General features: G+C 36.3%; 2 protein-coding genes across 2 annotated transcripts; both read right to left on the reverse strand.

Annotated features, from left to right (window-relative positions):
- Positions 1-4,835: 4,835 nt before the first annotated feature.
- On the reverse strand, positions 4,836-10,183 carry LOC100891517 (neurotrypsin). Its single transcript, XM_030976909.1, has 5 exons — positions 9,768-10,183; positions 8,579-8,926; positions 8,025-8,266; positions 6,943-7,090; positions 4,836-6,175 (listed from the first exon to the last, which is right to left on the reverse strand). Exons 1-5 carry the CDS (start codon positions 9,952-9,954, stop codon positions 5,994-5,996), a joined length of 1,107 nt encoding a protein of 368 aa, XP_030832769.1. The 5' UTR covers positions 9,955-10,183; the 3' UTR covers positions 4,836-5,993.
- A 10,795-nt stretch (positions 10,184-20,978) lies between these two features.
- Positions 20,979-26,237, reverse strand: LOC115918169 (egg peptide speract receptor-like). Its single transcript, XM_030977351.1, has 5 exons — positions 25,793-26,237; positions 24,720-25,067; positions 24,186-24,421; positions 23,099-23,246; positions 20,979-22,337 (listed from the first exon to the last, which is right to left on the reverse strand). The coding sequence occupies exons 1-5, from the start codon at positions 25,866-25,868 to the stop codon at positions 22,156-22,158; spliced, it is 990 nt and encodes a 329-aa protein (XP_030833211.1). The 5' UTR covers positions 25,869-26,237; the 3' UTR covers positions 20,979-22,155.
- Positions 26,238-62,614: the final 36,377 nt, after the last annotated feature.

Genomic DNA, 62,614 nt, shown 5'->3' on the forward strand with positions numbered 1-62,614 from the left:
TGTCAAGAAGCAACCCTTCTGCACATGTACTTTATTTTTGTTTGTCTAAACTAGTTTCGGGTGCAATTTTATTATTGCACATTGTACAGCCTTCACCTTTACACTTGAACGATTTATCACCATTTAAAGGAAGCATACTGTCTCTCATAGATTATTGATGTCTCTGTAGTTTACAGTACCAAATTGTTCCAAAGTGCTCTCGACTCGGAATTGTGGTCGGTTTATATCATTTCGAAACCATCTTCTCATTACTTGAAAGGGATAGCATTTTCTTTGATATTAATCATATACAAGGTGGGAAACTTTCTAGGCACAAGGTTCATCGTGGCCTATTCGGTATAATAATGTTAAAGTTTTGTTCTGAAATAGTCCGTTGTAAAATGTAAATTAACAAATGTCCTGGCTCGAAAACGCCCTTTTCTAAAAATCTCGAATATAGGATGTATCAATCATTTCCTCTTGATAAAAAACGTTGACACGAAATGGACAATTTTGATGAAGTCACAGTACCACAAAAGAGGCATCGACCGTAAATGTTTATATATCGGTTACTTTATTTACTATGCACTTTTTCTATACATTTTAACCAACAGGGGCAGGCCCATTCATTTATTATTTTGTTATGTTATATGCAAAGAACTGTGGAAAACCAGTTTACATTTTGCATCTTGTAAATGTGTATTTATACACTCAGCAATAAAAAGAAAGTTGATACTCTTTAATGTTCAAAGTGTTACTTATGAACCATGCATCAATAATATATTTAAAGAAGTTTAAATCAAATTGATGAAAAATTATAACTCTACCACTATCAAATAAACTTCAGCACATGAACTTTAGTTTGTATGTCTTAAAACTAGTTTCGATTTGAGTTTTATTATAGCAAAATTTACAGCCATGCACAAAAAAAACTACCACACACTTGAACCATTTGCTACGATTTAAAAGAAGTATAATATCTCTAATAGACTAAATAACTCTGTATTTGACAGGACCATTTTGTACCAAGTGCCCTCGACTAGAAATTTTGATCGGTTTATATCATTTCGAAACCATCTTCTCATTACTTGAAATGGAAAGCACCTTCTTTGATATTAATCATCAACAAGGTGGGAAACGTACAAGGTTCATCATGGCCAATTTGATAAATTTGGTAGAGTTTCGTTACAGTTTTGTACTGAAGTAGTCAGTGGTACAAATAATAATCATGGAATGAGAATTAAAAAAATGTGCTGGCACGATAGTGCTCTTTACATAATATCATGAATATAGGTTGTATCAATCATTTCCTCTTGAAAATTACGTTTTTTCCTCTGTTACTATAAAACATTGACACGAAAAGGGAAAGTTTATGATGAAGTCACAGTACAACAAAAGAGGCATCAACCGTAAATGTTTATTTATCGGTTACTTTATTTACTATGCACCTTTTCTCTACATTCTAACCAACAGGGGCAAGCTCATTTATATATTACTTGTTATGTTATATGTAGAAAACTGTGGGGAAAAAAAACAGTTTACATTTTGTATCTGATAAATGTATATGTATACACTCAGCAATAAAATGAAAGTGGACACTCTCTATTGTTCACAATTTTTTTATATAAACCATTAATAATCTATACTTCAAAAATTTAAATCAAATGGATGGAAAATGATCACTCTAGTACTACCAATATCTAATAAAAACCAAGAGTTTGACTCTCACGGTAGGATGGGCATATCTATTTAAGAGTTAGAAGGTGTGATTAAGAAAATTGCAAAATTAGAGGGAGCCATTCAAATGTTAATGAACATGTTCATCTGTATTAAAGAATTTTGTATTTAACAATTAAAAACAACGAATGAGGCACAATGAGGGGAATTGAGTTCTGGATGACATCTGTAGTCACAGGACTGCATGGTTTTGGCAAGCATAGTTGAGCTGTCTCTATTTTAGCTTTTCCCCTGACAGTTTTTGTTATTACTTGAACATACAAGATGTAATTGTCATCAACATTTAAATGGCCAGATGGCCCATTTTTGCATTTCATTTTTCAGATACTCTTTTACTGTTAAATAACTATGCTCACTTATGCTTTAATGGTATGATTCCAGTCGAATATCATCTTGAAGTAGATTAATTCATGTTCGATTTTTAATATTCTAGACAAATCGATATTCTACATTTTTTTAGTTGAAAATCTTAATTTTGAATATTGTCCACTTTTTGTTCCTGTTATTTTTTCTGGATGTAGTTCATTTTTATTGTAATCGTATTCTGTACTCTCTTTTTTGGTAACAGAACGGACTCCCCTGACGTGCTCAAAATTGAATTATAGCAATATTAAAATATAAAAACAAGTAACTGAATTTATCTTCTTTTTTTTTTAATAAACCCTATTCAGATACAAAATCACAGATAACATCATACATAAATATATATAACAAGTATTTCACCACATGTTTAAACGAGATTAAATTATATATCTGTATTTACTTGAAAGCAGATTGTAGATGCATTTCCTGTAAATCATTAATTATCTTCATCCACTTAGTTGTATTCACATCTGTTGTCATAGTTTTATTTTTCAAGTAACTGCATGAATAGGTATTTTAATTGATATCCTCCTTAGAAGGTAGTGTCTGTATACAGCAACAGTCTTAAAGGCCCACTGCACTTCTTGTAGCTACTTGCGCCCTGTATACAACAAACAATGCCTAATCGGTAACCATCGGTCCCCCATGATCCTCTTTTTCATATGTTAACTGAGAGCTGAGTCGATGAGATAACCACCTGTCCAGTGACCTTGTAGGGCGGTCTAATCCATCCTGTAAACTATGGCAGATAAGTTTTAAAAGAGAAACTGTTACACAGACATAGGATGTTCTCCATATTCACCTCGAAGATGTTGGAGATCTTATGGCAGATTAGCCCTGTGCTAAACAAGTTATACAATAAAGTCTACTACCACCACTACTACTACTACTTATCCCCATATCTGAATATCTGGTAGGAATTGATTGATTGATACATTTTATTTCAAATTCAGTATAAAAAATATATTTAAAAAACAGGTTATAAACATTAACAATGTACATAGAAAATCAACTTAAATATGTGTAACAAAGTAATAACATTTAAATACAAATAGTTGGAAAATGAAATAGGGTGTATCAATTAAAACGTAGTTGGCTTGACAAGTTGATATACCCATTACAAAGAGTGAAGAATATTATATAAATTTCAAGTAGCTGTCGGTTACATACTAAATTGCATTTAACTTAAACATACTGGGACAGTAAATAGCGCTTGTACTTATTTTCAGGTGAAGATTCTTTTGTTGTTATTATACGTTTCATCATGATCAAAAGTGTGTCACTTCATTTGTTGGAGATGTCATTTGATGTCGTTTCAGTCTCGGTCTGAAGCTTTTTGAAGAAATCATCTTTCACATTGAATGCATATAATTTGAATTCATTGAATTTATTTCTCAAAACTTCAATTCCTTTTCGTACATAACATAGAAACAAAGCAATTTTCCTAGTTGATACAAACTGAAACATAATCATAACAAACTTTTTTATCATGAGATAAACAAACAGAAATACAACATAATTCTTTGTTCATATCTTCTCAATGTATATAAATAAAATATATCACAAATATATCACAAATCAATGACTTACCATTTGTAAGCAATATTTTATCTTCTATTTTATTTGCTGATGACACCACTCTGTTTTTATCTGGCAAGGATCCCGTAGAAATAAATATTCTATTGAATTCTGAAATTGTTAAAATACACAAGTGGTTCCTTGCCAATAAATTGTTGATTAATTTTGAAAAAACAAACTATGTAATTTTTAAAACAAGAAATAAATATGTAAATGAAGCTGCTATCAAGATTTGTATAAATAGTAAAGAAATTAAGCAAGTACACCAAGTTACTTTCTTAGGCGTCATTATTGATGAAAACTTAACGTGGAAGGACCACATTTATTATATTTCTAACAAGCTGTCAAAAGTCATTGGTGTTTTAAATAGACTCAAAGATATTTTACCATTACGCATACTTGTACAATTGTATAACTCTATGATTTTGCCTAATTTTAATTATTGTATTATTGTATGGGGCAACTGCGCTTCGTATCTGCTTCAAAAGCTATTTTTATTACAAAAAAGAGCCGTCAGGGTTGTAACAAACTCATATTATAGAGCACATACAGGTACATTGTTTTTTAAGCTGAAGTTTTTAAAACTTTATGATCTATATGATATAAGTATTGGAGCTTTTATGTTCTCTTACATGCACAATATAACTACATTACCTGATTGTTTTAATAATTATTTTAATCTTAATAGAGATATAAATCAATATAGTACTAGAAATTCACACAAACTTTATGTTCCTTCATTTCGCTATAATTTGTCAAGAACAGTAATAAAATATAAAGGATCCATTATTTGGAATAACTTACCAGATTCTCTCAAAGCATGCCCAACATTGTCTAGTTTTAAGCGTAATTTTAAAAACAAACAAATATCAAGTTACAATATACTTTTTAGCTTTTATTAATTTTGCCTGTCCTTGTATGTGGGTTTATATGTCTTAGTTAATGTAATGTCTATATTGTCAATATTTTGCTTTTAATTACTGAAGATTTTACTTTTGGGGTTGTAGAAAAAGGGGACCAGCCTAGATAGGTCAATGGCCTTTTCTGGTCCCTCACATCCCTACTCCACCCATTAATCATTTTTAGTGTTACTGTTGTTGTTTTTTATTTATTCTTATTATATTTTATATATATTGCATTTTGTATAATTGTATTTTGAATGTTATAATGATGTTTTTAGTGAATGAGAAATAAAATGAACTTGAAAATGAACTTGAACTTGAACAAATACATAATAGGAAAACATTACCGCACTACACAGCCATTTCGTCCCAAAAACTAAAACAAGCATTGCTTTTTGTCTTCAGAATAATACTGAATACTTCAAAAACTATTGAGTGAAATATTGTAATACAGAATTGAAGTTATGAGTTTTTCCTTTATTAAAACATACAATCTACCCCGGGTTGTACAAAACTGATTGTGAGGCGAAATGTGCTAATGGTTTTAGCGCCATCCATAATTATATTCTGCACCATTTCCACGAAACTGAGTGAGTTTGTTTACGTCTGACTCGAGAGAGTAGCAAGACCAAGTTTAAGAAATGTATTACAATGGAACCATTTTGTGTACATTTAAAAATGGAATGCTGTGTTCAAAATAAAGAGAAAGAGAGATAATTTATTTTCGTATAACAAAACAGCAATATAGAGGATAAAATGACGCAATACTTTTCAAAACAATATTCATCTCAGCGCGTTTATATATGTTTGTGGTCTTAACTGTATTGAGTATACCTCTTTATTTGTTTTTCTATATCTTTATCCCAATGGATAATTTTTATTTTGTATAACCAAACACAAAATGACATTTCCATATTATACAACAAATATCTTAACAATATTCGTATGCATGATTCAAATACATGCTTCAACATGAGCCATGTTAAATTGAAATCATTTTTTTTTCACCTATATCATAAATATACGGCTCATTCTGATAATATGTCTTGATTACATATTTTATGGTATGAAAAACAGGAAACGTCCTATTTACTCTTTATATAAGTTGTTGCTTCACGAGTACTATAATTCAGTTCATTATATCATTTCGTTTTTCATTAAGTATATTTTATGGGGTGAAATCAAGGGAGAAAGTACATGAAGAACTCTCCTATATTAATTATTGGGCGTAAAGTTCAATAAATCATAATCCGGCGATGCAAAGTTTCTTTCAAGTGCGTCTTTTTCTGAGTTATTTTCGTCACCACAAACAGTCGCGTAATGGAAAGTTACAGAGAACATGAATTTATACGAGAAAAGTGCAAATGTATGAGACGCTACAACCTTTAATTGCAGTTACGATAAACAGTTAATCGGCTAAAGATCTATAAAAAGTCATGGTTCTGAGTCAGATTGACAGGCTATGACGTCATCAGGCTCGTTCTCAAGAGCGGCGTGTGGAACTTTTCGATCTTTCCGAATCCAGTGTACACCACACGCACCGGCAATGAGAATTAAAATGGATGACACGCCAGCGAAAACGAAGGCTCCAATGACGGACGGTCTCTCTGTTGTATCTGTAAACAAAGACACACACTAAACAATTTTTTCTTCATATTACAGGTATTATACACCGTTCAAGATTCAAGCTTCACGTTTTACTATCGTCAATGGTAATACGGGTACTTAACTTCTATTGGCTTACCTTCAAGTCTTATTTTGTTCGTTTAAAAAGAAAATTAAGAACTATTGTTTTCTAAAGTTTCACCATATGCGGGGTCGTGATTGTTGTAGTTATGGATATCAATGTCAGTACCGGGCAGTGAAATATCGACTGTCCAATTTTACTGCTATTTTTAAATTAGGATAAACGTTCTGCTTTACCTAAATGATTTGCCTGATAATGTTACTATGAAACACACTAGAAATTCATCTTAACCCTTTCGCTCCCATGGGCAGCAAAGCCCAGCAAGGAATAAGAATCGTATTGTAAATGTGGACTGAAATATGCTATTCTTTCCTGAATCCAAAATACCTGTAATATTTCTTGAAAGTAGTAATGAAGCACATGTTCAGAGCCAGATTTATGCAATATTTGATCATTGAAATAAACACAAGTTTTGTGAATATGAAGGCATATTTTTAAAGTCGTAGTAGTTTTTGTGAACACATCCAAATTAAAATGTATTGAACATTTGATCAAAGACGTAAAACCAAGAATATTTACGGAAAGAGTATATTTATAATTTTGTTGGAAATTCTAGAGGCAGAGATGAGGCTTTGTGACATAAAAATACAAACAAATACAACAGACACAAGAACAATGATAAAAATGATGACTCACAACACCGCACTCCATTATACTTGATGCCATCAGGACACACGCCTGTTGATGTCAACTGGGTTTTGCAGTCCCTTAATCCCCATGAGTTAAGACATGTTATCGTGCCGATAAACATGGGTAGGCCTTCTGGTGTTGGGACTTTGATTTTCTACACGGTATGAAGGGAACACAAATAACAACACCTATAAAACATTAAACTGTGAAACAATATATGATGTTGACGCTAAATAAGGATTCATATTGAAATGCCATGCACAGCTACATAAAAAAAAAACACGTCGAATATACAAGGGTTGATTAATCCAATATAAAACGAAACCCCACGTGTCCAAATATATGCGCCAAGTTTTACTTTTCATGAAGCCTCCATCCAGTTGATGGTGATAAATTAGCATTCCAAACGGAATATATAACCCGGAATCGCATTTTAAAACAAGGTCATGGCTTGGTATTGAATCAAAAACATTAACTGCATATTTTAAATGCACATTATTTGCATACATATATATTATATATATATATATGTACCTTGTGCTGGTAAAAAGAAGTCAAGTTCAAAGAAACCTCTTGGTTCTTCTTTTAAATTGTGTGCCAAATGGCAACAATGATATATATAATTAAAATACCAGAATCAAAGGAAACGTTTTATCCAACATTCAATATGACATGACCAATGCACTTTAGTCTGCCTCACTAATGTAGGGTCAGACTTTGCTTTTCTAGCATCATGACAACAAAACTTATTACGAATTAGTCACAAAATCCGCCACATCTCCCTCCCCTTTCCCCTCCCACAAGAAAAAAACTATGATAATAAATAAATAAAAATTGTAACTGAATAAAGTAATTAAATACTCTGTAGTTATGGCATATTAGCTGTTCCTGTCTTCTTCTGTGATCTAATGCGTATCCTACAACGACATTGTTACACTGTACTGTGTATATTTGGAGTGTACCACCCAATAAATTTTGTTGTCTTTAATGCTCAAGAGACGGTTCACAAAATTATTGTTTTGTTGTTGGTGTCTGATTCATTTTTAAAACTTAATTCTCGAACAATAAACCAATACACATTGGCTTACCTCTCCACCATGACTATATCCCTGAGCATCGCATATCATCATAGCCGCTCGCTGGTCCATGTCGCATACACCGCCAGTCAGATGTACAGGTTTTTGGCTGTTGCTGTATGTAACGAGCAATTGGCCATGCGAGTTGTTTGAAGTGCCGACGGTATATATAAAATGTCGAGAATAGCGTGAATACGGGTCGGGCGATATATCAGCATTGGCCAGCACTTCATTGTATTTGGCTGCTGTTATGCCTGTAGAAATGACAAGCGGAAGGTTGTGGTGAAATATCAATGGAAATTTTGGAAGAAATCGAGACATTACTTTTAAAAGAATGATTAAAAAAAATTCTCCGCTCATGTCCACCTTGAGTGCAAAGAGTGTTATTTTCTTTCAATATTGCAATATTGCATGTGACTAAAAACGGGTTTATAACTGAATAAATACTCTCTAAAACTATAATATAAGAAACAATATCAATTATCTTGTATAGATTCTCTTTTGTCATAAATATAAGCATACTTGCTAGCACTTAAATCGCCAAAAATTGTGGAAATCATGCATACCACAAGTGACTGTAGCTAATGTTGGACAATATGTGTTGTGTTTCGTGTACTTGCAGAATAACAGGGTTTCCTCTTTTCCGTTGCAAGCGAAATTGCTTCCCTCTGTTAAAAAGGTAGGTTCAGGTTCTGGCGTAGATGTCGTACGATGCCAATGATGTGAAGTACTTGGCTTCGACCAAAACATTGCATATCCTTCAGTAAACCCCAGCTGTCTGCAGGTGACCAGAGCATCCAGTGCATCCCATCCGTCATTGCAGATGTTCCTCCATTCACCTGCCACGTTGATTTGAACGAATCCTTCTTTATCCGAAGATCCTCCATACAAGCGAACAGAACTATCAACAGCAACTACATGGGATTCAGAAGGAACAAATAAACTATTACATAGAGCTGCATGTCGTCCACGCTGTTATTTTGCAGTTCTATGTTTAGTAAATATTTGTTTTGTTAAAGACAAGGTTGAGTTCTGGGAAGAGATGAAAAATAATTTGTGAGCGTTATCATTCTTATTATGCAAATTTCTTATTTTTTTGACGATTCCAGAACCTTGCAATACACACAAATTCTTATATGCTATAGATGATCAACCTTTTCTGGTCGATTCCACACCGTTTCTTTCACAATGCAATTGCATGACCAGAACTCAACTTCGTCTTTAAGTACATTATTAGTACCTCCAATCCAGGATCCAGGATTTCTTAGGGGAGGGGGCCCAAATTTTTTTTTTTTTTTTGCTCCCGAAAATTTGAAAATCGCGCCGGCCGAAAAGTCGCTCAGTGGGGGGGGAGGGGGGGTAGTGAGCACATTTTTTTTTTTTGATCCTCAAAAAAATTTCAATTTGCACCCCCCCCCCCCCCCTTGAGCGCCAGGGGGGGGCCCAACCCCCCAAAAAGGTAAAAATCACGTGATTTTACACGATTTTTTTTTCTCAAGGGGGGGCCCGGGCCCCCCGGCCCCCCCCCCCCCCCCCGGATCCGCCACTGACCTTCGTACTTTTCTTTATTTCCTCATCTCTCCTGCATCAGTGGAATTAATGCCAGCGATTGAGTTTATTATCGGTAGCACGGGAATACCCCCCCCCCCCCCTCAGTGATGCTTTGAAAGTTTGAATACTCAATGAAAAACCGTCCGTCTCATAATCACTTTCGGCACTTTTAATCAACTTCATCGACATGTGTGCCATACTTACATGCTCTCTTGTATGACATCAATACGAGGAAGACCAGTGTCTTCAGTTGAAAACTCGAGGTGTGGAAGAAAGCCATGCTGAATTTCCGACACGAATTTTCTTTCCACTTATCCGTGTTGTATGTCCATCCCGTCACGACAACCCGCAGTAACCGTATGTCATTAAAATCGCGTACGTTTTTCCTCATGTAATAAACAAATACCAAGACAGGATACAAATGTAATTTCGCAGGATTTTGAAACCAATAAAAGCGAAACTATGAAGTGTACATACATGTAGAACATTACTGCTCTCTTCACCCTCCGACCTCATTCGTCAAATTCACAGTGGTGACAGCGAGCGCTAATGCAGTATGTGTACATCTATACCCACTAGCTCATTATATGCCCTGACCCTAAATGAAGCTAGTCTGTGTGTCCAATGGCGGTAATATATTGTAAGGGAATTCCCCTTTCAGATCAGAGCGTATCAAAGATGATAGAGGGCGTACTTGGAAAACAGTTTTTTTTACTGAATGTACCTACCCTATTTTAAATAAAACTTGAATAAATAATTAATAAATAAATAAATAATGGTTTGCGTAATATCCAATTGGCAGAATTACAATAACATATCAACTATATCAGTAGTTAGTTGAGAACACAACAATTCGGTTCATCTATTTAAAACATTTATAAAAGGCCAGGACATCGTAGTACATGTATATGACACACTTTAAAAATAAGATATTTGGTAGTCCACGTAGCGTGACTAATATAGCGAGTGTTAACTAGATCAGGGAGTTGACTAGACATACAGATACCGATGACTCAAAACAAATCAATAATATAAAGTTCAGGATGGTATTTTATTGATGATGATGATGATGACGTGATTAATATAGCAGCCACCCATCTGTTTACGCCAACAATAGGCAGGGGCACTCACTGTCAGGTGAAGACCAGAAAAAGAAGAACCCAGATTTGTTATTTCACAAACTATATACTGTATGTGCTACGACCTTGTTACTCTTCCTATTCCTATGAAATTATGCATGTATTTGCATAATTAACAATGAAGAATAACTTTGAAATATAGTGTATTGTGTAGAAAATGTGTAGATAGAGTCATTATAAGCATGATTTGATACATACAAGACAGATCAAGTTCAAGTTCAAGATCAATTCATTCATTCTTTCATTAGAAATAACAAAAATAATTAAGGTAAATAAACATTAATTTAAAAAATAATATCGATATATAACATGAGATAAGACAAGCAGAAAAACATGAAGAACAATTAATTAAGGGAAAATCTTTTCATGTACATTAATGATAGAATTTGGTGGCAAGACAGGAAGGCCGGGCCTTATGTAATAGTCTGTCTCCAGTGATTGTATATTAAAAACTATGTACATTATTTATATTATAAATTATTCAATAAAAAGGGGGAAACGAAAATAAACTTTCATACAAAACTGTATATTTCATGATAGAATATTGATAAGAACGTTTAATACGCGTGCAAAGATTTCATATATTAACAATGAAAATAATTTGATATTTGGAGTTATGTGGAGAATTTATAATATAACTCTTACATAATGTTAAGTTGATGAATCGAAAAGTGTACTCTTTTAATTAATGGGTATAATACATTTGAGACAGGTAACATTCCCAAATTACAGCTGTTATACGACCTCTTCCATTTTCTTATTTCCTTCTCTTCTTTTATTTAATGCATTAGAGGAAGAAAACAAATCTCTATCCACACGATTAAACTTTGTATGAAACAAATTATGTATATCCATTGATTGTTACATACGGAGGAAAATCTGGAGGAGTAATGTAATTAATGCCTTGCATTTTTGTTCAATGTTAACAGTCTAAGGATACTAAGAGTGAGGTGTCTCAAAGGGAGTGACATTATCTCGTTTTCACCTAATTATCTTCTGAATTTAACAACCTTTCAGTATAACATATTGTTAACATTGATAAATCATCAACTGCAATTTCATATTTTCTGATTGTCACAGTCACTAATAGCCTAAAAAATTGGTCAGACGCTTGGGTTATATGCATTTTTTTTTCATCCAATAATTCATAACATCGAGTGGACGCAAGAGCGGTTGATCATTTGCCTTTCTTGTTAGGCTTGGCGTACAGATCTTTCACCGAGATATCGTGATTGTTACCAGCTATGTTAACATTCGCCTCTAGGCTAGGAGAACGAATATCCGGTCGATCATCTTGACTTTGTACGGGCTCTACCACCTCCCCGATTTCGTCGTGTGAGTGGCGAAGATCCGCGTAGGCCCCTGGAAACGAGCAGGACGGGTCAAGGCCACGTGGAAGAGTTGATGTAGCACACCCAGGTCCCTGGTTTACGTCTTTAACCGTGTGGTAGATACTCTCAGAGTCCTGCAGTCCATCGGTTGCAGGACGGCCCGTATTTTGGTTTTGAACGTCCTTAGATGGGCACCACGTTACCCGCTGGCACGTTGGTGTAACCACTGCGAATGATGAGTTTTGTTGGGAACCACCAATGTTGAGCTTTACAGGGAGTGAATGGCAATCTGTCTTACGGTAATAAGCTTCTACATGTGCTCTTGGAGGTAACGCCGGTCGGTTGGCAAGCGATCCAGAGATATCACCGGTGTAATCATCATCAGCATCGACTTGCTGGACTTGACTGACATTCAACCGACAGCCCTGAAGCGAGTGAATTGAATTCGATGTCACAAGAGCGGTGGGTACCACTCCTTGATTGTCTCTCCTCTCGGTAACCAAACCCTCTCCGCGATGTGGATCGTACCGGTAATACCGTAGTCGCAAGTTTCTCTCGCCATTTGCATTCATCCTTTGGTGCGCTAGATACAAACATGTCGAAATTGTAAAAAGTATTGTAACGCTTGCTACTATTGATAAAAGAGTAGCATATTTAAAATATTGGTCATCGTGACTTTTAGTGGTAGATTCACTTGAGGGGAGATGGACCTCAGTCTTACTTTGTGCCATTGTTGGAATTTCTGTGGAATAATGGATGTCGTCTGTTGTAACTTTCGTTGTCAGAGATTGCTCCGGCGAGTTGCTGGCAATCGCTGGTCTATATGATGAGCGATCGATCTGGGTTGGTGATACACATCCATGACTTATATTAATGGTTGTCTGCAACCAACCTTGCTCGACATTAGCAGTGTGGCAAATGCCATATTTGTCCATTGTCACCTTTCTAATACTGCCTATATTTATTGAACCCCGTGTTTCTATACCACATATATATATATGTAACTATTTTCATCAGCCATGCTAGCATCTACAATAGTTGGTTTGCTCGGGTGCAGCTTCAGCGTTTTAAAATGAGTGTTTACCAGCCAAACTTCCATCATAGGACGTCCGCAGCCTACTTCCGATACTTCAGTCAAGACAAATCCCAAATTAAAGATCATTGGGTATTCACAGACGTGGGATATCTGCTCTGCTATCAGAAGACATTTCGAAGGCACAAGTGCCCCTGTCAAAATGGCATTCAAACTTGTCATTAACTTTACCGTGCTGCTTACACTGTAAGATTGTGAGCTGCTTAAAGCATTAAAAGTATTGTTGGAAAGTGAATTAATGTGAACTGTTGTACCATTGTCCAAAACCGTAAGCCGAAGTGCAGCAGTTTTCCCGTAACTGTTCACCATCACCTGGCATGATAATTCGATTTCCGAAGAGTCATCTCTCAGATTCATGCCACAAGTCGGTTTATTGAAGATCGGCTGATTTACGGTAAGATTCAAAATCAACACTTTCTTAAATAGAGCAGATGATTTGTTTTTGAGAGAGAGATAGTATGCCCCTGAATGTTCTGGTGCCAGATTACCGATTTTAAACGTAATGTTTCTGGACCCTTCCACAGAAAGAAGAGAGTCGTAAGGATGAGTAGTTCTGCAATGTTTGTAGGAACATTGCCCGATTTGTGATCCATTTTTCTCCAAAATAAAAGACTCACCGGGTTGCAAATCATCATCTAGCTTGCAGTATACTTGTACGTAGCCCCCTACGGGCTTCTCGGTTTGTTTTTCTCCAGGAGAGCACTCCAATGACTCTGCGGTACGAATGATGATACTGAGAAAACTCACTGCAAGTAACAGGGCCATGTTCGAAGGCATTTTGGATTCCTGGTGTATTCACTTTGTTCCGACAAGAACTTTAGAATACGAAGGGTTTGTAACGTATAGGTTTACCTCTTGCCCGCCTTGATCTTGCTGATCTACGTCTCCCCTTGGCCTTCTCCACGCAGAATATTGTTCGAGTTTGGATAAGTTGTGACGATGAATCCTTCTTCATATTCTCCCTTTACTAAGGCACTCTAACATGGAAGGATAACAGGAGCCACCTCAGCTTTTAGAGAAATGCAAAGTTATGATTATACAAAGTGTTGATAAGGGCCTGAAGAAAGTTGCAAATATGAGGGTCAGAAGCACGGTCGGAATCTCAATAAGTAATGACAACTTTATCCAGGAAACGTTCTTTTTATATTTGTCGGGCAGTGTAGGAAGGGCTGCAAACTTAAGTTTGGACAAATAGCAGTTTGCTATTGGTCGACCATGCTTACGTGCTATGAAAGCATGATTTGATTAAGCATGAATATTCATGAAGTAGATAATGGTTGATCTGGCCAATGATTGGACAATGGATGTGAATTTCATTCTGGAAAAGGGAGTGTCTCGTCAGCTTTCTCCACGAGTCGAAACTCGTGATTTACAATTCTACTACTCATATGTTTTGTTTGATATATAAATATATCGAGAAAGTATTTTCATTTTCTTCGGCCAGATATGATATAATGAACATCTATACATAACACCGTAACCCACTTTGTGAAGGTACTTTAGTTTAGCTGAACGTTCGACTTGAGAACACTGAAGATTGGTTAATTCGTCTTTCTCACATAAGAATCATTCTGTGCCTTTGAAATCTGCTAACTTATCTACAAACAGATTACCTGTGGAATTTGAAATATCTCAGGAATGCCGAGAATAGAGTTGAATATTATTGCGTATTTATAGGGGAATACAGCTAATTTTGAAGTGTAAATTGAGATTCCATAAAGAAGACAAAATTATACTTAGGCCCATAGGATTGTGCAATAATGCCGAAGTAAAGATAAACATAACAATTACTGAATAATGTTTATTAAATACTAGTTTGTTTCTCTCTTTTTAAATATGTTCGCACAACATTTCATCCATTAATAAAATAATTGGTAATCGACTTCCGACGAAAAGGAACAGACCATGAGAATGTGATCATTCATAATGAAGCGATTGAACAGGTTGGAAACTATAAATATCTTGGAACTGTCTTAAATGACAAATTATCATGGAGGGATAACACACAATCAGTGTGTAAGAAAGCTAACAGGAGGTTGTTTTTTCTGCGTAAGTTTAAAGCTTTCCATATCGACGCAACAATCCTGACCCTGTTCTACAATTCAATAATAAAGAGTGTCCTGCTTTTCAATATTATATGTTCATTTGGCAATCTCTCAAAACAGGACAGGAAGAAATTGGAAAGGCCATGTAAAATAGCACAGCGCATAATTGGGGTAGAAATAGCTTATGTCGAGTCTCATTGTACTGAGAAAATTGTAGTCCGTGCAATCATGAAAGACAATACCCATCCACTTCATTTATTTTATTCATTTAATCATTCTAGTATCCGACTTCGCCCCACCCCAAGCCGCTTTTCACTATTCAGATATTCATATGTAACCGACTGTGTTCATAAACTCAACTCACAGGTTAAACGTTAAACTTCTGCGTCGGAAATTAATACTGAAACTATTATGATTTGAAATACCAATGACCAAGGCTTAATTTTAAAACTCAGGATTTGAAGTACCAATGACCATTTGTGTCGCTTCATTATCTTTTGCATGTACTTGTTCATTATTTCATCTATTTCTATAAACGTAATGTATTTATTTCTTGTAATTATGTATTTTCTTGAATATTACTGTAACGCCAGTGGAAACCAAATTTCTATGTGACTTGTTTGCAAATACCAAACAAAATAACTTGTATCTTGTATATTTATCTTGTAATATCGACACATCCGGCATATCTATATTGATACAAGAAGCACAAGCTTTGAAATATCCCTCCTTCCCCTCTTTTCCCCCTAGTATTTCTACTTCCTTTTTGTGGTTACGAATTTGTTACTCATTATTCCATTAATTTCATTTGAGGGGTCCACAATTATACAAGCATTCCTTTTTAGTGGACCCCTCTGTTTCCAATATGTATTCCTTAATTGTTATAAATGATTATAATTGATTTGTAATGTTTTGTTGAAAACAACAATAAAATTGAACTAAATTGAATTGAATTGTTATATTCATAAAGTTAGCTTCATGTTAAGAAAGATATCGATGAAGATGTCGACCGAAATATTTCCTTCTAGATGGCTATTTGTAAATTACTCATCAAGGAAAATGCCATAGAAAAGACTTTACCTCCATGCTCTTTCAAAATGGCGGCTCCAATCAAACTCAAAATGAGGAATAACATTTTAAGTCACCAAAATCCCTATTTTGAAACCTGGGCCACCGTCTAATGTGTCGAGCAGCGACGCTTCTGCACATGTACTGTACTTGTGTTGTCTTAAACTAGTTTCGGTTTGAATTTTATTATTGCACATTTTACAGCCATTCACCTTTACACTTGAACGATTTATAACGATTTAAAGGAAGTACAATGTCTCGCATAGATTATAAATATCTCTGTAGTTTACAGTACCATATTGTTCCAAGTGCTCTCGACTAGGAATTTTGATCGGTTTATATCATTTCGAAACCATCTTTCCATTACTTGAAAGGAATAGCATTTTCTCTGATATTAATCATCGACAACGTGGGAAACTTTCTAGGCACAAGGTTCATCGTGGCCTATTCGGTATAATAATGTTAAAGTTTTGTTCTGAAATAGTCCGTTGTGAAATGTAAATTAACAAATGTCCTGGCTCGAAAGCGCCCTTTTCTAAAAATTTCGAATATAGGATGTATGAATCATTTCCTCTTGATACAAAACGTTGACACAAAATGGACAATTTTGATGAAGTCACAGTACTACAAAAGAGGCATCGACCGTAAATGTTTATATATCGGTTACTTTATTTACTATGCACTTTTTCTCTACATTTTAACCAACAGGGGCAGGCCCATTCATTTATTATTTTGTTATGTTATATGCAAAGAACTGTGGAAAACCAGTTTACATTTTGCATCTTGTAAATGTGTATGTATACACTCAGCAATAAAAAGAAAGTTGACACTCTTTAATGTTCAAAGTGTTACTTATGAACCATGCATCAATAATATATTTAAAGAAGTTTAAATCAAATTGATGAAAAATTATTAATCTACCACTATCAAATAAACTTCAGCACATGAACTTTAGTTTGTATGTCTTAAAACTAGTTTCGATTTGAGTTTTATTATAGCAAAATTTACAGCCATGCACAAAAAAAACTACCACACACTTGAACCATTTGCTACGATTTAAAAGAAGTATAATATCTCTAATAGACTAAATGTCTCTGTATTTGACAGGACCATATTGTACCAAGTGCCCTCGACTAGAAATTTTGAGCGGTCTATATCATTTCGAAACCATCTTCTCATTACTTGAAATGGATAGCACCTTCTTTGATATTAATCATCAACAAGGTGGGAAACGTACAAGGTTCATCATGGCCAATTTGATAAATTTGGTAGAGTTTCGTTACAGTTTTGTACTGAAGTAGTCAGTGGTACAAATAATAATCATGGAATGAGAATTAAAAAAATGTGCTGGCACGATAGTGCTCTTTACATAATATCATGAATATAGGTTGTATCAATCATTTCCTCTTGAAAATTACGTTTTTTCCTCTGTTACTATAAAACATTGACACGAAAAGGGAAAGTTTATGATGAAGTCACAATACAACAAAAGAGGCATCAACCGTAAATGTTTATTTATCGGTTACTTTATTTACTATGCACCTTTTCTCAATATTCTAACCAACAGGGGCAGGCCCATTTATATATTACTTGTTATGTTATATGCAGAAAACTGTGGGGGAAAAAAAACAGTTTACATTTTGTATCTGATAAATGTGTATGTATACACTCAGCAATAAAATGAAAGCGGACACTCTCTATTGTTCACAATTTTTTTAATATAAACCATTAATAATCTATACTTCAAAAATTTAAATCAAATGGATGGAAAATGATCACTCTAGTACTACCAATATCTAATAAAAACCAAGAGTTTGACTCTCACGGTAGGATGGGCATATCTATTTAAGAGTTAGAAGGTGTGATTAAGAACATTGCAAAATTAGAGGGAGCCATTCAAATGTTAATGAACATGTTCATCTGTATTAAAGAATTTTGTATTTAACAATTAAAAACAACGAATGAGACATAATGAGGGGGATTGAGTTCTGGATGACATCTGTAGTCACAGGACTGCATGGTTTTGGCAAGCATAGTTGAGCTGTCTCTATTTTAGCTTTTCCCCTGACAGTTTTTGTTATTACTTGAACATACAAGATTTAATTGTCATCAACATTTAAATGGCCAGATGGCCCATTTTTGCATTTCATTTTTCAGATACTCTTTTACTGTTAAATAACTATGCTCACTTATGCTTTAATGGTATGATTCCAGTCGAATATCATCTTGAAGTAGATTAATTCATGTTCGATTTTTAATATTCTAGACAAATCGATATTCTACATTTTTTTAGTTGAAAATCTTAATTTTGAATAGTGTCCACTTTTTGTTCCTGTTATTTTTTTCTGGATGTAGTTCATTTTTATTGTACTCGTATTCTGTACTCTCTTTTTTGGTAACAGAACGGACTCCCCTGACGTGCTCAAAATTGAATTATAGCAATATTGAAATATAAAAACAAGTAACTGAATTTCTCTTCTTTTTTTTTAATAAATCTTTATTCAGATACAAAATCACAGATAACATCATACATAAATATATATAACAAGTATTTCACCACATGTTTAAACGAGATTAAATTATATATCTGTATTTACTTGAAAGCAGATTGTAGATGCATTTCCTGTAAATCATTAATTATCTTCATCCACTTAGTTGTATTCACATCTGTTGTCATAGTTTTATTTTTCAAGTAACTGCATGAATAGGTATTTTAATTGATATCCTCCTTAGAAGGTAGTGTCTGTATACAGCAACAGTCTTAAAGGAGAAACTGTTACACAGACATAGGATGTTCTCCATATTCACCTCGAAGATGTTGGAGATCTTATGGCAGATTAGCCCTGTGCTAAACAAGTTATACAATAAAGTCTTCTACCTCTACTACTACTACTTATCCCCATATCTGAATATCTGGTAGGAATTGATTGATTGATACATTTTATTTCAAATTCAGTATAAAAAATATATTTAAAAAACAGGTTATAAACATTAACAATGTACATAGAAAATCAACTTAAATATGTGTAACAAAGTAATAACATTTAAATACAAATAGTTGGAAAATGAAATAGGGTGTATCAATTAAAACGTAGTTGGCTTGACAAGTTCATATACCCATTACAAAGAGTGAAGAAAATTATATAAATTTCAAGTAGCTGTTGGTTACATACTAAATTGCATTTAACTTAAACATACTGGGACAGTAAATAGCGCTTGTACTTATTTTCAGGTGAAGATTCTTTTGTTGTTATTATACGTTTCATCATGATCAAAAGTGTGTCACTTCATTTGTTGGAGATGTCATTTTGATGTCGTTTCAGTCTCGGTCTGAAGCTTTTTGAAGAAATCATCTTTCACATTGAATGCGTATAATTTGAATTCATTGAATTTATTTCTCAAAACTTCAATTCCTTTTCGTACATAACATAGAAACAAAGCAATTTTCCTAGTTGATACAAACTGAAACATAAACAAACTTTTTTATCATGAGATAAACAAACAGAAATACAACATAATTCTTTGTTCATATCTTCTCAATGTATATAAATAAAATATATCACAAATATATCACAAATCAATGACTTGCCATCTGTAAGCAATATTTTATCTTCTATTGTATTTGCTGATGACACCACTCTGTTTTTATCTGGCAAAGATCCCGTAGAAATAAATATTCTATTGAATTCTGAAATTGCTAAAATACACAAGTGGTTCCTTGCCAATAAATTGTTGATTAATTTTGAAAAAACAAACTATGTAATTTTTAAAACAAGAACTAAATATTAAATGAAGCTGCTATCAAGATTTGTATAAATAGTAAAGAAATTAAGCAAGTACACCAAGTTACTTTCTTAGGCGTCATTATTGATGAAAACTTAACGTGGAAGGACCACATTTATTATATTTCTAACAAGCTGTCAAAAGTCATTGGTGTTTTAAATAGACTCAAAGATATTTTACCATTACGCATACTTGTACAATTGTATAACTCTATGATTTTGCCTAATTTTAATTATTGTATTATTGTATGGGGCAACTGCGCTTCGTATCTGCTTCAAAAGCTATTTTTATTACAAAAAAGAGCCGTCAGGGTTGTAACAAACTCATATTATAGAGCACATACAGGTACATTGTTTTTTAAGCTGAAGTTTTTAAAACTTTATGATCTATATGATATAAGTATTGGAGCTTTTATGTTCTCTTACATGCACAATATAACTACATTACCTGATTGTTTTAATAATTATTTTAATCTTAATAGAGATATAAATCAATATAGTACTAGAAATTCACACAAACTTTATGTTCCTTCATTTCGCTATAATTTTTCAAGAACAGTAATAAAATATAAAGGATCCATTATTTGGAATAACTTACCAGATTCTCTCAAAGCATGCCCAACATTGTCTAGTTTTAAGCGTAATTTTAAAAACAAACAAATATCAAGTTACAATATACTTTTTAGCTTTTATTAATTTTGCCTGTCCTTGTATGTGGCTTTATATGTCTTAGTTAATGTAATGTCTATATTGTCAATATTTTGCTTTTAATTACTGAAGATTTTACTTTTGGGGTTGTAGAAAAAGGGGACCAGCCTAGATAGGTCAATGGCCTTTTCTGGTCCCTCACATCCCTACTCCACCCATTAATCATTACTGTTGTTGTTTTATTTGTTCTTATTATATTTTATATATATTGCATTTTGTATAATTGTATTTTGAATGTTATAATGATGTTTTTATTGAATGAGAAATAAAATGAACTTGAAAATGAACTTGAACTTGAACAAATACATAATAGGAAAACATTACCGCACTACACAGCCATTTCGTCCCAAAAACTAAAACAAGCATTGCTTTTTGTCTTCAGAATAATACTGAATACTTCAAAAACTATTGAGTGAAATATTGTAATACAGAATTGAAGTTATGAGTTTTTCCTTTATTAAAACATACAATCTACCCCGGGTTGTACAAAACTGATTGTGAGGCGAAATATGCTAATGGTTTTAGCGCCATCCATAATCATATTCTGCACCATTTTCACGAAACTGAGTGAGTAAAACTGAGTGAGTTTGTTTACGTCTGACTCGAGAGAGTAGCAAGACCAAGTTTAAGAAATGTATTACAATGGAACCATTTTGTGTACATTTAAAAATGGAATGCTGTGTTCAAAATAAAGAGAAAGAGAGATAATTTATTTTCGTATAACAAAACAGCAATATAGAGGATAAAATGACGCAATACTTTTCAAAACAATATTCATCTCAGCGCGTTTATATATGTTTGTGGTCTTAACTGTATTGAGTATACCTCTTTATTTGTTTTTCTATATCTTTATCCCAATGGATAATTTTTATTTTGTATAACCAAACACAAAATGACATTTCCATGTTATACAACAAATATCTTAACAATATTCGTATGCATGATTCAAATACATGCTTCAACATGAGCCATGTTAAATTGAAATCATTTCTTTTTTCACTTATATCATAAATATACGGCTCATTCTGATAATATGTCTTGATTACATATTTTATTGTATGAAAAACAGGAAACGTCCTATTTACTCTTTATATAAGTTGTTGCTTCACGAGTACTATAATTCAGTTCATTATATCATTTCGTTCTTCATTAAGTATATTTTATGGGGTGAAATCAAGGGAGAAAGTACATGAAGAATTCTCCTATATTAATTATTGGGCGTAAAGTTCAATGAATCATAATCCGGCGATGCAAAGTTTCTTTCAAGTGCGTCTTTTTCTGAGTTATCTTCGTCACCACAAACAGTCGCGTAATGGAAAGTTACAGAGAACATGAATTTATACGAGCAAAGTGCAAATGTATGAGACGCTACAACCTTTAATTACAGTTACGATAAACAGTTAATCGGCTAAAGATCTATAAAAAGTCATGGTTCTGAGTCAGATTGACAGGCTATGACGTCATCAGGCTCGTTCTCAAGAGCGGCGTGTGGAACTTTTCGATCTTTCCGAATCCAGTGTACACCACACGCACCGGCAATGAGAATTAAAATGGATGACACGCCAGCGAAAACGAAAGCTCCAATGACGGACGGTCTCTCTGTTGTATCTGTAAACAAAGACACACACTAAACAATTTTTTCTTCATATTACAGGTATTATACACCGTTCAAGATTCAAGCTTCACGTTTTACTATCGTCAATGGTAATACTTAACTTTTATTGGCTTACATTCAAGTCTTATTTTGTTCGTTTAAAAAGAAAATTAAGAACTATTGTTTTCTAAAGTTTCATCATATGCGGGGTCGTGATTGTTGTAGTTATGGATATCAATGTCAGTACCGGGCAGTGAAATATCGACTGTCCAATTTTGCTGCTATTTTTAAATTATGGTAAACGTTCTGCTTTACCTAAATGATTTGCCTGATAATGTTACTATAAAACACACTAGAAATTCATCTTAACCCTTTCGCTCCCATGGGCAGCAAAGCCCAGCAAGGAATAAGAATCGTATTGTAAATGTGGACTGAAATATGCTATTCTTTCCTGAATCCAAAATACCTGTAATATTTCTTGAAAGTAGTAATGAAGCACATGTTCAGAGCCAGATTTATGCAATATTTGATCATTGAAATAAACACAAGTTTTGTGAATATGAAGGCATATTTTTAAAGTCGTAGTAGTTTTTGTGAACACATCCAAATTAAAATGTATTACACATTTGATCAAAGACGTAAAACCAAGAATATTTACGGAAAGAGTATATTTATAATTTTGTTGGAAATTCTAGAGGCAGAGATGAGGCTTTGTGACATAAAAATACAAACAAATACAACAGACACAAGAACAATGATAAAAATGATGACTCACAACACCGCAGTCCATTATATTTGATGCCATCAGGACACACGCCTGTTGATGTCAACTGGGTTTTGCAGTCCCTTAATCCCCATGAGTTAAGACATGTTATCGTGCCGATAAACATTGGTAGGCCTTCTGGTGTTGGGACTTTGATTTTCTACACGGTATGAAGGGAACGCAAATAACAACATCTATAAAACATTAAACTGTGAAACAATATATGATGTTGACGCTAAATAAGGATTTATTTTGAAATGCCATGCACAGCTACAAAAAAAAAGAAACACATCGAATATAGAAGGGTTGATTAATCCAATATAAAACGAAACCCCACGTGTCGAAATATATGCGCCAAGTGTTACTTTTCATGAAGCCTCCATCCAGTTGATGGTGATTACCCGATAAAGTAGCATTCCAAACGGAATATATAACCCGGAATCGCATTCTCAAACAAGGTCATGGCTTGGTATTGAATCAAAAACATTAACTGCATATTTTAAATATACATTATTTGCATACATATGTATTATATATATATATATATATATATGTACCTTGTGCTGGTAAAAAGAAGTCAAGTTCAAAGAAACCTCTTGGTTCTTCTTTTAAATTGTGTGCCAAATGACGACCACGATATATATAATTAAAATACCAGAATCAAAGGAAACGTGTTATCCAACATTCAATATGACATGACCAATGCACTTTAGTCTGTCTCACTATTGTAGGGTCAGACTTTGCTTTTCTAGCATAAGGAACAAAAACTTATTCCGAATTAGTCACAAAATCCCCCACATCTCCCTCCCCCTCCCACAAGAAAAAAACTATGATAATAAATAAATAAAATTTAAAACTGAATAAACTAATTAAATACTCTGCAGTTATGTCATATTATCTGTTCGTGTCTTCTTCTGTGATCTAATGCGTATCCTAAAACGACATTGTTACACTGTACTGTGTATATTTGGAGTATACCACCCAACAAATTCGTTAATGCTCAAGAGACGGTTCACAAAATTATTGTTTTGTTGTTGGTGTCTGATATTTTTTTTTTAAACTTAATTCTCGAACAATAAATCAATACACATTGGCTTACCTCTCCACCACGACTATATCCATGAGCATCGCATATCATCATAGCCGCTCGCTGGTCCATGTCGCATACACCGCCAGTCAGATGTACAGATTTTTGGTTGTGGCTGTATGTAACAAGCAATTTGCCAACCGAGTTGCCGTTTGAAGTGCCGACGGTACTTATAAAATTTTGAGAATCAAAGTCGGCCGGTATATGAGCCTTGGCCAGTACTTCATTGTATTTGGCTGCTGTGATGCCTGTAGAAATGACAAGCGAAAGGTTGGGGTTGAATATCGATGGAAATTTTGGAAGAAATCTGAGACATTGCTTCTTTTTTTTCTCCGCTCATGTCCACCTTGAGTGCAAATAGTGTTATTTTCTTGCAATACTGCTATATTACATGTGACTAAAAACGGGTTTATAACTGAATAAATACTCTCTAACACTAAAATATAAGAAACAATGTCAACTATGTGGTATAGATTCTCTTTTGTTATACATATAAACGTACTTGCTAGCACTTAAATCGCCAAAAATTGTGGAAATCATGCATACCACAAACGACTGTCGCTAATGTTGGACAATACGTGTCGTGTTTCGTGTACTTGCAGGATAACAGGGTTTCCTCGTTTCCGTTGCAAGCGAAGTTGATTCCCTCTGTTAAAAAGGTAGGTTCAGGATCTGGCGCAGATGTCGTATCATACCAATAATGTGAAGTACTTGGCTTCGACCAAAACATAGCATATCCTTCAGTAAACCCCAGCTGTCTGCAGGTGACCAGAGCATCCAGTGCATCCCATCCGTCATTGCAGATGTTCCTCCATTCACCTGCCACGTTGATTTGAACGAATCCTTCTTTATCCGAAGATCCTCCATACAAGCGAACAGAACTATCAACAGCAACTACATGGGATTCAGAAGGAAAAAAGAAACTATTACATAGAGCTGCATGTCGTCCACGCTGTTATTTTGCAGTTCTATGTTTAGTAAATATTTGTTTCGTTAAAGACAAGGTTGAGTTCTGGGAAGAGGTGAACAATAATTTGTGAGCGTTATCATTCTTATTATGCAAGTGTGGAAGGACATCAGATAAGACATGTTCCCTGAAAAGCATGGCTCTTTAAATGCCTTCATCTTCTAAATATGCCATGTAAAATCGTAAAAATCCAGGGTAGGATTTTTACACCATGTGTTTTCTGTAGTCCCATATACATCTTTCTGTGTACAGTGTTTGTAACTTTACCAAGACTTGGCCAAATTTCTTATTATTTTGATGATTCCAGAACCTTGCAATACACACAAATTCTTATATGCTATAGATGATCAACCTTTTCTGGTCGATTCCACACCGTTTCTTTCACAATGCAATTGCATGACCAGAACTCAACTTCATCATTATTAGTAACTCCAATGTAATACATGTGATACCTTCGTACTTTTCTTTATTTCCTCATCAGTGGAATTAATGCCAGCGATTGAGTTTATTGTCGGTAGCACGGGAATACCCCCCCCCCCCCCCCCCCCCTCAGTGATGCTTTGAAAGTTTGAATACTCAATGAAAAACCGTCCGTCTCATAATCACTTTCGGCACTTTTAATCAACTTCATCGACATGTGTGCCATACTTACATGCTCTCTTGTAAGACATCACTACGAGGAAGACCAGTGTCTTCAGTTGAAAACTCGAGGTGTGGAAGAAAGCCATGCTGAATTACCGACATGAATTTTCTTTCCACTTATCCGTGTTGTATGTCCATCCCGTCACAACAACCCGCAGTAACCGTATGTCATTGAAATCGCGTACGTTTTTCCTCATGTAATAAACAAATACCAAGACAGGATACACATGTAATTTCGCAGGATTTTGAAACCAATAAAAGCAAAACTATGAAGTGTGCATACATGTAGAACATTACTGCTCTCTTCACCCTCCGACCTCATTCGTCAAATTCACAGTGGTGACAGCGAGCGCTAATGCAGTGTGTGTACATGTATACTCACTAGCTCATATGTGCTGACCCTAAATGAAGCTAGTCAAGTACACGTATAAGCTAGTTTGTGTGTCCAATGGCGGTAATACATTGTAAGGGAATTCCCCTTTCAGATCAGAGCGTATCAAAGATGATAGAGGGCGTACTTGGAAAACAATTTTTTTGCTGAATGTACCTACCCTATTTTAAATAAAACTTGAATAAATAATTAATAAATAAATAAATAATGGTTTGCGTAATATCCAATTGGCAGAACTACAATAACATATAAACTATATCAGTAGTTAGATGAGAACACAACAATTCAATTCACCTATTTAAAACATTTATAAAAGGCCAGGACATCATATATGACACACTTTAAAAATAAGATATTTGGTAGTCCACGTAGCGTGACTAATATAGCGAGTGTTAACTAGATCAGGAAGTTGACTAGACTTACAGATACAGATGAATCAAAACAAATCAATAATATAAAGTTCAGGATGGTATTTTATTGATGATGATACCGATAAGATGACGTGATTAATATAGCAGCCACCCATCTGTTTACGCCAACAATAGGCAGGGGCATTCAATGTCAGGTAAAGACCAGAAAAAGAATAACCCAGATTTGCTATTTCACCAACTATATACTGTATGTGCTACGACCTTGTTACTCCTCATATTGCTAGGTAAGGGAAGGTAGGAGTGTGTCTGAAGAAGACCAGTGAGTGGAGAGAGGGGGAGAACTAAGAGACGAATAGGAATTAATACATATTGAAGGATGGTCATTTCAGGAAGACCTAATAAGCCTTCTTACTTTATTTAATACTTTAAACATCAACAGCAAATATAGAAAATAAACATTAACAGTATACTATCTACTGCATCGCCGATGATTCTCACTGACCAGTAGTGTAGTCCGCTGGTTACGTAGGAGCGCGTTACCCCTTATTACAAGCTAAAAATATGAAATTATGCATGTATTTGCATAATTAACAATAAAGAATAACTTTGAAATATAGTGTATTGTGTAGAAAATGTGTAGATAGAGTCATTATAAGCATGATTTGATACATACAAGACAGATCAAGTTCAAGTTCAAGATCAATTCATTCATTCTTTCATTAGAAATAACAAAAATAATTAAGGTAAATAAACATCAAGTTAGAAAATAATATCGATATATAACATGAGAATAAGACAAGCAGAAAAACAAGAAGAACAATTAATTAAGGGAAAATCTTAACATGTACATTAGTGATAGAATTTGGTGGCAAGACAGGAAGGCCGGGCCTTATGTTGTAGTCTGTCTCCAGTGATTGTATATTAAAAACTATGTACATTATTTATATTATAAATTATTCAATAAAAAGGGGGAAACGAAAATAAACTTTCATACAAAACTGTATATTTCATGATAGAATATTGATAACAACGTTTAATACGCGTGCAAAGATTTGAAATATTAACAATGAAAATAATTTGATATTTGGAGTTTTGTGGAGAATATATAATATAACTCTTACATAATGTTAAGTTGATACATCGGAAAGTGTACTCTTTTAATTAATGGGTATAATACATTTGAGACAGGTTTAACATGCCCGAATTACAGCTGTTACACGACCTCTTCCATTTTCTTATTTCCTTCTCTTCAAATATTTAATGCATTAGAGGAAAGAAAAAAATCTCCATCCACACGATTAAACTTTGCATGAAACAAACTATGTATATCCATTGATTGTTACATACGGAGGAAAATCTGGAGGAGTAATGTAATTAATGCCTTGCATTTTTGTTCAATGTTTACGGTCTAAGGATACTTAGAGTGAGGTGTCTCAAAGGGAGTGACATTATCTCGTTTTCACCTAATTATCTTCTGAATTTAACAGCCTTTCAGTATAACATATTGTTAACATTGATAAATCATCAACTGATATTTCATATTTTCTGATTGTCACAGTCACTTATAGCCTAATAAATCGGTCAGACCCTTAGGTTAAATGCATTTTTTTCATCCAATAATTCATAACATCGAGTGGACGCAAGAGCGGTTGATCATTTGCCTTTCTTGTTGGGCTGGGCGTACAGATCTTCCACCGAGATATCGTGATTGTTACCAGCTATGTTAAAATTCGCCTCTAGACTAGGATAACGAATATCAAGTTGATCATCTTGACTTTGTACGGGCTCTACCACCTCCTCGATTTCGTCGTGTGAGTTGCGAAGATCCGCGCAGGCCCCTGTAAACGAGCAGGACGAGTCAAGGCCACGTGGAAGACTTGCCGTAGCACACCCAGGTCCCTGGTTTACGTCTTTCACCGTGTGGTAGATACTCTCAGAGTCCTGCAGTCCATCGGTTGCAGGACGGCCTTTATTTCGGTTTTGAACTTCCTTAGATGGGTACCATGTTACCCGCTGGCATGTTGGTGTAACTACTGCGAATGATGAGTTTTGTTTGGAACCACCATTGTTGAGTTCTGCAGGGAGTAGATGGCAATCTGTCTTACAGTCAGAAGCTTGTACATGTCCTCTTGGAGGTAACGCCGGTCGGTTGGAAAGCGCTCCAGAGACATCACCGGTGTAATCATCATCAACTTCGACATGCTGGACTTGACTTACATTCAACCGGCAGCCCTGAAGCGAGTGAATGGAATTGATGTTGCAAGAGCGGTTGTTGCCATTGCTTGATTGTTTCTCCTATCGGTAGCCACACCCTCTCCGTGTGGATCGTACCGGTAATACCGCAGTCGCAAGTCTCTCTCGCCATTTACATTCATCCTTTGGTGCACGAGATACAAACAGGTCGTAATAGTAAAAAAGTATTGTAACGCTTGCTACTATTGATAAAAGAGTAGCATATTTCAAATATTGGTAATCGTGACTTTTAGTGGTAGAGTCATTTGAGGGGAGTTGGACCTCAGTGTTACTTTGTGCCACAGATGTTTGGTTTTCTGTTGAATAATGCATGTTGTATGTTGTAATTTCTGTTGTCAGAGATGGCTCCGACGAATTGCTTGCAATAATTGGTCCATATGATAAGCGATCAATCTGGGTAGTTGATACACATCCATGAATTATAGTAATGGTTGTCTGCAACCAACCCTTCTTGACATTAGCAGTATAACAAATGTCATATTCTTCCACTTTGAACTTTGTTATACTGCGTATGTTTATCGAGCCCCGTGTTTCTATTCCACATATAAGTATAAAACTATTTCCACCAGCCATGCTAGCGTCTACAATAGTTGGTTCGCTCGGGTGCAGCTTCAGCGTTTTGAAGTTAGTCTTTACTAGCCAAACTTCCATCATAGCATGTCTGCAGCCAAGTTCTGATTGTCCCGTCATGACGATTGCCATATCAATGAGCATTGGGTAATTACAGTCGTGAGATCCTTTCTTTGTTCCCAAAAGACATTGTATAGGCCTAAGGGCCCCTGTCAAAAAGGCATTCAAACTTGTCATTAACTTTACCGTGCTACTTGCACTGTAATAATTTAAACTGCTTAACGCACTCAAAGTATTGTTTGAATGTGAATTAATGTGAACTGTTGAACCACTGTCCACTACTGTTAGTACAAGTGTGGTTTCCCCGTAGCTGTACAACATCACCTCGCATGCGAATTCGATTTCCAAAGAGTCATGTCTCAGATTTATATCGCAAGTCGGCTCATTCTGATTAACAGTAAGGTTCAAAACCAAAACTCTGTTCAACACAACTGATGATTTGTTTTTGAGAGAGACGTAGTATGCCCCTGAATTTTCTGGTGCCAGATTACCAATTTGAATCTGAATATTTGTTAACCCGTGCACAGAAAGTTGGAATTTGTAAGGATGGGTAGTTCTGCAACGTTTGTAGGAACAGTGCCCGATTTGTGATTCATTTTTCTCCAAAATAAAAGACTCACCGGATTGCAAATCACCATCTAGCTTGCAGTATACTTGAACATAGCTCCTTACGGGCTTCTCGGTTTGTTTTTCTCCAGGAAAGCACTCCAATGACTCTGTGGTACGAATTATGATACTGAGAAAACTCACTGCAAGTAACAAGGCCATGTTCGAAGGCATTTTGGATTCCTGGTGTATTCACTTTGTTCCGACAAGAACTTTAGAATACGAAGGGTTTGTAACGTATAGGTTTACCTCTTGCCCGCTTTGGTTTTGTTGATCTACGTCTTCCCTTGACCTTGTTCAAGCAGAATATTGTTTGAGTTTGAATTAGTTGTGACGACGAATCCTTCTTCACATCCTCATTTAGATAAAGCACTCTAATAAGGAAGGATAACAGGAGCCACCTCAGCTTTTTGAGAAATGCGAAGTTATGATTATACAAAGTGTCCATCAGGGCCTGAAGAAAGTTGCAAAAGGAGGGTCAGAAGCACGGTCGGAATCTCAATAAGTAATGACAACTTTATCCAGGAAACGTTCTTTTTATATTTGTCGGGCAGTGGGGGAAGAGCTGCAAACTGAAGTTTGGACAAATAGCAGTTTGCTATTGGTCGACCATGCTTACGTGCTATGAAAGCATGATTTGATTAAGCATGAATATTCATGAAGTAGATAATGGTTGATCTGGCCAATGATTGGACAATGGATGTGAATTTCATTCTGGAAAAGGGAGTGTCTCGTCAGCTTTCTCCTCGAGTCGAAACCCGTGATTTACAATTCTACTACTCATATGTTTTGTTTGATATATAAATATATCAAGAAAGTGTTTTCATTTTCTTCGGTCAGATATGATATAATGAATATCTATACATAACACCGTTGCCCACTTTGTGAAGGGTACTTTAGTTTAGCTGAACGTTCGACTTGAGAACACTGAAGATTGGTTAATTCGTCTTTCTCACATAAGAATCATTCTGTGCCTTTGAAATCTGCTAACTTATCTACAAACAGATTACCTGTGGAATTTGAAATATCTCAGGAATGCCGAGAATAGAGTTGAATATTAATGCGTATTCATAGGGGCATACAGCTAATTTTGAAGTGTAAAGTGAGATTCCATAAAGAAGACAAAATGATACTTAGGCCCATAGGATTGTGCAATAATGCCGAAGTAAAGATAAACATAACAATTACTGAATAATGTTTATCAAATACTAGTTTGTTTCTCTCTTTTTAAATATGTTCGCACAACATTTCATCCATAAATCAAATAATTGATAATCGACTTCCGTCGAAAAGGAACAGACAGACAGAACAGACCAATGAAGCGATTGAACAGGTTGGAAACTATAAATATCTTGGAACTGTCTTAAATGACAAATTATCATGGAGGGATAACACACAATCAGTGTGTAAGAAAGCTAACAGGAGGTTGTTTTTTTCTGCGTAAGTTGAAAGGTTTCCATATCGACGCAACAATCCTGATCCTGTTCTACAATTCAATAATAAAGAGTGTCCTGCTTTTCAATATTATATGTTCATTTGGCAATCTCACAAAACAGGACTGGAAGAAATTGGAAAGGCCATGTAAAATAGCACAGCGCATAATTGGGGTAGAAATAGCGTATGTCGAGTCTCATTGTACTGAGAAAATTGTAGTCCGTGCAATCATGAAAGGCAATGCCCATCCACTTCATTTATTTTATTCATTTAATCATTCTAGTATCCGACTTCGCCCCACCCCAAGCCGCTTTTCACTATTCCGATATTCATATGTACCCGACTGTGTTCATAAACTCAACTCACAGGTTAAACGTTAAACTTCTGCGTCGGAAATTAATACTGAAACTATTATGATTTGAAATACCAATGACCAAGGCTTAATTTTAAAACTCATGATTTGAAGTACCAATGACCATTTTTGTCGCTTCATTATCTTTTGCATGTACTTGTCCATTATTTCATCTATTTCTATAAACGTGATGTATTTATATCTTGTAATTATGTATTTTCTTGAATATTACTGAAACGCCAGTGGAAACCAAATTTCTATGTGACTTGTTTGCAAATACCAAATAAAATATCTTGTATCTTGTATATTTATCTTGTAATATCGACACATCCGGCATATCTATATATTGATACAAGAAGCACAAGCTTTGTAATATCCCACCTTCCCCTCATTTCCCCTTAATATTTCTACTTCCTTTTTGTGGTTACGAATTTGTTAATATAATTACTCATTATTCTATTATTTCATTTGAGTGATCCACAATTATACAAGCATTCCTCTTAGCGGACCCCTCTGTTTCCAATATGTATTCCTTAATTGTTGTAAATGATTATAATTGATTTGTAATGTTTTGTTGAAAACAACAATAAAATTGAACTAAATTGAATTGAATTGTTATATTCATAATGTTAGCTTCATGTTAGAAAAGATATCGATGAAGATGTCGACCGAAATATTTCCTTCTAGATGGCCTATTTGTAAATTACTAATCAAGTAAAATGCCATAGTAAAGACTTTACCTCCATGCCCTTTCAAAATGGCGGCTCCAATCAAATTCAAAATGAGGAATAACATTTTAAGTCACCAAAATCCCTATTTTGAAACCTGGGCCACCGTCTAATGTGTCGAGCAGCGACGCTTCTGCACTGTTACTAGTTTCGGTTTGAGTTTTATGATTGCACATTTTACAGCCATTCACCTTTACACTTGAACCATTTTCTACGAATTAAAGGAAGCACAATGTCTCTCATAGATTATAAATGTCTCTGTAGTTTACAGGACCATATTATACCAAGTGCTCTCGACTAGGAAGGGGTTGCATTTTCTTTGATATTAATCATCGACAAGGTGGGAAACTTGCTAGGCACAAGGTTTATCATGGCCTATTTAATAAATTTCTTTAGAAATGTGTACTAATGTAGTCGGTGGTACAAATAATCTCTTACTACAAAACGTTGACACGAAAGGGCAACGTTTCGCACGAACGACTCCTGGCGTCCGTAAGGCGTTCATAAGGTGCTCGTAAGGTGTACGTACACAATTTATGCAATTTATGCTGCGTTTATTTTGCAACCCGACACAATATTCCCCAAAATCAAATGATCTTCTTACGAATGACTTGAGAATGCCGTCAGTTACACGTACGACCATCTGGCAAAAACAACAACTCGTAAAATGGCCGTAAGTCTGACGTAAGAAGAACTCAAGGCATTCTTACGAGAAACAAAAAAGAAAAATTAAATGGCGTTCGTACGAACTCCGTAAGAAGGACTTAAGAAACTATGCCCTATCTACGAATCTCTACTGACTCTGGAATTCGTACGAACAAGGAGAATCGTACGATCACAAAGGTTCGTACGAACGATAATTTCGTACGAATCTCCCAGTTTTTCCATTGTCCTCCCAAATTTCCATTGTCTGAAAAACGTTCGTACGGCGTTCGTAGCAGTTCTAAATGGCATGTGTGACCGAGGCTCAAGTTTTTTCCCGCGACTGTTTCTACATAATTTGATCTTACAAGATAAAAATGCTCATCAATATTTGAATTGCCAGATGGCCCATTTGATTTTTTCAGAGACTCTTTTACTGTTTAAGTGCTTTGCTCACTCGTGCTCTAATGGTATGATTCCAATCGCATATATTCTTGAAGTGGATACATTTATTTTTAATTTTAAATGTTAAAGATAAATTAATATCATAAGCTTTTATTTGATAATCTTAATTATGAATAGTGTCCACTTTCTTTACCTGTTTTTTCTGGATGTATCCATTTTTATTGTAAACGTGTTTTATACTCTTATTTTTGGTAACAGAACAGGGCTACCCTAACGTGATAAAAAGTATAGCAATATTAGAATATATAGAAAGGTATTTAAAAAATGACTGGGTATTTTGATTGATATCCTCCTTAGAAGGTAGTGTCTTTAAATAGTAACGGTGTTAAAAGAGTAACTGTTACACAGACATGGGCAGTTCTCCATATTCACCTCGAAGATGTTGGAAATCTAATGACATGTTCCTTATCCCAATATCTGTTAGGAATATTCAGGTGAAGACTTCTGTTTTCAAAAACACACATCAACATGATCCCAAGTGTGTCACTTCATTTGATTGAGATGTCATTTTGATGCAATTTTAATCTCGGTCTGAAGCAAGTTGAAGAAATCATCGTACACATTGAATACATGTATTTTTTTTCAATGAATTTATTTCTCAAAAGTCCAACTCCTTTTTCGTACAAAACTTGTTTTGTACGAAAAAGGAATTGGACTTTTGAGAAATAGATTCAATGAAGAAAAAAAATAAAGCAATTTCCAAAGTCCTAGTTTACACAAACTCAAAAATAATTATAAGGTAGCCCTTGTTACTTTTGTAATTGTAGGGCACCAAAACTAGAGATGAGATGAGTCTCTAAAACAGGAGGCAAAGATGAGATGTGTATTGTTCAAACTCGTGACACGGAGTGCCTTTTAATAAAAAGTAGTAATATATATAAAACATAATTGAATATTCGTTTGAAAACAAACAAAGTCATATAATTCAAACACAAATACAATATTATAGTTCCTATCCTACTATGCCATATGCCACCTTAAAATGAACTCATTTCTTTTTTCAGTTATATAAAAAAATATATTGGTCATCCTTATAATATGACTATATTGTTTATTTTATTGTATGAAAAACAAGAAATGTCCCATTTATTTTAGAAAAAAATTGTTTTTGCTTTACGAGTACCATAATACAGTTTTATTTATAATTTCGTTCTTCCCCATAACCAAAAGGTAAATTTTGAGGGGTGAAATTGAGGCAGAAAGTACGTGAAGAACTCTCCTATATTAATTATTCGGCGTAAAGTTCAATAAATCATAATCCGACGATGCAAAGTTTCTTTCAAGTGCGTCTTTTTCTGAGTTATCTTCGTCACCACGAACAGACTCTCTTTGTTGATTATGCAGCCTGAGTCCCTGGTCGACTGAGTTCCCTTTCTCTTGCTTGGTTGTTAAACTTTCAGAACCATCAATGTTTTTTGGACGATCCTCAATCGACACCGATGGCTGATAGACCTTCTTGGGCTTTGCATACAAGCTCTTTAAATCCGGGGCCCTTCCACCAACTACAAGTTCATGGTCATATGTCGACATCCTTCTTTTCGTCTGCGGTATTGACACATCCTCTAGAGACCCACTGACCCTTGGCGTATGTGTAACACAATGACCGCCGTCGAAATCATCCACCGTGTAGTAGATGCTGTCTTCGATGGTAGAGCTTATCAAGGCTTCTGCCCTATTGGTCGCCACCGCACTTTCACACCCTGAATATTTTGTTCGTATCAAATTGTGTTTAGCACCCTCAAGTGATGGGACGTTGTCCCCTGAATCTACCAAGTTCTGGGCCTGGTTTCCATGGATCATGGCGCGATGCTGGCTATAAGTCTCTGTTGTATTTCCTCTTTCCTCGGCTGGTGGTGGCTCAGATGATAGTACGGTCATTTCGACGTCCCCGTGATCATCAGCTCTCGTTGTTCCCAAAGGAAAACGCACCGTTGTAGTCCCTCTTTGCAAGATCATTTTTCTTAATCTTTTACGAATGAAGAAGAAACACATCGCAATACTGCAGAGTATAGTCATGATTAAAGCTGCCAAAGCGACACTCCTGCCACTTATCGTAGACTCATCAGTTGTCAGTGTTTTGCCTGGAATTCCTCTTTTTTTCATTTTGATATCTCTGATAGATATTGGTGACATTGTTTCTGCGGATACATGACCACAGAGCACAACTTCCCCATCGTCAGAAAGCTTGATTTTAGCAGAATTGTTGGCATAACTGGAAGCGCCTGACACAAACACAGTTAGGACACGTTTTCCTCGTGTAAGCCAGCATTCAAATGAAGAAGCAGAAATGTTCACACCGCGGTTGATCAGGGATGCAACATATGTATCTCCCGTAGTCTTTTTAGGCACTGCAACATACATCGAAGAGTCCAGTGGAAAGTTGCAATGGTTTCTATTCACCACACATCTTGCTGACTCACGCTTTTCAATGGATAATTCTTGTATTTTTATTTTGGTATTTAGCTTATGGGTTACAAGGGAATGGTCTTGATTTCTTTTGCCATTAACTGTATACGTCGTTACAACTATCCCGAATAGTAGTTGCGCTCTGATCCGTTTTATGTTTGAACTTGTCCATGTGCAGGATAACTCTAACACGCGGCTTCTTTTCATGAATAAGGTACTACAGACAAGATCATAACCTTCGGGTTTTCCAGGAGGTGAAACAGTGGCTACTTCTTGCATTTGTGCTGTCGCTGTCTTTACATCTCGTGGAACGACGTGGTGAAATGTGGAAAGATTTAAATTACACAGTGACGATGTGGAGACTCCAAGTAAAAAGTATCCATTATCACATTTATGTACAACGTAATTGATGTTCTTAAGGAAACAGCTAAAGTCTTCTTCACAGCGGCCTATCCAATTATTATCCGTTGCCCACACTGTAATTTCATGTGGCTTTAAAGCTTTGTCCATGACATCTTTCTTCTTGATATTCGTAAGAAGTTGTGCTGTAGTGTTAACGTCATATTCGGGCTCGGAAAGTAAAATTCCGTCCCCCTTGTCTGCATTCGTTGCATAAAAAAGAATGAAGATAATCAAAGGAAGACGTAAATAGTGCATTGTGGCTACTGTGGATCATAAATAAATCACTGACTTTTCCTCTTTCTCTGTCAGCTTAAATGATAATGACAAAATATGAGCGAGCGTGATGATTTAGAGATGTGCAACACGATGATTGAGGAAGTAGGTCTATGGTCGATGGCGGGTCCAGGAATTTGTGGCAAGGAAGGGAGGCACAAGTTCGAAAGTTCTCTGACAAGCAAAATAAAATCCAACTTTTATCACATTTTCAGGTTCATCTTGAGAAAGAATATTACTGCAAGGGTCACATTGTATGGGACACTATTTTTAAAAACTTATGTGTACTTCTAGCCTGTCAGTTTTGGTTTGTCCGGCTGCCTCGTTGCCCCCCCCCCCCCCACCCATGAATTCACCACTGATACTGTTTTGCATTTTCATTGCGCCTTGTCGAAATGATTTTCCAATATTGTTTTATTTTCGTTAAAGAATGGATAAGTAATTAGAACTGTTTTGTTATTGAAAAGACACTTAAAGACTTCTTTCATTTTCGACATGTGCCAATTATAGTTAAAAATATATTTAAGTGAATTTAATCCTTGTGAAGTATTATAATCGTTTGCGTGGGATAGGTCGTTTCTTCCGAGGTACTTTGCTTCTCATTCCTTTTTATTTATATATAAATTACTCTGTTTCGTAATGGGTAAATGACTCCATCTTTCCAGAGAGGTTAAATATCGACGAAATCACTCTCGTGTAGCAGAATGTAGCGTCACTACAACAAACTGATTATATTGGAGTATCGTCCAAGACCGTAACAAGTAAACGCACACTTAAAAGGTTATATTTTACTCTATGACGATGTCGAACACTATACATGATGTACACCAATTAAAGAGTTTCTTTTTCCTACCGCTATCACATTCTTTATTAGATTAGCTCCGACATCAAAGAGAACGCCAACAGTAGACTAAATTCAAAAATATTGTCGTCAATCTGTACGTAGATGTCCGCAAGAAAAGAAAATTACAAAGTGATAAAAATAAAAAAAAATTATTACAATTTATGTCAATTAATGATTTATTACAATTTCAAAAAGGTTGAAATACAGAAATATTGTTGTATATATATGTAACAGATTAGCCTTTCTTTCAAAAACGTTGGCGTTAAAGTTGTTATGCGTTAACATAAGGCAAAGTTAGAAAGGGATTGTTGTTGTTGTTGTTTTAGTCTTAAGGGCGTGTGTCATTCAATTATGAATATTTACGCCGATGGATGGATTGTATCATTTTAGTCTTGGCACCATCCGCATTCCGCGATTTTTCACTTATCCCCTTGACCTTGTGACTGTGTGAACTTCACTGAGACATTTTAGATATTAAATCATTAAATATCACACTTATTTATTCACTAAATGAGGGATGCGTACGTGAGGGTGTGTGTGTTTAACTTGCAAGAGTGTTTTTAGCAGTGGATTTTGCACATCTAGGCTGTGGGTTCATTGTCGCAACTCTTCGTAGTCCGAAGGATGGACTGAAGCTTGGTGATTGCCACTTTCCCCTTCCCGCAACGACGTCGTATTGATGGCTCGTGACGACAAGCCTGACATGCTAGGATTCTTGTTAGGCTTGGCATACAAACTGTCGACATTCTCGCTGGACATCAGTTTTGATGATTGTTTCTGCAGCTCTGTGTTTAGTTGTTCTTCCCGGTCATTCCCGGTCGGTCCGAGAATCGGGTCACCCTGGGGATCCTCGCAGTTTGCCGAAAAGGAACACGATGGGCTTAGAGGAGATTCTTTCACGTTGTGGATATCGGCAGCAGCAGCAGCTCCATCCAGTTCATTTTGTACATCATCCACAGTATTGTATATATTCTCAAAACTGGTTATGACATTTGTGCTCCCTGCAGCAATCGCTTGGTTCTGCATTGTGGTAGGTACTAATTCCTCAGGGTCGCATTTTGTCGGATGAAGCCTCCCCTCTTTTGACCGTACCACGACACTAGGCAATGTATTTGCACTGAATGATTCTCTGTCTGCTAGCAAATGACACTCTACAGTAGTCGTTTCATTCGATCCACCGTAACGGATCCTTGGTGGTAACGTTGGACATTGGTCTCTTGGTTGTTGTGCAATGTTTCTTTGAACAGTATCTAGGTGGGATGGAATGAGGGAGAAATGGGTGTCAACTGTTTGAGAGGGTAAATGGGAACTGATCTGAGGAGTCGTCGTGTCTTCACGGTTATTTGTCATTTCAAATTCAGGAACATGTCTCTGATGGTTGTTACTACGACCATGCAAATTGAAGTTGGCCCTCCTACGTCTGCATCCTTTTCGCCACACGATGTAAAGGCATGACCCGATGCTAAAGAACAGAGCAAGAGATGACACTGCATAGATAGAAATTCCACTTTTCCCTGTATCAATTACACCATCATTTGAGCTAGGATCTGATGTTGGCTTGGAATCATATGCAGTTGTCAGGTCCTGATATGACGCCTGTGTAACATGTGTAACTTTAGCTACTTGTGTGCCGAGTATGGTGGTGACATTAACCTCCATGTTGCTGTCATCAGGATACCCAACTGTGAGATGAACATTTTCAGAAGTTGAAGTGCAGCCAGGTGACACACTGTATACTTTCTCTTGATCTCTTCGGACAACTTTAACAGTATGACACTTTTCATGTTCATTGTGTACCATCCTTGCTATACGAGTTACATTTATTTTATCATCTTCTTCTTTCCCGCAGATGAGGAGAGTCAGATTTCCACCAGCTTTTGAAGTCTCTATGACAGAGTGCTCACTTGCATTGAGTTTGATCACATTCACTCTATTTACAAGCCACACTTTGAAATCGGATTCATTGAAATCTCCACAAGCAAAATACCCACCGTCTTCCATGGGGAGTATAGGTGTTGAAAACTGGCAAGATTCATGTTCGCTATCCGTTCTGACTTCACATGTGTCAGGTACATCTTCGGATGTAACCAATTTAGTTAAAGAAAACGCAAGTTTCACCCTATCACTTGCTTTGTACGATCCCATGCTGTAAAATCTTGTTTTGTAGGTCAGTCGTGCCGGTATATTATGTATAATATTACCTGACGAGAGAATTGATATTCCTACCTTTTCACCGAGAATAGCCCATTCACAAGACAACTCAATCTCCATTTTGTCTTTCAGCAGAATCGTGTCACATGTTGGCTTATTAACGTATCGTGGATTAACCACCGTAAGATTCAGAACTAAAGTCTTTTGTCCAGTATACTTTGTGGATCCAACACTTAGAGAGGCATAATACTCCCCGGAGTCGTTTATGTGGAGATTTTGAATGCTTAGCACGATAAGTTTTTCATTAACTGTGGAGCGGAATAAGGGTACCGGGTGCTCTCAATACATTTAGACCCGTGGCAAATACCAATCGTTGCAGTACCAGTTTTATCGTATTTTTCAAAAGTGAAATTCTGATTTCCTTTCAGTTCTTCTTCAAGAGTGCACTGGATATAAACACTGCTCCCTGTTGTTTCAGTTATTTGGAAGTTTTCCGAAGAGCACGAAAATGGAGGTTGAACATCTCGAACTGCAAAAGACGCAGACACAAACATAAACAACGATGCCAATGTGACGGAAAATTTTGCATACATTGTAATAGATGTGTGAGTAAGTTCATACGCGTGAAATCTATAATCGAGGCTGTTCAGACGTATACATATGTTCCAGACGTTTTAGAAGATTTGAAACACGTACCTTCGTGAATTTAACGAATGTTTACACTGGCATCATCCAAAGTAGACACAATTATGCTGGAGTACGATGTGGAACGATAGAATTCAAAGTCTTTCTGGAAAAGATGAAACCTTGTGAGCTCATAGTCATTAATCGGGTACACGAATGATAAAGTACTTTCTTCAAATCGATACATAAAAATAAACCTTCCTTGGAGTAACATTAAAGGTGAAAGTAAATGAATAATCGGTTCATGAATATTCATGATGATCTAACTAAGAATACGACCGGTGGTGGCGCCTCTGATAATTCTAATAGGACCTCAGTATTAAACGGGCGTGGTTCTTGGTGTATCGTCCCCTTCTGGGATTTCATGTTCAATTAATTTTAAAATAGATAAATGCTGTCGAAAAAAGTTTAACCTTTAGGCTTTCAAAGTGTAATCGTACTTCGAAAAGTTTATGGAATACGGGCCATTGTCCCAATCTTGGAGAGACTCAAACTCTCCAGTTCTGTGCCGTTTTTCATCTATTTCGGACACCAAAAGTTTGCAGTTAATACAAATCTAAAGCAAAAGTAACATTAATTTGAAATCAATCGCAACGCCTAACTGGATGACTTGCGTTCGATCGTTCGTTCAATTGCCACTCTTTAAGAGGATTGGCACTCGATATCGCCCATGGCGGAAGTTGAAGAAAAAATCGGTCATAAGGTGCTATATCATCAATAGGAGTAGGTCAGTAAAACTTAAATGTATTTCCACAGAGTGTGTAAACAGTATATATAAGAACTGTCATAAAAGTATCACTCAATGAATATAAATGTCTCTGTAGTTTACAGTACACCATCGTGCCAAGTGCTCTCGACTAGAAACTTGGATAGGTCGATATCATTTTGAAACCATCTTCTCATTACTTGAAAAGGAAATTATTATCTTTTATATTAATTATTGACAGGTTGAACAAATTGATGGACACAAGGTCCATAAAGTGGACACACAGTCCATACAAATTTCTACAGATTCGCCAAAGTTTCGAATAAGTAGTAGGTGGTACAAAAAATAATTTTGAAAGGTGAATAATTAATGTCCTAGCACTTAACACAAACGAAAGTGCTATTTTTTAAAACACAGGATGTATCAATCATTTCTTCTTGAAATGAAATGTTGGCCGCTCTTACAACAAACATTGACATGAAGAAGGGTAAAGGGACGAAGTTACAGCAAAAGAGAAACAAAATTCTGATCATCTAACGTTTAATTTATATACCGTTCACTTTTTCCTTCATTCCTACCAAATGAGACAAGCCATTTCTATAATATCTGTATGACTTATGCAGAGCCTTATGGGAGACCACAAATTATTTTATTTATTCTTCTCCTTCTTTCTTGTTTATTTTTCCTGTAGAAATTTTGCGTAAATGCATATGTATTTATTTGTTTAATAATTGTTGATTGATTTTTATCGTTGAAAAGGCTACACTGGATAAGAATTGAAATAAATTGGGAAATAATTAAATTTAAAAATGAGATGAACAGAGATAAGTAAATAAATGAACAAATAGATAAATATCGAAATAAAGTTATGTAATAAACTATCATACTTAAAACAGAGTTTCGATATACAGCAGCACTGAAATGGGTCGTTATTAATATTCACACGTGATCTTCATGAGTAAATCCTATTTTCAACTAGCAGATCAAGTATCAAGTATCAAGTATCAAGTTTATTTGTCTTCCAGAAAACACATGTGACAAAATATAATAGAGTATAATCATAACACTACAATGTAGAATAGAGAAAGACGAGGAGACCTTGGTTGAAGCACAGCTTGTTAATTTAAGGCCCCCTCATATGATGTGACAAAGATAACTGATTCATGAATACAACAACAAATATGGAATATATAAAACTATTTACAAAATACTCTCAGATTATGAGAGATAATGCAGATAATGGACGTCTAAGGGCGTCTTCGTTATCAAAGTCAAACCATGGTACTGGTTAAGACAAGAAGCAAAAAATAAACATATCAATATTGTATAAACGATGCTGCTTATTTAATGAAGTTGTTCTTTTGATTCAGTTTCAGGTCTGAGGTAAGGTGTATAAACAAGGAGTCATACGCGTTGAAATACAAGACCGATCGATGGGGCGGAATATGCACATTGTTGTAGCGCCATCTAGTGTCGAATTACCGTATTTCTGTTTCAGGGTGTGAAACCATAGACCTTTATAGTAGGTCCATGCCATGGTGAAACTAAGAAGCTCCTGGGTTGATATTAATTTTCAGAGCATTGGTCATATGTGTAAAACACATTTGAAGGTCCTTGATGAATCATGGGGTACAATCTTGTGACCACCTCCCTTCCCCCCCCCCCCAACCCCCAATAACAAAACAAGTTAGAGGGGAAATCGTTTATACATAATAAAGCAACTATGGAAAAACCGAAAAGAAGTAGATTTCTATTAAATCGAACAGCTATCACCAGTGAATTCATGCAGATAGATACGTGAATGTATCTTCGAAAGCACATTCTCATGGTGTGTTTACACACGAACAAACAAAAAGTAAGCAAAAGGTCCAAAGATTTAGTTCGATCTTTTTGGTATACCGCTAATTACCAAGTCAATAACGCCTTTTGTTTATCAATAAACATGGGTGCTGTGCACTTTGGAATGGGACGAGTTTATATTAATGCACCTGCAAGGATGTCACATTCACTCATGGGTGGTAGGTTGGAACGTGTTTGTTTAGGAATAGAGAGAGAGAGAATGGGGAGGGCTATAACATATTATGCAGGTATACATTTGTACCGATATCATTACTAGCACTAATTTTAGTAATTTTCATCACTATACTTTTATTACATCAATATTATTTGTGCTATTATTATAATCATTATTGACACTATTGATTTTATCATCATTGTTGAAATCGTTGAAATTGTCTTCATTACTATTTTTTCAGTCATCATCAACAGATCAGTAATATTTCATTACTTGTCTTCATCTATATCAAGATTATTATTACAGCATTATGGTATGTACATGTTTAGTTAATCCATCATTGATATCTGGACCATCATCATCATTGTCAATTAGAGACGGTATCTTCTAATCTTTATAACCATACTGCATAGCTTTTTTCTCTCCCCCTTATGGAGTCTCACTTTACAGCAACCATCGATTGATTTAAGCAATTAGCCGGATGGATCGTTTGTATAAGAATTAGAAATTAACACGACCAGCGTGTGCATAGTTAAACATTAACGGTGCATATTTTATCAACTGTGCTTCAAAAGGTATTGAGAATTTCTCAGTCAACAATAGGATCGACCGTTCATTGGTGTACACACAATCATATCCAACAGTGGCGTGCGTGTATCCAGCAGTCAATAAACTATTTTCTTTACAAAGGGTCATAGCGAAGCCCCCCCCCCCCCCCCCCTCCTCTAAGATAGTGCCCTCTGACAAATCTAAAATGAAACTGAACGGGCGATTAAGTTGTTGCTTTTGGTTCTCCATTTTCCACCAAGAAAGATTCCAAGACCTAGGATAAACTTTGATCCCCCCCCCATTTTATCAGACTGAATTATCTTTTTAAGGGGGCCTTTCAATTTCCATGGAGTAGCGATTTCTCCTAGCGAGGCCTTTTTTTAAATCATTCGTTTCTTGATAAATTGAGCATTTTTTTCGTTTAAAGAAGTGAATTGTCGATCAAATGTTCATTTATATTGTAGACCACACAGCCGTAATATTTCTTCCTCTGATGAAAATATACTTTATCTATATATGTGTCAAAGTTATTATTATCATATTGATATATCCTTAATTAATCATTAATTTACATGTTTTTATCCCACACTCATCAGGCATCGATTGTTTTTTTTAATCAATACATAACAAATCATTAATGTACGATGTAAATTTGAATGCAGTTGATGCCAAGCCTCGTCAAGTATACTTTCTTCTCACCCCAATCCCTTTCAAAAGGCCTTACGTTGTAAACAAAACATCGAACAAAGCGACTCATTTCCATTTCCATTAACTTCTAATCCGAGTATTTTTAGCACAAGAGACGAGGGGAGACAAAGGGGAAAGGGGGAACAATAGAAAACGATTTGAACTTGGAGCCCCTAATTACATCTATTCTGTTGGTTCGCAGCTGGTTGAATAATGGTTCTTTAGTCCCAGCCATTGTACTCCTGTAAATCCCTCAGCAAAGTCGTTTTCTTTCTTTTCTTTTTTCTAAATCAAACATGAAGTTACAGCCACAATAGAGTAAGTACTCCCTTTACAACGTCGCGGGAGAGAACAATAAAACTCCACTTTTCTGCCAACCGCCAACGTCAATAGAATATTACAAAATCGGTGAGAGACACAATCTTGCAAAAAAAAAGTCTCGATGACTATTAGAAGAAAGGGAGCGATGGACGGTGTAAAAGGGAAAATAAAAGTCGAATGTTGTGAAGCCCTCGAGTTGTTGAGATAAATGTAATTGAAATTTTCTGAATCCTGAAACCTTTAGAGATAAATGTCCTCATGTCAATAAATAGAGGTACATATAATTTAAGCTCAAGGGATATATTTTATTTGATTATGAAGAACAGCTATTATCTTTGAAATACCAACTGTCGATAATCTTAATGTAGTACAGTACAGTCAACCTGTCTATATCGACCGCTCAAGGGAAACACAAAAAGTGGTCTATGTAGACAGGTGTTCACTAAAGCAGGTTTGACTGTAATTGCAAATATTTATTTTGCACATCTCAATAATCCCCTATCTCTCTCTCTCCGTTCATATCTCTGCCAATTCACATTCTTCTTACATGCAGCTAAAAGAGTGAAAATGAGATAAATGTACATGTATTTTCATGGTCCAAATGGAAACATTCGACACGACCGCATATGTATTTCAAGACTTCTTGATCTAAATATTCTCTGTTTCCGGGTTTCCCTGCTTACATATATATGAGCCTGTGCTTAATTTTCAGACACCTTAAGAATGTTATAGTTGAAAGTGAATCTCCCGGGCTTTCCCTTCACACAAACAAAATGTTTTAGATCACGATTGAAATTTATTCCAAACAGGCCTCTACGAAGCCAGCAAGTTTTGTAAATACCTAAAACATGTTGATTGACAGGGATGACACACATTAAAAAGCATTCCACTGAAATTAAAACGCACCACAAAAAACACGTTTTAAAGGGAGCAGTGGTGTCTGTACTCTGAATGAATGGCATACAGTGGTATTTTGAATCAGTGCTCAACACAGACAGACGTTTTGTTAGAAACCACAAGTATTGATTGTACCGATTTGAGGACATTCCAGCGAAAATGAAAAGAAGAAAAAATAAAACCTGGGCTAATACCCGCGAGGTTCTTGCCCTTAAGTGAATAGAAAGAACACAAACATATTTGGATATAAAGGCTCCACCAACGCACGAGCAGACTTTTATTAGAATCCTCAAGTGCTATTGTAGCCATTTTAACGAGTGGCTGGCGTTTAAAGTTTGTTCTCAGTAAGCTATTGGTTTGTTTCGTCGGGCGAACAATTTGTAATGTTTGATTATCGAATGGGTGGGGGATAAATTTAGCAAAGACAAGAAGGGGGAGAAAGCAGTACCATTGTCAATGAAATATTTAGACAGACAAGGTAACAGTTATATGAATACGATGCTTGAGTGAATGAATGCAAATGCGCAATCATGACAATGGGTACAGATTTTCTTTTTTTCACGAGCAAATAATAAGTACGATTGTGAGGCTATTATCATGAACATAATGGTAGAGGGTGTTAACCCTAAAAAGACTGGGCTATTTTTAACCTTTAAAGTACTGGGGGCCGGGGGCTAAAAGTGCCCACCCCCCCCCCCCCACACACACACACACACACACACACACACCATCAAATCTCGGCCACCGAAACTCCGATCGACTCCGAATTTGGCATGTGATCTACAATATTGCATTGTTTTGATGAAAAAAAGTAGAACATGCTAATAAGAGCTAATTAATTGTGCATTTTTTTTTTTTTTTTTTTTTTTATGGAGGGGGGAGGTTCTTCGTTTTTCTTTGTTTTTCTTTGTATTATTGTTCATAAAAAAATATATTGTATTGTGTTATGTAAATGAGAAGGCAGTAAGTTTCATTCACCATGCCAAATGGGAATACTTACAGTATATGAAAAGATGGGTATAAAACTGTATTCTTTGTTTTGTTAACATGTGTATTTTATTGCTTTTGTTGTTTTATTTCATTTCTAACAATAATTCAACTACTTTGACCCAAAACAAACACCTAAACTATCAAAAAAGACCAAATAACAAATGTCTTTATATCTTTTTTGGACAAATGATGTTTCCTTATGTTTTGTACACAAATAGGAGCAAAGACAAAAGGTCACGTGACTTTGTAACGGTAGGTACGATTTTCCGAAGATTTGTTTCTAAAGATGCCCAAGACTCTAAGGACGAGAGTCATGCAGTGGCACCGTACAATATTCAAGCATTACGAAGTAATCGCAAAAATAGAGGAGGGGGCTAAATCAGCTCCCCTCCCACAGTCGTTTTAGGGCTAACTTGTTTGTATTTTATTTTCCAGTGTCGTCCATTAGTTGCAACATCATGCATATTTAGACATGATTTTTTTTTTTTCATTTATGTTTTAATTAGGAATATATATCAAGATTCATTTATTTTTTATATTAGGATTTAACAATTGTAAGCATAAAACATTCATTCCTATGGACATGATGACAACATGAATTTCAATGTTCAATTTGGCTTGATCTATTATATAACAAAAAAGGGGGCTAGCAATGCAAGACCGTTCGATTTTTGTTTTCTTAATGAATAAAATAATAATCAGAATCATGTGTTAGGTAGTTGTAGCCACCACACACTCTTCATGTCGAGCACCTAACTTTTCTTTATCAGGTCAGTACGTATACAAGTACCATTGAGGTCGCCCTTCTGATAAGCTTTTCGGCCTCAATCCGCCCTGTCGAGTATGTGGCGCCGTATACATACGCGGTCATTCAGCGGTGAGCTCGCAAGCAGACGACAGCAAATGCTCTCGATACCGCTCGGTCAATATTGGCTACCAGTTGACACAATTTTCGTCATCCTATCAGCCTTTATTTTTTAAATTTTGCGGAAACTATAACGAGGCTTTGATGTTGGCAAGAATTTGGATTAGCAGATGTAATCAATTGGGTGGTAATTGTGAGCTCCATGAAGTTTTGCCTGAAATTTTGAATTTAATGCTTTGATTTAAAGAGAGGCATCATTTTGAGAGTAAATGTGTCTTCTACTTGAGCTATAAAGATCACTGCACTCTGCATCGCCTTTAAAATTTAAATCAGGAATTGAACGATTTGAAGGTGAGAAAGTGCATAACATACCACATTTTTACACATTCCTGTCTTTTCATGAACACATGGGCGTCATCTCGGCAAACATTTGAGCATTGTTGTAATTGTTTGACTGCCTGCATGCTTATGTGGAACCACAGTCTCGCATAATAACACCAAGATAATAATAGCACGACTTCTCGCGGATTTTATTGGTCGGAGGCATATTTGAAGAAGCGCTTAGTGTCTCGGATTTTCTACTTCTTCCACTGTGGCCCGACAGATACACATTGATGTTACTGGCCTACTACTCTATCGTAAGAGAAGGAAGATAAATTTTAATGAAGTTGGGAGTGAAGACTTCCTGCTGTCATCCGCGGGTCATAATCGCTTTCCAATAGCAGAACTTTGTGCCACTAATCGCAAGATTACATGGGGACTAATTACTACGGATTTACAGACAGCCACGAAAGTCGAAAAGAATTACATCCTAACCGACATAAAGGGAACAATCGTGCCTTTTCTTTATCAACTGTATGCACTTTGTATGTTGCCGTTTTTGTCCAGGGGTTGCGGAAAGCAGTTTTAAGATTTCGCAATTTGTTTTCAATCGAGTATTGCTTCACTGAAAAGAATCAGATACAAAAGGGACATTTTCATGCAACGGCTACAAAGGATTGCTTATTACGTCTCATCTGAGCTTAGCAATAGTGTGAAAGCTGGAGAAGAACAGTTACTGAAAAATAATCGTCTTGTAGCCTATTAGGGGATCTGTATCGTGTTTAAGCTCATCAGACTTGTGGAATTAGCGCTTGCTTCATTATCGAGCCTCTGCAACGCATTTGACACCATTTGGACATGAGTTAGATTATCCCATTTCAAACATCACAAAGAAATACTTCAGCCCACCACACTTTCCGATCGAACATTTCCTCCAAACGGTACTCTTTCTTTTAGATTCTGCATGATTATTCTTCTGCAAATAACGGGGAATAACTTAGGCTGTCCCATTTTGCACCAGAGCGCTACCCTCCGTGTTGAGAAGCAAACTCGTCAAGGAAATCAGCTCTAACAGTGGGAGAGTGGTTTCGAAACTACTTCACTTATACATCGAGGTCGAGTTAAGGACAAGTAGAAGGTGGACACTATTTTATCGGGTGACGAGGACTCCTTGTTGACATTCACCGCTAACATATGACTTCAGAGCCACCTCTCCCACCTAGAGTTGTACAACAAACCTCACAAAATTTGACCGCAAAACGTCCACCGTCTGCGCAAAACCGAGAACTTTGTTGCCCCCACGATTTACAACTTGTGAGCAGCGAAACGAACTCTTGAAAAGGTTTCTTTGAGAAAATTGAAAAGAAAATGAAAACGACTGGAGTTTGTGCTCGCAGTCGGCGGTATCACTTCAAGTTCACGGAGAGTACAATCGAAGCTTTGTAGGGTTCTTTTGTAGGAAGTTATTGCCTCGCGGTTGTTATCTTTTGTGGAACCCCCAAACACCATCAAACAGTTATATCTTTGTGCCATTTCAATAGTAAGTATACGCAATCTATTTGATTTCTTTCAGAGAGTCTGCGCCATTCTCTCCACAAGAAATAAGGAAGCACGTACTGTACCCAGTAATTGGAGTCTCGTCTGTGTTTGAGTTTTAGAAGAAATAAGGGGGACCATTTTGATGCTCTGGGGTGTATTTCGACTCTGATTATTTAGCGCCGAGACCCATTTCGGATTAACATTGACCTTCGAGCTTCTATAATCGTGCAATATCAAGTTTTTATAGTCGTCCTGTCGCCTGCCCGTCGCGAACTTTGTTCAAGCCCAGCTCCCCATTTGGGCGCGACCCAGAAAGGAACACTGCTGCTCCTGGAAACGGAACTTTTGAAACGTGTGAGAAATGACTTCCTCCAAGGGCAAAATGTCTCCCAAATGAGTATCTCGTTCCATTTAGCGATCAGGTTCAAACACTTGAACTCTCCTTTGGAACACGTTCTCCTTTTAGACTTCTTTGTATGAAGTATTTTGCTCCCCCAGATAACATACTCTTTTGTAGAGGTGGTAACGACTTCGAAAATTGGATTTATTGCGGAGTGTGTTTTGATTGATGTTTGGGAATTATTTAATGGTTTTCTGTTATGGCATCTGTCTACCTCACCAAGCAAGGCGTTTGAGAGTGGAGACATTCGTAATCGTAATGTTAGCACAGCACTTCAGCTACTCGATATCTCTCTCTATATATCTTTGTTGCGTTGTGCCTTAACCTCGTTGTTTCTTTGATTGTTCCTTAGATTTGTTCGTGCTCGGCTTGGCTTCAGAAGTTATCGATTTTCCCTGAACAACACCCCGAACATTTGCGAAATATCAATATACACGGACCTTTAAATGAAGACAACAAAAGGATAACTCAACAAAAGGATTATGCATTATGGACATGCCTCTTCGCAGTATAGTCCATATGCCCTTTTAGTGGACCAAACATCGCCATTTCTTGACCACACGGAATAGACCATGTTGTTCTGGAGACATATTTCGCTCTGAGTTTTGATTTTTAGACTGATAGTACGTGTGTAAGTCTTCATTAAACCACAAGACGAATGTACAAACTGCTGTAACTGTAAGCACAGCACATACATTGATTACTTCGTGGTGATCGGCTTCCATTTGCAGACGGTAGCGATCACATTTCTAGAGGAATCGCGCAATATTTCACTATCTCTGTCGTCTGCTCACACGTCTGTTCTAAATGCACGAGAATTTCAACATGACGTCGCGTAACCTCCGTAACCGTAGCAACGGGACTGTTGGGATGATACCGGAATGTAAGATTGCTCTACTAGGAAGTCCAGGTGTCGGAAAATCAGGTAAATACATTTTCGACTTTTCCCGACTGATTTTGAAAGACGGTCATTGATGCGTTAATATTCACATCACATTTGCCTTACATGTATCACTGATTAAGTATAAAAAAACTGATCTATTGTCATAAATAATAAAATGTCATGAATATATTGCCTCACGCAGTTACACCTGTATCTCTGTACTATTTTCTTGTTTTATTCTGTTATTTTCCTGTTATTTTCCTGTGCTCTCCCCCCCCCCCCCTCTTCCTCTAGCTCTTTGTAGTTGAGGAAGTTTATTTTATTTGATCGCTTGATTTGCGTGCTTTTACCACCCCCCCCCCCCCCATGTTCGAGGGGATAAGACTTGAATAAGGCGTATTTTTTCGAGAAAAAAGGGTGTGATGCCAATGGTAAAACTTTTTCCGGAGGAGGTGGAAACTTGTGGTCAAGCGCGTACGTACAAAAAATAGCAGTTTTTACTGCACTGCCCCTCTCTCTCTCTCTCTCTCTCTGTCTTTCTTTCTATGTGGACCTGTCTCTACCTGATAAATCCCTTTTGCTTTAGAAAGGATGATGCAATTTATGATTTGAAAATGATCTTCTAGCCACAGTGGAGCAATTAAGTGGGGTGGATGGGAGCTCACCGCATCCTAACAGCGCCGTCAACTCCAATTGCATCGCCGCATTTTTGTGAATTAGGCTCAACGCGCTCAAGCCAACATCGGGAGGCGCAGGTGGGGCTAAACGCGAAACACGCAACTTGGCGAAGGAGGGAATGAGCCAAGTAACTAAACAAAATTGCATCTGTTCTTATGAAGTGTATAACGTTGAGAATGTTGGCTCGTTTATCGTACGGATTAGAAACCGATTCAAATAGTTTGCGTATGTCATCCAGTTAAATCTGAGCGGGGCAGTAATTGGCATGGTGCATACTTCAGAACCCACATCCACTCCTGCATGGGTAATGCAAGCATTTCAATAGCATACAATCGCGTACATGCGTTTGTAAGATAAGGAACCAAATATCATATGAACACATTAACAAATTACAGCCAAAATATCAGGATTAGTGGAAGTCGTTAACCGCTAATTCAGCCTTAAATGTATAGGTACAAATGGAAGAGAGGGAGTGAGCTGTTTAATTTACCACAATGTGCTAGCATAGCACCAATGAAAACATCGGAAATGTCAATATGATGTGAAATTGGTTACCATGGAAACTGTTGCCACACTTTGCAGCAGACTTACGTTATTATAACGGGCATCTCTCCTAAATTATCGGATAAATACTGAGAATGTGTTCGGCTTTGACTATCCGCCAGGCGCCAACTCAATTTCTATGTCATAATGGTTTTAAATGTCATGGATAATGGCTGGATATACCATGTAGATGTAGATGTATTTGAAATGGCACATGTCAAACGTTTCGAAGCGCGATATATTGAAGGAAAAGATATGTGGCACATTATAAACAAAAATGATTTATACCTCTACCCAGAGTAGTTTAATGTAGCATATTCACCAGAAAATTGTGAGAAGCGGTGTCTCGTAACTACGGGGCCCAATGGGACACGTACCCCTTCAAATGGCAGAGAGAAAGAGGGGGAACGAGAAATTGGGATGATCCCCTCTTCTCATCCTCTCCCCTAACGAATGGGTTTGTAAATTTACATAGATTTCGTTTATCGAGTGAGACCGTGTACCTCTCACCTCCAACCCCCCCCCCCCCCCCCCCCCCCCACCATGATGCCAGTATCAAACCCGAGTGTCTCGACACACGTTATGCCACTGAATACTAAAATATTAGTGTCAAAGTTTTAAAAAAATGATGCAATGTTCATAAAAAGTCATGCTCATAAATGTCTCTTGAAAAAGATGATTACAGTACATGTATTTATTTCTCCAAGAAATGTTTCGTTCGTTGTTCGTCACCACCGACACAAAATATGAAAGTAAGATAGAAAGAAAGAAAACAAAATAAACAAAGCAAGAAGGAAACAGGACATGAAATATATTTCCTCCCATACCTACCCGAATTTACATAATTTTTTCGAACATTTCCATTTTTGCATCACTTAATGATATATTTCTGAATTATTGAGATATGATGTGTGTTTTTTTTTTTCATTTGTAAAAACGCCTGTAATAAGTTAATAACCATAAAATTATTGAAATCAAGTTGGTGATCAATTTTTTAATTTTTTTTTGCGAATGTCATTTGTTTTTTCTTGAGCGATAAAAATATCAATGCACTTGTGTTTTATTTGTTTGATGTTCATTCTGTCTACCCACACGCACAACAACAAAGCAATTTTCTCTGGGGAGCTTCGTGGTATAACTGCTCTCATCATAAATTTGTCGACTAAAGATAGTTTGGTTGTGTGTGCTTTTGGGGCGCGATTACCAATTTGCATCTCAAGGGTAATGACGAATTATTGACAAGGCAAAAAGGACATTTGCAAGATTATTACATTCGAGGTAAATACATCAGACATTCATGTGTTTTCATACCACTGAATGTTACCATAATGAGTTTTATTCATTCTTGTAAGGCAGCCCATTTTAGTTGCTGTTTGTAAGCTCTGCATTGTTACCCGAACCCAGAAGAAATAAAGAAGGGAAGGAAGAGAGAGAGAGAGAGAGAGAAAGGGGGACAGACAGACAGCCAAAAAGAGAGACTCTGTGCGTGTGTGTGGGTGTGTGTGTTAACTGTGTACAAAATGCAATTGATGAATATAAATAGTATACAGAATGACTTATCCATAAGAGGATTAAACAGATGCAATTAGCATTGTGTTTGGCAAATTTGCGTTTGCACGTGTGTGATTGTGTTCGGTTGGCATAAAGGTAAATTTGTAAATCGATGATTAGATCGTGTTTATCCTTGGAATTAAATTCTGTGTTTGATTGTACATTGTGTGCCCAAATGAACACCAACATTCGAACATGTCTGGTAAATCAGACATGTAATACATTTAATACTAGCATTGGTTTTAACACCTTAAGAAACGGTACGATTTTTATACACACTTTTTTGTATCGTGATGTGAACGGTACAAAGATATTTTTTCTTTCACATGACTTCAATGGAAATTGTATGAGGTATCCATACAGATACGAATAATGAGTGTGCGAGGAGCTTTATGAAATAATAATTTCGTCTGATATCTTGAAGTTCTTGTCATGTTCATTGGAACAAAATGTTGATGTGATATTTATATAAATGTATTGTGACAGTTGCTGTCGTTGTTGAAGAAAACAGTTATGTCTCTCATTTTCTGCTATTTTCACCTTATGACATCACTGACTCCATCAACAAGTTCAAAGACTTTGAGGAAGAAGTTTACAGGTGAAGAAGTGTCACTCATGACGAAATATCGCAAATGGAATGCCAACAATTCTTCATCAAATCTTGAGATATCATTTAACTCCTCAGGCCACGCCCCTTGCTCGAACGAAACCTCCAAATTTATTTTGACAATTGTCGCGTGATCAAGTTGATGTCCATCGCCGCATGCATGCTAAGCTGCCAAAATCTTTCCGAGAAAAAGCTTGGAGCTGTTGAAAAGGAGGAGGAGAAGGAAGAGAAGAAAGAGAAGAAGGGCGAGGAGGAGGATTTGTTTCGAGAACCCCAGCGCAATGATCGCTCTGGACTTTGGTGTTTGAAGAGCAAGGATCGAAGAGCAAGTGCAGGGTTTAAAAGATGAGAACGTATTCAGTAATTACTATTCCTGTTTCTAATACGAAATAGCGGTTAGGACTTAATTCTAAGGGGGGATTTATATACTACACATTTTCCACACCATTATATAGTCTACAAACACTGCGAGATCATATGTCAGAGTCAGACAGCAAATGCGTAGAACCACAAAGACAAACCGAAACTATGCGTCGTGCAATCAGTTGTAGCATTTTTGTTTTCTTTTTCAAATAAAAGGACATGCGTAGGAATTGTGCAAATCCCTATAAACAAATAATCGAGAATGTATAATTCTCTTTTTTTCGGATAAGTTTTAGCAAATTCCTACACTTGTTCTTCGTTTGTATTATTAAGGGTATGCCCCTTTTTAGTATTTTTATTTAAGATACTCTGAAAGTGGTCGTAACCGAGGATTGATGATGAGTGAAGAAAATACTGTGGAAAGATTTTGTAGGAAGTAATGATCATAGCCTACTACTGGATATGACATCCTTCAATTTTGCTTTAAAAGAAGGCTAAAAACAAACTCTAGTAGCTCTGATTCTTTGAGCAGTTATAGGCTTATAGTTGACCGGAATTTGGAAATGAAGCATTTACCCTTTGTCACGATACCCTACAAACAAAATGAAAACCTCTATTTTCCTTACGATAATTGAGAAAACTCACTTTTCTTGAAATAACTCTCGTGATTACCTTTTTTGCTATTGTAAAAATGGGGGTCGCATGCTCACTTGGCGTTTCAAAATCAGTAACGTTTTAGGGGACAAAGCTTAAATAGGGCAGAGGCGAAAACAACCCGGAGCCTTTACTAGGGCAACTTATCAAAATGTGTCACTAGAGTATTCTTACTGAGAGAGGGGTGAACAATAATAGTCAAAAATTGACACAATCTCATTTTTGTAATCGTTTCGTGCAGGCGACTCCATCAATTGACCGGGAATTACCTGAAGGACAAAAAGAAAACTTTGTTCAAATGGATAATAATAGTTTTTTGCCACCCCTCCCCTATTTGTTCATCTACCCCACTCCCTTTCTCTCTCTCTCTCTCTCTCTCTCTCTCTCTCTCTCTCTCTCTCTTTCTTTCTCTCTTGTTTTGCTCTCCTCTCCGTCTCTCTATACCACCTCTTTCTTTCGCCTATGTCCTTTTCATCTGTCAATCTTTTTATTTGACCAAATTATAAATGACTCTTGCTTCTTTATCGCGACCTGTCCATTGAAATTCCATCTGGAACTTTTGTTTTGTTTCGTCGATTTGTCGTTTACGGTAACGGACAGAAAATACGAAACCCCAGAAAGTTTAGATCGTTAGACATCTATCAGAAAGTAAAGGACCCTGAACACCATTTCTTGATTGATTGGACTGCAATTTTGTATACACCTTGGAATGTAGTATTAAAAGTTCACTTTACTCAGTTCTTGCTGTTGTCGTCATCCTCATTGTTGTTGTTGTTTTTCTTGTTAGTATTCTTTGTATTATTATCATTATTATTATTAATATTATTCTACTTACTTTCCTTCTTCTTCTTCTTCTTCTTTTTTTCTTCTTCTTCTTCTTCTTCTTCTTCTTCTTCTTCTTCTTCTTCTTCTTCTTCTTCTTCTTCTTCTTCTTCTTCTTCTTCTTCTTCTTCTTTATATTGTTACCATTATCATTTCATTATCGTCATTTCATTATTATCATTATTGTTACTATTACTATTATTATCATCATTATTATCATTATCGTAATTATAATTATCATTATTTTTTCTCTTACTTTTCTTCTGCTCTTTTTTCTTTTCTTGTTTTCTCTTTTCTTCATTCAAACCATTATTAATATTCCGGGGAAAAAACATACATACTAGAAATTTGTTCGATTCGTTCTTCTCAAGAACTAGGCAATGTTTGATTATTATCACGTTCAATAAATATTATTTGTATTTGTAATAAACCATATGTTAATGTGTAAGCATAACTTTCAATGTTGGGAGAGTAAAAATATCTCTGTTATCAGTCTCCGCAGTGAGTTATGTTGGACGCGGGTTAATGGACCGATGGGACGGGGGATGAGTGACCGTTTGTTGTCCCTGCCTCACGGGACCATCTCCCCCGAACCATCACCGAAGATGTCGTGTCTGTATTACTTTACTTATCCTCAAGACAAGTCATCTGTTACGAATTCTTCTATAGCCGGGATATATCCCTTTAACTGGTTCGATTTACCTCCCTTTTACTGTAGCCATCGTGATCTAGTTTCCTCTTTATTTATATTACTGTTGAGGCTCTATTGTTCCTTTGAACTGTTAGTTCATTGTAAGGTTTTCTCCGTATCCTTCTTACTTCATACTCGCCACTTTCACCAACCCCATTCTCTCTCTTCCTCCTCTCTCTCTCTCTCTCTCTCTCTCTCTCTATCCCTCTCTCTCTCTCTCTCTCTCCCTCTCTCTCTCTCTCTCTCTCTCGCATTCCCCTATATTTACTTGAGTATTTCTGTCTCTCTACCCATCCTCTCTAACTCTCTTTCTCTTTCGATGTCATATTTCATCTTTCTCATTTCCTCTTTTCATCGTCTCACCAACGCCATGACTATCATCAGCACCATCATCATCACCATCATCATCACCATCATTATCATAATCATCATCACGTACTGTTTTTAACAGCACCACTAGCTATTATTACCAGTTACCACCTTTTTCCCCCACCACCACCACCACTACCGCGCCATACACCATCTTCCGATTACCCCTAGTGATGCTATCCGTCTTACTCATGGAGGAAAGTTAATGGTGTGTGAAGCTATGGTGTGTTTGTTATCGCATGTCATCATCAAACACACGTTCCGGGGTGAAGATGCGGTGATCGAGTTTGGGGTCGCAGAGAAATCATCTCTGACGCTAAGATTGAGTCAGATTATGAAATGTTGTGTCTTGCTCCAACCAAGGAGAATTCATAGTTATTGTACGATCATTGGAGTGACCTATCAAGTAATCCGAATATGATTTCTATGGCATAGGCTATGCAATGAGGTATCGAAATTTACCCCTTGAATTGATAGTGCTCCAGCTACAAAAAACATATACAAATTACACTGATCACGAAATGTATCCCTTGCATGAATTTATAATATATCTAATCATTTTTATTCATTTTTTAAGTTGTGTCTGTTATCTCAAATCATTTCTTTTTATCATTTCTGCCTTCTAGCTCTGACGGTGAAATTCATCACAAGACGGTTCATTAATGAATACGACCCAACGCTTGGTAAGTCACATCCCTCATCAATCAAGACCTCGAAAAGTGCTCTCTAAAAATGTAGAAGATTGAAAATTCACTTATTTAGGATTCCTATCAATTAGGGATCACTTCGTTGTGAAGTAGAAAACCATTCTCATAATTGCGTCATCCAAGGTATACAATAAATAGTGTTATACCCTCTCAAAAGAGTAGATTCAGTTTCGGTCTCAGTTTTTATTTTACATTCTCAACAAAACAATCAATATAAGCAAATATGATTATAAAATCTATCAAATAAATTGATGTGCATTAATATAATGCATTTTGAATATCATTAATCGAGTTACAAAGGAAAATATTATGCATTTTCTTTGGTGAAACACTGTTGATATTCCGCCTATATTTGGTGGTACAAATTGTTTAAAAATGGTCAAAATAAATAACCTCAATCTGAATCTGGCTCTATTTCACACTACTAATTTAGAGTAAATTCCACTACAATTTTGAGTGAATTCCATTCGGAAACGTAGCGATCCCTGTAATATGACTCTTTGAAGAGTGGATCTCCAGTCATCTGCATCAAAATAACCCCGACCTACTTTTAATCATTCCCTACGTCATCTGCATCTCTTTTCGTTCCCCGTCGGTCTTAAAAAGGTTCCCTTCCTTTTTGTTTTCATTCAACATTTCAATGTTTATCAATAATCCAGAGTTAATCCCCGTTCGCGCGTCTTTTTTTCATGATCATCTTTCTACGGGGGCATGCATGCTTGAAGGCTAATTAAAAGTTAATAAAAAAGATTAATGATTATTTTTATTTCGAGTTCCTCCCTCTTTTGTATACGTAACGTATCAAATTCTATGACTGTTTTCATTTCTATGTCTTGTTTTTTTTCTGTATATCTTCCTTTTTTATTTTAACATAGTCCTCCATTATATTTGGAAGGAAAATTGTGTTCTTCTTCTAGGATACGATGGAGCTTTCTTTTTTCTTTGTAATAGGTAATTTTAGAACACATATCCTGCAGCTTTCCCTTACTTTATTTTCACCGGTTGCGTGTGGAAGAAAAATTTAATGATCGACGTCTTCCAACTGTTTCCAAAAATGTTAAGGATTTCTTGAACGTGTTTGTAGGATTTTTTTCTTGTTAATACATGAATAATTCTTGCGTTGGAAGTTATGCCTTAAAATGCCGCGTTTTCTCGAGAGCTTAGAATGTGAAGATAATGATGTCTTCCACAGTGGAGGTTACATTCGTGCCAGAACATTCCCCGGAGTGGAAATGAGAGATTAGGGGGCTAATATGAGTGGCAGGGTTGGGATCACCAAGGAAATGATGACATATTACCTTATGATGAAACAATTACGACAGTGCTCTTCAAACTTCCATATCTTATTTTTACGAAACCAATGCATGGGCAATAATGTGAATCGGATATAAGAATCGTATGTAGTTTAGGAGCGAAAGCAGAGAAAACGCGACTTTGGAGGGCAAGGGAAGTGGAGCGTTTCCTTCTGAAATTTTCTATGAGAAAACTGAAGGGCCAAAAGCGCCACTATGGTTATGCACATACTTTACACATCAATATATGTTTTGAGAAATGTGCTATGGCATTTCCATCTATTGGAGGTCAAACTTGTTAATCTTGAAAACCTAACTATAGTAACGATTATTACGTATGCTAACACGATGTAATTGCGATCGGAAAAAGATGGATGTTATGCTTTGGATAACATTATTATGGTAGAAGAAAATGTTATCATACCATTATAATAGTTGTAGAGGGCAAAATGATATCCGCCAAGGCTCAAATCAATTCAAAGACACCATTCTCCTTTTTAAAAGAGTCGAAGTAGATTCTGAGAAGGGAAAATCGAGAAAGAAAAAAATCCTCGTTGTTCGTTAGAGAGGTAGCATTCATTTCTTTTCCTTTTTTTTCTTTTTTAGGGGAGGGGTCATGATGTTACCATCACATGGCAAGTCGTAGACAGAGCCAATCCATGACGCAGTCATGCGTCTCAACAAATGACGCCTTACATGCAACGGGTAATAGTGTAAGCTCCCATGCATGGTCCCTACTTCAGCGCAAGAGTACAGATCCCCCGAGAATTGACACCGCTTGCCTGAAATGCCTAAAGATTGTTCCTTTCACTTAGCCGTTTCATGGTTTTAGAGATACCGTACACTGGAATGTAACGAATTCAAGGAATGTGAATGTGTGTGTCGCGTTAACATAAGCATGCACTGTTCACATTTATCCGACTTAAGTAGGGGTGAAGACTTGTGCCAATGCTGATTAAGATCAACGCTTAAGTGTCCAAATTCAAGTGTCGTGTTCTCACTACAGAATAATAATGTAATAATAGCTTTAGTTTACTTTTTTTATTCACACGTTCAAAGAAATTAGAGCGGACTGGGATAGGTCGACGAGGTTTTCATTCGGGTTTATGAACTCCCTTTTTGTAAAGTGTTTAATAATGATTCAGACGAATAACATGTCTCTCTTTACATCTCATTGCATCGATACAATTGGATATAAGTCAACGAACCTATATGTTTGGACAAACACAGAACTATAAAGGTTGTTACTTTGATGTGGATGGAAACCAGAAGGGAGATATTGGGAGGGAATGGGATAGAGATAATGGAGGAAGAGAGAGGGTAGGAAGAGATAGGGCAGAGAGAGAGGGGACACAGTGGGCGAGGGAATATGTATACATGTATATATGTGTATGTGTGCGTTTGTCAGAGAGAGAGGAGAAAGAGAACAAAAGAGAAAAGAAGAGAAGGGAAGAATAACAATTGTGAAATGAAACACCAATCGTGATTCATCCGAGTCTTATAGCATTTCGTTATCTTACTTCTTTTACTTTGATGGGCGCCAGAAACCATTTTGAAAGTGACCATTTAGAGCTTATCAGTTTATCTCATTGCACGCTCCCAAGGAATGAATCATGGAAGGTTGACAGCCCGCCGTTCGTCCACACAAGTTCGTCTACCTAAGATGTTAAGTTAGTGCGGAATAGAGTCTGCCCCTATAGTCTGTTGGTGAAAGTAGCAACCTGGATTATCAAACGTCTTAAGGTTATGAATGTCATCGTTGTACAGTTTTGCAATGGTTATGATCTTCATGGCTAATAAACGTGTGGAAACTAAATTGAAAGCTGGGTTAGAAATGAAGATAACATTGCACAACTTGATGCATTTTTCTTGTCAGTTCAACGCAATATATCATGTTAATATTGCAAGTAGAGGCAGGGGTTGCACATAATCTTTTGCATCGGTAATATATAAATCATACTGCTCTCTATAAGCAACATCTCCCCTTTAATGCTTACAAATATCATGAAATTTCAACTAAACATATTTTGAAAAGCATATGCACGCATCACCGTCATTTGAAGTTTTGAACTCTGTCTCTTATATCGCTTTAACATAAATTTATCTTTACTACGACAATGTTTCACGAACCTATTTTATTATACACCAGTCGCCAGACTATTATGACATAGATGAGATAGTAAAATGGAAGCGATGAAGTCTAAAAGGTTGAGCAGTCGTTAGTCCCTCGCCGAGTGCATCTATCTTTCATAGAATCCATCTTACTCCGCTATCTCTGGCAAGGCCGTTAGACAATGCTTTCTCATGAGAGCGAGAAATTTTCATCGTTATTCATCTCTCTCTCTCTGTCAAATAAAGACAAGGGAATACTAACAAAAAACGGGCCGTCAGGGTATGGTTTCCCGTAAAATGTGTAAAATATGTAAAATATATATTTGTAGGCAAGGAGACAGAAAATACAACAAAATGTTATATTTACCAGGGAGAAGATAGTGTGTTCGTTGATACAGTCTGTATACAATGAATACAGCACGAGTGACAGTGGTCTAAATACATACGTTTCGACAATGTGGTAAATCCATTGTGTGGTGCAGTACTCGACACAGTTTTCAGACAGTGAACTGGTGCACTTATAGCGTACACATAATGCGAGGTTTATCTCTATATTTTGTCCACAATGTGAAAGTTCTTTTTAAGCAGTGTGGCCACAGTTTACAGGTAAATGTGTCCACAGTGTGTGCGGCATTCAGAGAGTGAATTTACACACCCACATCGTGCACACTGCCAAGTTTATTTCCACACGGTATTCGCATTTAAAGGGTTATTTTTGTTAGTGTGTCCACAGTGTAGATGTGAATGTGTCCACAGTGTGGTAAATGTATTCGTGTGGTGCGCTCCTATACATCTTTCAGAGCGTGGACTGGTACCCCTACAACGTACACACTGTGTGATTGATTCCCATACATATAAAGAAGGAAAGTGATTTTGTCAGTATTGCCAGAATGTGAAACTAAAGATGCTCACAGTGTGGTAAAAATCTATTTTGCTTGTGTGGTACCTTTTTTTAACCGTGAGATCTATTTTCACATGACAATTACATTATGAAAGTGATTTTTCAAGGTGTCCACAGTTTGTGTATAAAATTGGAAACCACAGTGTGGATCTAAAATGTAACCACAGTATATGCGACCGCAATGTAATACAGCCGAAGTCATAACCAGATACATGTATTTCGACTATTCCATTATTTCCATGTAATTGTAACACATCATTTCTTAGAAACGCATTTCAGCATTTCAGATCTCTTTAATACTCTTCCATAATTCCGAATGATGATAGTTTGTATAAATGATATTGCCAACGAAATAAGCTTTCGTTACAAAGTATCTAATATGAACAAAGTTTTTCAATCCAATACTAAGCAGCCGATTTGGCATTTTGCAAACAAAAATCATGCAATTATGTGCACCTGCAAGTCCAAGAGATAATTTAGTGGACCGTTTCGTGGCTAACCAACTACCGAGATACTACAAGCAGACGGTCAACAATATTATTTTCTTTGATGCTCCCTCGAATAGAAATGGTCGGAGAAGATAGAAAGAGACGGGAATAATTGTTTGCCACCCAATCTCATTTTGTTTTCAAGTTTCAAGGGAGCGGTTCCCATTCCGCGCACGACCTCTTAGATTGAGGACAAGGCTAAAGTAAATTGTGTAAGTTAGTGGGGAGAAAAATAGAACATTCGTTTCCA

The sequence above is a fragment of the Strongylocentrotus purpuratus genome, unplaced genomic scaffold (assembly GCF_000002235.5).
Source record: "Strongylocentrotus purpuratus isolate Spur 01 unplaced genomic scaffold, Spur_5.0 spur5_scaffold_9, whole genome shotgun sequence".
Classification (NCBI taxonomy): Eukaryota; Metazoa; Echinodermata; class Echinoidea; order Camarodonta; family Strongylocentrotidae; genus Strongylocentrotus; species Strongylocentrotus purpuratus.

Coding starts and splice junctions, on each gene's coding strand:
- LOC100891517 (XM_030976909.1), bottom strand. CDS start 9,954: ATGAGGAAAAACGTACGCGATTTTAATGACATACGGTTACTGCGGGTT. Junction 8,267..8,578: donor ATTAGCTACAGTCACTTGTG/GTATGCATGATT, acceptor TCATTTCTACAG/GCATAACAGCAGCCAAATAC. Junction 6,176..6,942: donor GTATAATGGAGTGCGGTGTT/GTGAGTCATCAT, acceptor CTTTGTTTACAG/ATACAACAGAGAGACCGTCC.
- LOC115918169 (XM_030977351.1), bottom strand. CDS start 25,868: ATGGCTTTCTTCCACACCTCGAGTTTTCAACTGAAGACACTGGTCTTC. Junction 25,068..25,792: donor GATGTCTTACAAGAGAGCAT/GTAAGTATGGCA, acceptor AATCCCATGTAG/TTGCTGTTGATAGTTCTGTT. Junction 24,422..24,719: donor ATTAGCGACAGTCGTTTGTG/GTATGCATGATT, acceptor TCATTTCTACAG/GCATCACAGCAGCCAAATAC.